Source organism: Amborella trichopoda, chromosome 9 (assembly GCF_054954075.1).
Source record: "Amborella trichopoda isolate Santa Cruz 75 chromosome 9, AtrichopodaSantaCruz75HAP2 v2.0, whole genome shotgun sequence".
NCBI lineage: Eukaryota > Viridiplantae > Streptophyta > Magnoliopsida > Amborellales > Amborellaceae > Amborella > Amborella trichopoda.
In genome coordinates, this window is record NC_142344.1 from 14402403 (window position 1) to 14474491 (window position 72089).

A 72089-nucleotide genomic window follows, 5' to 3' on the forward strand; every position below is an offset into this window, starting at 1 on the left:
TTTTAATTTGGGGTTCATTTGTGGCGTTCTTTGGTATCCATTATTGGGATATTGTTTGTGTATTTATTAATATGGGGAGGTGCTTTTGATGGATAACCTATAACTGTTCGCCTGGTTCTATCCAGTATGATCAACCATTTCTTGTTTTTTTTTTTCTTTTCTTTTTCTGCTGCCATTTTCTAGTACTGTAAATTTTTTAGGTGCATTTTAATTTGGGGTTCATTTGTGGCGTTCTTTGGTATCCATTATTGGGATATTTTTTGTTTATTTATTAATATGGGGAGGTGCTTTTGATGGATAAACTATAACTGTTCGCCAGGTTCTATCGAGTATGATCAACCATTTCTTGTTTTTTTTTTTCTTTTTCCTTTTTCTGCTTCCATTTTCTGTTACTGTAAATTTTTTAGGTGGGTTCTAATTTGTTGCATTCTTTGGTATGCATTACTGGGATATTGTTTGTTTATTTATTAACATGAGAAGGTGCTTTTGATGGATAAAATTTTGGGATTTTATTGACGAGAATGAAAAAGGAAGTTTGTGGTGTACAAAGATGGATTTTGAGTTCTTGAGGTGCTCTCTCCTCTCGATTCTTTTTTTTTTCATGCAATTTCTCTGCATTTCTGCTTGATTCTCCATGGCTTGAGCTTACATATATGAAAGGGGAAAATCCAAGCATGTTTTTCAATTACATCAATGGTATAAATAGATGGGTGATCATATTTTGATGTCGAAAGTCACTGTAATTTAAAGAAAATCAAAGAGAAAAAATATATATATATTTTTATCCTGCCTACTGACATTTCTTCTTCTTCCGTATATCTTCTCCTCTTCTTTTGCTTCTCATTCTTTCAACGTTTTCTTGCCCTCTTCCTCCCGGTCAGGAAGCATTTATGTCTCTTCTTTCGTTGTCGCTTCACTCCCTTCCCTTTCCTTCTTTGTATTCTCTCTCTCTCTCTCTATTTTCCCATGTTTCACTCTCTCTCTCTCATCTCTGCTTTCGGCATTCTCTCTCCCCCATTATTTTCTTCCTCTTTCTTTCTACCTTCCTACCCTGTGCTCTCTCTTTACCCTCTCCTCTTCTTCGTTTTTCCCAATTCCCAGGCAGGTGATCCAGCATGTACCTCTGTCAGAAGCGCAAGCAGGAAGCACGCTCGAATTTTTCCTTGCTGGCACATAGTCCTATGGCTTTGGACAACGGAGTTGTCTTCAGAGCCATTTTCCTCTCTCCTTTCCTCTCTCGCTCTCCTTCCTCTCGTGCCTCTCCCCTTTATCTTTTCTTTGTTACCCTTCTCTCTAGTTCTGCGCGAAGGTGCACTCTGGCGCCATTCCCCTCTGTCTTTTCCCTGTCATGGCCTGTTTTGTTTTATGGCTTTTTGTTTTTTGTATTTCTTTATTTTCTTGTCCCCTACCTCTTTTGTACTTTGTGCACCCACTTGTGGGCTGCCTAGACCACTTACTTTGGTTTTTTGTACATTTATACTATATTAAAATAAAGTTAACGTTACTAAAAAAAAAAAAAGTCACTGTAATTTATTGTTTAGAGTATGTGGAAGTAACTCAGAATTTATCATTATGTATGACTGAATTCAGTTGTTGTTTTGTGAAAACTACCTGGAATTTGTTGTTATTATCATGTCCATAAATTTCCCTGACTAAAATGGTTTTGTAATTTCTCTGGTTTTTGGTTGTTACTTTAGTATTTGAGCTTATATTGTGTAAGGAATAAACTACAACAGGGTGCGTTGTCAGTTCAATAAACACGTGAGTGATCTTCCTTTGCTATTAAGTCACTCGTATTTTCCTGGTTTCCAGCATGTGGAATGAGCCAAAATTCATGTCCATTTGGAGTGAATTTAGTTTTTTGAGTATGTGGAAAAGACTCAGAACTTGTTATTATGCTTTTATCAATACACCCTTTTATCTTACAAGAATTCCTTTTATAATTTGTTGTCTTGAGCTTAAATTGATGAAACTGAAATCCTTATTGTTTATAGTTTGTGGAAGAAACCGGATTGGTTAATATTTGTGCATGAATTCAGTATTGATAGTTGGTAAAATTTGTGGTCATTATTCGTAGGTGAATAAAACCCAAGTTATGGTTCTTACCTTATGATTACTGTTCATATTGGAAGGCAAGAACTGGATGTTGTTTAGATTGAACCTAGAAACAATGATGGCCTTGACATTAACAAGAACCCATGAGTCCCTTTTAGTAATTAGTGCAAAATGACAATTATATGCATCCCTTTCTAGTGTTGTAATCGTTATTACCCAAGAGAAGGACATTCTAGGTGGATAGATTGGACTTGGTTTGATTTGACCCTATGCCTCTATTTGAACTTGATAGTACATCACACCCAATATAACATTTTAAGTTAACTATGTTGTGTCTCCAAATGTACACATTTTGGGAAGAGAGTTAGAATTTTGTAGGTGGATATTACTACGAATCAAGGGTTTTCCCACTTTCAAAGCTGGCCAAGAAACACTATGAAAGTTTTAAGAAACAACACAGATCAGCTAGCAATGAAGCCAAAAAACATTTTGAATATTTTAATTAGAAACATGGATTAAAAGCAGCGTTGTTAAAGAAAAAGAATAGCTGCAGAATCTACAGTGTTACCCTTTGTAATAGCCAATCTGTATTGTCTTAGTTTATCATTTAAAAAAGTGCTTCGAATAGCCTAATGCTGAACTTTGCAACTTTGTAGTGCGTTTTGGGGGTGGATATAATCATGGTATGTTGAAAGCTTCGTATTTCTATTGAAAGGTAAAGTTATGATAGTTGCAATTAATTATGGTTGAATGTTTTGAACTGAATTTGAATAGCATGTAGCAATATGTATATAAATGCAGAGGCCCACAGGTGGGATGATGTTGAGAGGGTGAGAAAAATGATGGTTGAGATGGGGGTTCTAATCCTCCTGGGTGCAGTCAGATTGAGATGAATGGCTGATTGAAAATTGAGAGGTTAAGTAGAGGGAAGAACATCATACATACTGATGATATACAAGGGATTGCAAAAACTACATTCTTATTCAACGGGTAAGTCCAATTTAAAGCTCTCAATCCTCAACACTTGGGTAACTAAATCTATCTCTCACTACTCGGCTTCGAAATGGAGAAAGCAAGAATCGGTCGACACTAAAATTCCAAGTTTGGAGAGAGAGAGGCTCTTCTCTCTCTTGAATGGATGTCTCTGCACAGATCAAATTAGACAAGTCCATTCTCAGTTGATTATGAGCATTTCGGAGTCGAGATTGGATGCAATAATTTGGAACTCTTTGCTCGGAGCCTATGCAAGGAGCAACACTCCACAAGCAGCTCTTATTATATACAAACAAATGCAGAATTTAAGTTGCCCCCACAGGGATCGCTTCACGTATTCATTTCTTTTAAAGGCATGCACAGATCCCTCCCTAAGAGATAAAAAGGGGGAGATCCATTGCCACATTATTAAGACTGGTTTCCATTCCCAAATTTATGTACGTACTTCTCTCCTTGTTGTATATTCAACAAGTGGGTGCCTATCTGATGCTTGCAAAGTCTTCAATGAAATGCCTAAGAAGAATGTGGTCATATGCAATGCCATGATCACTGGTTATGGAAAGCATGGCAAGATCGATGATGCCCGCAAGCTGTTCGATGAGATGATGAAACGGAGTGTGGTTTCTTGGAGCGCGATGATTGATGGGTATATCACAAACAACAGAACAAGAGAGGCCTTCGCTCTTTTCCGCTTTATGCTGATGGAGGAGAATGAGAACAAACCCAATGAGATCACTATACTCAGTATTCTCCCAGCCTTGCAACATGGTCTCGGTGCTTCCCATATTGGGGACTCCATCCATGCCTTTGCCCGAAAGATGGGTTTTCATTCATTTGTGCCAGTGAGCAACGCGCTCATTGACATGTATGCAAAATGTGGGAGCATAGCAAACATGGGAAAAGTGTTCGATGAAATCCAAGAAAAAAGCGTGGTTTCATGGACCTGCATGATATCGGCATATGCAATGCATGGCCATGCCAAAGAGGCAATTCGGGTTTTCAAAGAGATGGAGGGGATGGGAGTGAGGGCAAATGGGATCGCATTTCTTGGGTTGTTGCATGCTTGTAGTCATGCAGGGCTCATAAAAGAAGGCCAGGAGTATTTTACCGCTATGGTAGAGGACTATGGGATTGTACCAGGTGTCAAGCATTATGGATGCATGATCGATATGTTAGGGAGAGCTGGTTTATTAGAGGAAGCCGAGAAGATGTTAGAAAGAGAGAACTCATTATTAGATGGTAATGTGGTGGTTTGGAGGACTTTACTTGGAGCTTGTTGTGTTCATGGTGCAGTCGGTTTGGCGGAGCGTGTTATGGAGAGGGTGGTGGAGCTAGAGAGAGAGTTTGGAGGGGACTATGTGCTTCTCTCTAACATCTATGCAGGGGCTGGGAGATGGAGTGATGCTGAGAAAGTGAGGAGGTCTATGGAAGAGAGGAATCTCATGAAAACTCTTGGTTCGAGTAATTTGCTTTGATGGGCAGGATCACTGATTGAGGTAATTTTTTGCAAGTAATTTATACTGTGGGAGAGATCATTGATTGAGGTAATTTTGCATTGAGATATTTTTTGGTTGTTTACTACGTCAATGGAATAATGGGAAATGCTGAAATATGGAATGTTCCATAACTAGGATTTGTGCATTTTTTATGGAATTATGGGAAATGCATGTCTGGAAAATGTTGAATCATGGAAATTTTTAGTATTTTGAGTTTTTCTTTGTATTGATAATTTGATACTGATATAAATAATCGATTGTTTTGGTTAATTATTCAAATAATCTATTTGAACTATGGAAATTGTTCTATTGATTCAATTTTTTTGTATTTCCTTTTTCTCCATTGTTTTCTTTACATATTTGTATTCTTCCTTTTTTATTTTAATTAAATTTCACGGCTCTGATTGGTGAACATCTCATCCAGTAGAGAAACAGTGCCTCCACTACGTCGATGGCAGTCCAGTCTTGATAATATTGGTTATTAGTATGCTTGTAATCTACACGCTTATATGGGAAGAATTAATGCATCTCAATACATTATATCTTCCCAGAAGCATCTTAAATACTTAATTGCAATTAATACCCTTTCTCTCCAACGTCTCATCATATTTCTAAAGCTTTTACCAAACTCTTCAAATGAAAGTGACCAGACCTTGGGAACCTTGGGAGAAGGGAAACACATTTTCTTGGTACCACTGAACCCATCTCTGAGTTAACTATTCCGTACATGTCCCTCAACCTTGGCTACCTAGAAATCTGGAACACCAAGAAAGACGGAGCAAAGGCTGGATAAGAGTGACATTCTTCCCTTAGGAATTAGATTCAAAATGGGAAATATCATGCTCTACCCTGGACAACCTATAATGCTGAAAGGTCGAGGTTAAGCAAATTCGGGGAATATATGGTATCCTTACCCTACTGTCCAATGGAGAGCACCAGAAGTGAAAGAGTGGAAGCCCTTCTATTGGAAAAATCACTGCTAAAGATTTGGTCCTTTTGCTTTGTAGACTAACAAAAGCCGCCAATCAAGGTGGAAGTGACTAATTGTAAATTCTCACTGTATCTCGTGAAAAAGTTCCTTAGAGAATGATCTGGACAGACATATGAGAGTTATGTTCTCAAGGAAAATATGAAAATGTACTCCAGGAAATTTTCGTAGTTTTGTGAATCAGCTGTAATCACTGCAAGAAGAGCCTGAGAAATATCTTCTACTTGGTACATGTGGTTGAACCAATATCAATATTTCAATGCAATATGCCCAAACTTTCACGGATTTGATACTTATCTTGTGGTGTTTGAGTTAATTGTTATATATGGGAATCTTATTGGAAGCCTTAATTCATGTATTGCACAGGACGTGTACAATCGTTTTTTTGGTTTGTCTAAGCCAACCCCACATCCCGCATTACTAATCTAGCTGTTTTGAATAAATGCATATTCTTGAGAGTTGAAATATTGTTGACCACCAAAGTTGTGCCTTCCTGTACTTTTGTACTGTACTTTTGTAATTCCAGTGACCTCTGTTGGCTCTAAAATATTTTTTGTTGCTGAACAAAGGCTATATTTTAATTTAGATACGAGTGTTCTTCAAAGCATGGGGCGGATTGCTAATCTTATTGCTAAAAAGAAGCGGTATAATATTATAATAAGAAGGGATTTGTGGCTTGAGCATAGTGGTAGTAAAGCTATCATAGTAGGGTTTAAGTTATTAAGAAGCCAACATAATTTATTTCTCATATGGTATGGGTTTGTTAACACTTACTAAATCATCATAGATATCTTTGAATATGCAAATGTATTTTGATAAGATAGAATTCCCTTTCTTGTAGAGTTGGAATTGATGGGAAGTTGGAACTCCTTGGATTGAAAAGTGCCTGCATAGATCTATGAAAGTCTTGAGGCCAACAACAAGACCGAGACACTCTCCTGACAAGGTCCATGCGATCCGATCCAAGCTTTAAGAAGCCTATCAGACTTTAACCATGACTTATAGTTTGGATTTTTGATTTCATCACGAGAAGAAATCTTTTAACTAGGCATAGGGCAAATATTATTGATAAATCCAAAAATTTCTCAATTCTCAATTAACGACAACACATTGGATTTCCCATAACATATAGTTGTTTTGTGTTAATTTGATCGACACAAAGTTTCCTACATTAAGGGCGGAGGGAGAGGGGTCCTTAGCCATTAAGGATGAAGTGTCCATTGGAGGAGAGGTATTTGACGTTTGGATGGGTCGTGTGAAAATGATGAAGTGATTAAATAAAAAAATAAAAAAATAAAAAAAAATGAGAAGGCTTTGAAGATTAGAGGATGGAGTTGGATAAGACCACAAAATTTTCTTAAAGAGACATGGTTGACCAACTAATAGTGATGGAGTTCGATAAAGATAGTATAATGGAGAAATGAAAGAGACGTGGTTGACCAATTAATAGTGAAAGATAGTATAATGGAGAAATGAAAGAGACGTGGTTGACCAATTAATAGTGATGGAGTTCGATAAAGATAATAAATAATGGTGAAAATGAATGAAAGAGTTTAATGGATGTGGAAGAGAGGCGGTTTGGTTGACGATCATTGATTGATTGAAACAAAAGTGAAATTAGTGCGGGTGCAGTTTGTATAGAGACTAGGTTCTAAACAATCAAATTAGAGCTTATCTTTAAATATTGTCGAGAAATGTGGTTTCAATATTGGAAATATTTGTGATAGCTTTAAAATATATTTTCATCTCTATTTGTAAAGTTAAAAGCTTCAAAAAAGTGTAGATAAACAGATATGTGAAAACTTGAAAATCTTGAAAATTGACGGTCTAAAAATGCATTATAAAATATACTATTTCCAAAATTTGAAATCCATTTTTTTTTCATGTCCATGCATCTTGATGTCGAGATGATCAATTTGGGAATATTTCAGCATCAAAACAACCTTTTCTAGTGAAAAATTTGAGGTAGGCTCTATTTTGATTGTTTAGAGCCTCGGCTTTATATAAACTTTTCCCAAGTACATGTATAGAGAGTGTGTATGGAGAAAGAGATAAATGCATAGAGAGGACTCACTTAGTGTAGAGGTACGGCTTAAAGGTGGAAAGCCGAGATACAACAATCGGTGATGCTCTCATAGCATATAAAATTTTAGAGGGAGAAAGGGATTGATGAGGAACTTCTTGAAAGAAAAAAAATTGTGCCCTATACACAAGGTTCATTAATTACTCTATATATATATATATATATACTAGTGGTAATACTATAGTAAAAAATTACAACTTATATACAATTTACATTGTCAAAACTTTTCGATAGATCATATGACCGATATATTATATGATGTAATATACACTTTCATATTTGTTATATTCTCACAAAATTTTTTTGTGTTGTACATGATTGCCTTTCAAGGTACATGTAAATATTTCTACCTCACAGGCTTTCTAAAAACTATGAATGCTGAATTCTATTTCTATCTCGGGTTCCCCCTTCAACCTGTTTTTAGTATTATATTATGGGCTATGTACCTTGTGTGATGCACAAGAGAGAGAAAGGGGTTGGGGTCGTGTTGGTAGTACCTCAAACCTTGTCATTATGTTATGGTTTCCATTCTCACCTAAAAAGCTAACTCCTAAGCTGCTAAAACAACGGGTACCTGTCATCATCACTGAATTACCCAAAAAAAAAAAAAACGAGAGGGTTTTTTTTTATGGGTGCAGTTGGCATACAGATGCTTCAGTAGCTATAGAGGTAAGGTGTACTTTCAAATTTTATCATGGTATATAATTTTGATGTAAAAAGTTCTTAGGATTATCTCAAAATCTATTTTTATATCTAATTATAAAATTTTAAATTTAAAAAATGGTTAAATATATGACAATCTTGAAATTGGACGGTGTAAAGGGGTTGGGGTCGTGTTGGTAGTACCTCAAACCTTGTCATTATGTTATGGTTTCCATTCTCACCTAAAAAGCTAACTCCTAAGCTGCTAAAACAACGGGTACCTGTCATCATCACTGAATTACCCAAAAAAAAAAAAAACGAGAGAGGGTTTTTTTTTATGGGTGCAGTTGGCATACAGATGCTTCAGTAGCTATAGAGGTAAGGTGTACTTTCAAATTTTATCATGGTATATAATTTTGATGTAAAAAGTTCTTAGGATTATCTCAAAATCTATTTTTATATCTAATTATAAAATTTTAAATTTAAAAAATGGTTAAATATATGACAATCTTGAAATTGGACGGTGTAAAGGGGTTGGGGTCGTGTTGGTAGTACCTCAAACCTTGTCATTATGTTATGGTTTCCATTCTCACCTAAAAAGCTAACTCCTAAGCTGCTAAAACAACGGGTACCTGTCATCATCACTGAATTACCCAAAAAAAAAAAAAACGAGAGAGGGTTTTTTTTTATGGGTGCAGTTGGCATACAGATGCTTCAGTAGCAATAGAGGTAAGGTGTACTTTCAAATTTTATCATGGTATATAATTTTGATGTAAAAAGTTCTTAGGATTATCTCAAAATCTATTTTTATATCTAATTATAAAATTTTAAATTTAAAAAATGGTTAAATATATGACAATCTTGAAATTGGACGGTGTAGATGATATGGTGCAAAATGCACTATTTTTGAGACTTAAAATCTCTATGTAACTACCCATGTAGTTCTCTTGCCAATTGATCTGAAATTTAAATTCGAGTAGAGATTTAACAATTTTTTTCGGTAGTTTTTTTTTGTTGAAGTAGCTTGTAACAGTCATTCAAACACATAAACCCTTGTTGTCTAGTAGAAAAAATGATTAAGTTTCATTCTTTGACTAGTCACTTGCCCCGCGTATTCACTGATCATCTCACCCTGTGGTTGGCATTCCATTTCCCCTAGTCGTAAGTGCTCGTTCTATTTTGATTTGAATGGGCTGGGTCTCCTATGAGGAAGTGATCTCCGGAATAGTGATTTCTTGACCTAGACGAAAGATTTTTCAATTTCTCTCCATTTAGCTTAAAATTGGCAGAGGCCGCCCAACAAATTGTAGCCTTCATTCCGTGCTTATTTGGCTGATTTCACCTTACGTCACTCAATCAAGCCTTCTATAAAACCAACAAATCTTTCCAAATCCTATATAACATGCTCAAAACCGTAATCTCGAGATGTTCAAAATTAACTTTAAGCCCTAGATTTCACCTGTTAAACCCTAGAATTCATCTCATCATCCTCCAATCTTGCTGCATCTGCTGAATTTACTGAAACCTATCCTAATCATCTCATCATCCTCCCATCTTGCTGCATCTGCTGAATTCCCTGAAACCTATCCTAACCCTCAACTATAGGGATACCAACTACAGGGATAAGGCACTCCAGTAGGCCAAAGAGGTTCACCTCTTTCTGCCTCTTCGCTTGGTTCATATTCACTAACTTCTTAGAAAACTATAAACTCTTTTGGTTGTGAAGCACAGTGTAACACTTCTACAAGAATGTTGGCGTTATGTGAGGTGGTAGTGCAAATGCGTATCTCTTTTTTTTTTAAATTGGTGTGAAGAATGTTGTGTTATGTGAGGTGGTAGTGGAAATAAGTATTTATTTTTCTTAGAATTGGTGTGATATTTCTAATACAAAAATGATACAATTTTACATTGGGAAAATTACATGATTATCCTTTTTATTTTCTGTTATTACCAAAATATTTAAAACTTTTCATTATTATTCATATGTCCGCTTTTTTTGGACTTCATAATTATTATTTTTTAAAAACAACCGAATTACCTAAGTTTCCACATTCTCTCGCGTTTCATCCTTGATTTTGGGGTTTTGGTTTTCAACATAGCAGCTCACATATGTGGTTTTAGCGATCCTTTGTACCCCAATTGTATTCTTTCTCTATCCGTTTCCTCCTTGATGATTCTTTCTCCCTCTCTCTCCCCTTCTTTCTCAGTGAGCCTTTTTAGTTTCTAGTGATCATGGGTCTCTCTCACAATGTTCAAAACTCGCCCAACTAAAAGCCTCTCTCTAAAGATTAATTGTTCAAAACCCAAACATGCCCAGCTAGATCTCTCTCTCAAGCTGATATGAAATGCTCAAAACACAAAGAAGCCCACATAAAAAGCCTAATATCCACTGCCTTCATGGTGGGTGTCCACTCCATAGAGACCAGAAAATACACAACAGTCGTTACACTGGTTTGGAGGTTCTCTTTTTATTCTCTACCTCTTCTCTCTTCCGAGGTTTACCGATATAACCATCTAGTTCGCCATCGACCCTAGCAACTCTGATAAACCTTACCCCTAAAATGGCCTGATCCAAGTATCACCACAGAGAAGACCTGCAAACTTGCATCATTTTGTTGCATTTGAACTTAATCATTGAGCATCACAACCATTTGTATAAACGGCAAGCTCCTACCACCTTAGTGGCCATCACAGTACCCCTCTACCTTGTCACTTTCCATTGTCACCTGGTGAATTCATCAACGTCTCTCTCTAAGAAGAATTGCCAATACTTGAAACATCATATTATCTGATCACTGAAATGAGCTTCAGGGCCTTTTCCATGCTTGAGAAAGATCTGACCTTTTGAATTCCCTTTTACCAAATCTGTTAATTGACACTCAAATTCATGAAATAAAAATGTGGAAAATTTGATTGAATACTAATTTGGTAAGGGTCGAGAAAAGCAGGCCTTTTGATAAGAATTGCTAAAGATTTCACGCTTCGAACCACGCACGATGAATTTAGAGAGAGATTGCATAATGCAAATCCAGTAAATTTGGAGGTCGATATCGAACTACCATCGAAAGATAAATTGGAAGTAGATAGAGAGAACGTCCTGTTGTGTGAACCGTGAAGAGAGAGAAACGCGTAGAGAATTCAGGGCCTCATATTGGGTTTTTCAAAAATGGAATTTGGGCCATTTTGACTTTTGAAAAACCGAATTGGGCAATTCGATCTTGTTTTAAAACATGATTATGAAGTCCAAAAAACGGACATATGAGTAATATAAAAAAGTTTTTAGTATTTTAGTACTAACGGAAAATAAAATGGATATTTACGTAAATAAGGAAAATTTTATATAACCTTGCAACCTTAAAATGTAAAAATAAAGATAGACCAAAAAATTACATTGGAAATGGTTGTTTTGATGTTGAAAAGTTCTCGAATTAATGTATGAATATGAACAAAAAAAAAAAAGATTTTGGGTCCCAGGAATAATGTGTCTTACAATACATTATCTAGACTATCCATTTTTAAGATTTTCGTATATTTATAGATCTACTTGATTTAAATTATTTTTGAAGTTTTAAATTTTATAATTAAACGGGAAATTTGAAAAATTAAATATTTGAATTGGGCTTTTCTCTAAGAGGTAGTGAGAATCATTCAAGGCCTCAATCATCAATTATTGGTATCAATAAACAAGCTTGCGGTATTGTGTAATTTCATGTTTTTGCAGGAATTTATCAATAAACAAGCTGGCTTTCATGGGCGGTATCGGTATAAACAAGCTCGCTTTCATGAGCGGTATTCCCTTCTATCTCCTGATATGTGAAATGTGACCAAATATTTTATTGCAGATTGGCTCATTAGACCATATGAAAAATGTTTATTTTTCTTGTCGATGAATTGGCTTATTAAACCTAATATCAAATTGACTTATTGGACCCAATATAAAAAATCTTTAAATGCGATTGATAAACGAAAAAAATTAAAATTTTCAACATAAAAAAGATTAATTTTTCACGTTGGCACCCCATCTTTTAATAAATGGAATTGTGAAAAGAAAAGATATTTAGATAATACGGAAAAAAAAAAAAAAAAAGTTCAAGCGCAAATGGATTCCACAACTAAATGCTAGAAAGCAAGTAAAATTGAATGAAATCAAACGTAATAGAAAAAGAGATAAAGAGATATTGGACGATTTTTATTTTTTCATATCTCTCTATTTTTTATTGGATTACTTTTTTTTCACTCTCACTCATAGGCACACTCTCTCCACCCCTCTATTTCTTAGATTGAGTTATTCTTTTTCAGTCTCTCTCTTTCTCTGGCACAAACTCTCTCCCCCCTTTATATCTTAGATTGAGTTATTCTTTTCAGTCTCTCTTTCTCTAGCACAAACTCTACCGCTTTTAGATTGGGTTTCTCTTTTTTACTCACTCACAATCTCTATCTCTCTCTATCTCTCTTGGATTGGGGTTCTTTTCTTCTTTCTTCTACTCTCTTTATCCTTTGAATATTGGATTATCTTTTGAAGATTGGATTGGGTCTCTCTCTTAGATTTGAGTTTTTTATTTTTCATTCTCTCTCCGCCAATCCTTGTCTCAATTCGGCACATGAATGTACCCCACTTTAGGCACACATTTAAATACAACTCCAGAGTGATGCACAAATTCATCTTCCTCCAAGCTGCAATTTTATCCTTTCCATATCAAACTCCGCCTAACTACAACTACTGCCACCAAATTGGGGCGTGATGCATCAATCGAGTCGCCATGAACTTCACCTTCGATAATCCTTTCGAAGGTCTCAACACTAAGTGTCCAATCCAAGAAGTTAATGGGTTGAAATCGTCCAGAAATTTCATGAACATCAACCCAAATACCATGATTCGATCCATTTAAGGAATGAAACAACTAATTTTCTAACATGGTATTTTGTCTTCCAAGGTTATGGAACAGGTTCACCTCTTCAGCATCAAACCCCTAACTGTCACAAACCCCTTCAGAGTGGACGTGAAACACTTCTTGCGGCAATTTTCTTGAATCTCCTTGCGTCATCCAAGTCTTCCTATCTTTGTTCCGAACAAGCACCAAAGGTGCAACCTCAAGCTCCTTTAGCTACAGTAACACAAGCTTACAGCGGATCTTAGGGTGCTTCGGGAGACGACCAACTATGATATCCGATGATGCAAATTCAAGTACACAAAAACTAACTAAAAGGGGAAGTAACAAACCTAGCTTCAATGGCTCTGCAAATTCACTAAAACTCCTAGAAATAATGTTTTGAAATACAATAGTCAACTCTTGATGGAAAACATTAAACCAACAACTATTTATAGACTTTATTGGACCCCCATTCTATTTCTAATATAAATAGCACTTATTATTAAAGTATAATCCGAATTTGACACTTTTACCCAGACAAGCAAATAAGAAAAACTCATCCTAAAAATAACCCTGAAATGATAGCTTGACTTCACGTAGACATAATATTTCGCTCTAATGTTGAAATCATTTTGCAGGGGCTAACAAGCCTAGCTTCAATGGCTCAACAAATTCATTAGGATTCCTAAGAACAAGCGTAGGCATAACTTTTCTCTTTGATGTTGAAATCGCTATTTTAACCCCTTTCCACAAAAGATGGCGTAAACCTTATGAGCTACAAACCTGCATCATCAATTTTCTTTGATCAATCGAGGCCCAAAAATGACACTAAAGCCCTAAATGTTGGACCTTAAAATTGTAGTGCCCAGTCGACCTGCACAACATCTACCTGGCCTAAGTGGGCTGAAGAAGAGGCCATTTGGCAACCAACAATAGTACCCTAGGTATCACTCGACCTATGGTAAGGCAAGTGCAAGGCCTTCCTCTTAGAGGGCCACAAGAGGTAACATTGATCGTAATAGCAGTAGTGAGCATCGCCACAAACCCAAATGGACACATGGTGGCAACATGACGACCAGACTGTGTAGCCAGAAACTTGGTGGCAACAATGTACTTGGGCAAGTACAAGAAAGAGGATTTGTCTAGGCAAGCATGAGCCTTGGACCAAAGGCATGGTTTATGTGGACCTATGTATTACAGTGTCCAACAAGGACAGGTGGCCAGAAACTTGGTGGCAACAATGTACTTGGGCAAGTACAAGAAAGAGGATTTGTCTAGGCAAGCATGAGCCTTGGGCCAAAGGCATGGTTTATGTGAACCTATGTATGACAGTGTCCAACAAGGACAGGTGGGGAACGCTTGTCACACCCCTACTCTTAGCATCACGCATGCAAATCCCCTTAGCAACAAAACAGATCACAAAAATCTTGAGTGGACTTGTGCTACTTTAGTGGAATTAGCAATCTTTTCTAGCAAGCAAGTTTTTCAGACCAAGCAACATGAGGGAGGAGAAACCCTTAGTCATGACCTGGTAAGAAGGGAGTCTTATGCAGTATTGATGCATGATGCACACACATGGGGGCTACCAAACAAAGACCTTAGTGCAAGACCTTGGGCAAGATGGTGGGGATGGACAGCTAAGGCTAACCTCACGCAGAGACTTGGTTGGTTGGAGCATAGACAGTTCAACCTGAGCAGACATATGCAAGAGGTGAGTTAACCATACACCTTGGTGTGCAAATGTATTGATTGTGATGGTCACACGTGGGCAGTTGAATTGTGTAGCTGCCCAGGTATGAGCTTATGTCAAGGTCTTAGGCAATGTAAGACAGGGTGTATGAACATGTAGTGGACTTTGTGTACATTGAATCTTAGAATTGATCATGCAGGTTTGAATTAGCATGAATTACCAAATAAAGGTTTCCAGTTTCTCAATTTCCCAGCCTCAAGGGTTCCCAATATCCCAAGGGACTTAGGATCCACACAATCAAACATGCCTTGGAGAAAATTTGAGGTTCAAAATATCGAAATATAAAGCAATAACCAAAAATATTTCCCTAATGTTTTACGTTGACATATACTAGAAATCTTAAATAAATAAATAAAAGGAGGTATAGTATAGTAGCCTTCCAAGCTTCTTTTGGTTCACCGACGCCCTGCAACCGTTCATATCAACAAAGGACATCAAGTTGTCATTCCTCTGCTCAAAGCCCAGCCATAAGCTTTACCTAGACTTGAATGATACATCCTATCCATCCTTTGTTAAAATTGCACATCTAGAGGAGATGCTACACCTAGGTTTTACCATTGCAAACAATGATAGAAACTTGGGGCCAACTTTTTCATTGACCATAAGCATACACTCTGTAAAATTCCCTCTGCTAGAAAGGCGGAGTACAATCTACCAGTTGGTGCAAACATTAAATTCATGGGAGAGCATGCATAAGCTACCCAACCGAAAACCCTGGAATAAAATGACGTGCATGGTTAGCTACAAGATGAACCATAGGACACCCCATCTCTTGGAAGCTATTGAGATTGACTGCAGTTCCCATTACAGTTGATATGCATTCTTTTATCATTAGCAATCCCCAGGGTCCACGATATCCTGCACACTAGCGAAAGGTATATTCTAACAGATAACAAGCAGCTTAAGACTCTCTCTCTCTCTCTCTCTCTCTCTCTCTCAACTGCCAAATGTATTTCTTTAGATTCCTTTGCAATTTTGTGTACAACAACTGACAATAAACTCAGTTCACCCAAACCAAATCTACCATCTATGATACATCACAAATACAAACCAACCCCCCAAGCAACAAATCCGCATCTCTGTAAATAACGGCTCAGAAAAACCAAACCTGAAACGCCAAATCCCAGCAGTCAAATGAGCTTTCGTCATCCAAGCCCAAACCCTAAGTCCAATTCAGTAGGCCCATATAACCCAGGGTTCTGATTGACATGCATATTTTTGCTCGAGTTCACCCGCATTTCCATCTCAATAAGCCTCTCAAGCGCCTCAGGGTGGTTAACCCCAGCTCCTGCAGTCCCAACAAGTACGAGGCCAACCAAAATCACAAATCGACAAAAGAACAAGCGAGTATACTATCGCAATGGACTATGGAGAAACCCTGGTCCATAGGACCATCACCATCCCATAAAATGAGAGATGTACTTCGAAATGATAGATTATGGAAAGAGAAAGTGGCCCAGAATTCTTCATGTCTTGTTCTGGTGGGTTCCACTCCACCAATATCCATCATTTCATTGTATAGTAAAGACCACAAGACTATGCTTTTCCCAATCTGCTTTTCTGGGTTTCCAACTAAGGTTTCTCCATGGTACATTAACTTCCCCCATAGGCAAAGCATGGAAATCAAATTGATCCAACATCAAATTAACTAGATAGACAAGTAAAAAAAAAAGCATTAGGAAAACAATGAAAAGGGATTCACCTGGAATCGACATGCCGTGCGTACCATGGTTTGGTGGGGACCTATGGTGGATGGGGAACCCTTGCATCAGTGGACCCTCAGGCAAGAAACCACCCATGTGATTAAAAGGGGTCCCACCCAAGTGAAGCGGTGGAATCCCCTGAACTGGGGTCTGGTGGAAATTGTTCTGCATGACTTGCTGCTGCATCAGATGATGATGATGACGTTGTTGATGATGATGCATAGGATGATCAAACCTCGGCCCGCCTCCAGCATGGAATGGGTCATGGAGCATGTTAGGTGGAGGAAGAAAAAGCTCAGGGCCATGACCACCTCTGTGATGATGTTGATGCTGATCCATTTGACGACGCTGCTGCTGCATCATATTGAGGTGAAAATCAGGTGGCAATGGCATAGACTGTTGTTGACGCTGGTAGTGTAGTAGTTGTGGAGAGGACTGCTGCATCCCAAGCAAATGCTGATGATGATATGGAGGTTCAGATTGGGCAGGAATGTGAGGGCCACCACCCCCTAATATCTCTCTAAATGGATGGTGATCTATGCCTTCTCCAAAATTGTTAACACCCACCCTCATGTGTTGGCCCTTCAGAAGGGCATCCAGGGAAGCCATCTCATCACCAACAGACAAAAAGAGGTCATGGTTGATGGAGTTCACTAGTGGTCCAGCTTTGGATATATTCTTGAAGGTCTCGATTCTCTCAGGTTCAGTAAGAGTTATCAAGCTCTCTTCTTCCGGTAACTGGATCTCCCCAATGCCTATATTGAGGCCCTTTGAGCCTTCAATCTCAGAGACATCAACCCAATTTCCATGGATTTTATCAGGTTTACGTTCTTGAGTGTGGAGAGCCACAGGAGAACTAGACCCAGGTTCACCAATCAAAGTATGGCCAAACCCATCATCTTTAATTGGGAATGGTGGTACCCCACCTCCTAGGCTCCTTTGCAAAGAGACTGGAGCCTCTACAGAGTGCAGCTCCTTCATAAATGCTGTACCAAACAGTGTTTCCAGAGTTAGGGTTTTCTCGGAGCTACGATCACTTTCAACGCCTATCCCGCTGGGGCTTTGCATCTCAGAAACGAGGGTTTTAGACGACCCCATTTCTGGGTCAGGAGGCAACCCCTGGCCCATGCCCTTGTGCAACAAAGAAAGGAGATGCTGAGAAGCTGTATTGTCAACATCAGCTGGTTTTTGCTCAGGTCTTAGATCAAAGGTAATGTCACTATTGGTTTCCTTCACCTCAGCCAAGATCGACTGTTCAAGGTCTTCACAGGTGAGAACTCGTGGGGGTATGTCTGGCTTTAACAGTTCAAGAGGGGAATCATTTATATGAAGATTTGCAAAGGGTGCCACAGCAGAGGCATTTTCGATCTTTTCAAGAGGCAAAACGGAAGGCACATTTTCAACAGCGCTCTCCTGAGACGTCAAAGGGATTAGTGAGGATACGCCCTTCTCATTATTCACAAAGAGTGATAGCAGGTCTGTGCTTTTGGAGGATGAGGTGTCATCTGGTATCTTCTCTGCAAGGTAAATCATGAAACCAAGTTCCTTTAAGTAGAATGAGTGGAAAGCGAAATGTTGCTTGTGCATACTTGGAAAGAAGAACAACTCCCTAATAGATTCATCAGCAAGGGAGAGAGTATGAGACATGTTTTATTTGTCTCCCCTTCCTTACTTGCTGGTATCTCCATTCTATACCCTACATTTGTATCCAAGGTTCGTTTCTACATGAAGTTTAAGGACCATTTTTATACATATTTTCTTTCACATAAAAATAAATTTCAGTTGCCAATTAGAAAAAAGGACAAAAGTACACTATATTCCAACTGACTATGGGAAACCATAGTCCACTCATCATGATCCAAGGAAATGATAAGAGTGATGGAGAGAGAATGGAACCCACATATGGTCACGCCTTGTTTGGATGGGTTACTCTAAATCCATCACCACCCATCATTTCCTTGGATGCTTATGATCCCAATGGAAAATGGATAAGAGTGTACTTTCCCATGTTACAAAACCTTATAACCTATTCTGATTTGAGAAGTTATCAAGATTACCATCTTGAAGAAACCACTGAGAGAATTTCGAAATTGGGGATTGTTGGGATCTCCATGTGTTCTCATCAGAACTAACATTTGGCTGCAGAGATATAGGTAGGCAAGTCTTAGCCATTTGCAATTCCAATGACAGGTTTACATTCTTAATTAAATTAGCATATGCTTCCAACAGATGGCAGAAAACCTGATTGTCATTTTATTTGACTTGCTATTTCACATAAATTCGAATGGAACTTGAAACATATGCAACCATATCCAGGCAGCAGATGTGGAGAGTAAACACAAAGAAGGAAACCTTGTTTGACTGCAATTATCATATACCCTACTTTTGACATATGTAAATGTGAAACAAACTTATCCCATCTATATGTATTTTTTACATAATTTACTTTTCCCATTCATATGTGTCAATGCAGCATGTATCACAGAACTGGTTTCAGTAATGTTGAAAGACAAATACATGGTATGCTGCTTGCAATCTCATAAATCAATGAATATGCAGCAAGGCTAGATGATCCCCATAGAAGGATGAACTCTTTTTCTGTCAACATTGCATAATTGTAAGCCTGAGCAGTAGACATAAAACAAAACACTCCACATATGTTACAAGGAATCAGCCTTCCCACTATAACATAGCCATACCAACTGATTTGTAGGTTTCTAGTGAATTGCATCTAACTACAGCAAATAGTAGACAATGCCACAGGACTTAGTTACCGGGATCTTCTAAGGAGGGGTCCACTTCCGCTCTGGAAGCTCGATCCCATGCTTCGAGACACAGGACCTCGATTCCAGGCAATTCCTTGATATTTGGTATCTGAATTTGGGAAATTAGGGAACTCGATTCCATGTAAATGGAATCCATATCCCTATGCTAAAATCATGATTCCATGATCAAGTGAAACCACAATTCCACCAACTTGGAACCAATTATCCTACACTTTGCGAATGAGTTTCACCGGCAAAGTTTTGTGGTTCGTATACAATGGAGTGTGGATCTCCAACTTTTTATGACCTAAAAACTTTTTGAATGCCATGATTTCCTATAAACTCTACGGTACACAACTATGCACAAATTTTGAAATGTGACTTGTGTCTACTTTGAAAGAAAGGCAACAAGAATGGGCAAGGAAAGAAAAGGAAGAAGTTGGGAGGAGATACAAAAGTTAGTCGCGTTGCGGTTATATTGAGAAGTGAGGTCGCGATCAATACATTTAACTTCCTTGGGGCTAGTTCATTGGGTCATGTCTACCTCCCGAAAGACTTCTATCACTCACGTGCTGGTAAACCAATTCAAGCCACTCATGGGGTTGCCCTATGGGTGATGGAATAACATGGAGAGCCATTAGGAACATTGATTCAAAAAGCGGTCCACCTAACGCCTAGGCGGGCTAGAGGGCCAGAGCATATTGCCCAAGCTTGGGCAAACCAACTAAGCGGGATGTCCTTGGGCGCCTGCCTAGTACCCCGCCCTGGCAGGCGCCCAGGGGACTGCACCCGCCTTGGTGCAAAAATACCTATCAATTGGGGTATTTTTGGTATTTTTTTGTTTGGATTATAAAAAATGAATGAATATGCATTTTCTATATAAAATCCTGACCTAAAACAGGATTGTTGGAATCTCCTTGCCCCTTTTTGAACCTAGGCCACCTAGGTTCTGGCCCTTGCCTAGGTGCTGGGCGGCCTGGACCCCCCCCCACCCCCCCCCCACGGGCATCTAGGCGTCGCCCGCTGTTTTCTAAAACACTGATTGGGAAATTATATACAACAATGTCTTTTCCTTTTTCTTGTTATGAAACGAAGGAGCTTAGCTATCACGACAATATCTTTTTCAGAAACAATGTATTGCATCATTCTTATACGTAATCATAAACTGATATTTGAGTGGAAGCTGTCTATTCCAACCGAGTGAAGCCAAAAATGAAGATGTGTGAATACGTAGGCATACTATTGTAGGTAGCTGTGCAATTTTTGTAATAGACCAAAATGGGTAATTTTGAAAATTTGGAAAAAGTCAAACATATTGTTCATTGGAAATCGCTCCCAAATTACGATACAAGTGAAAAGTAAACTTTAGGGACCACGATCCTAATAACAACATAATGTGAGCCCATTTAGTGAGAAAACTGCTCCTTTTCAGATATGGAACGTGCTCCCTCAAAGTTAAGGATCTCGGTTCCTTTCCCTAGCCATGTACGGACCTCATTCCCCCAACTACAGAACTTCGAGCCTACCTCGCTCCCAATCTTGGATCTCCTGCCCCTTCCATGCCAGTTACTATGTCACAGGATGTTATCATATGTGTGCATAAGAATGTTCTTAACATTGTTTTCCATTTTTATGGCAAAATCCTTGTATTTCATGGTTGATTCCTGATAATTCCATCAATATGATGCCATGGATTGTTTCCAGTGAAAATTTTAAACTTTTTTGGAAGAAACTTACCATATCTGTAAGTACTGTCTACAATTTTTACAAGCTCCTTACAATAACACCTATCGAAGTCTGATTATACACTGGAAGAGGCCAGAAAATGAGAAGGGTCACTCCCAGCACAAGTCGGGGTAACCACAGCCAGATTTTGGGCCATCATACCCTCTTTCGCTAGGGCATCTGCGTTAGTGCCTCTCCACACGTGCTTAAAAGCAACACAAAGTGGCCTGATAATATCAAAAGCGGATAAAAAATTGGCTTCAGGTCTCCATGGGCAAGGAGAAGTTTTTGAAGCTCAAGTAATCACATTCTATAAATCTTGGAAATGTATGGGGTGCCAACCTGGGGGAAGACCTACCACTCTCTTGTAATGTCTCTTAATTTTAATACAATCATTAACCTCCCAAAAGAAAAAAAAAAAAAGAAAATTTCTGTGAATCACCTCAAAAAAAGAGGTTGAGCCCATAATAGTATCGAAGAGTCTCAGGCCCTCCAAAAAGGCCTGGGCCTCCACCATTATGGGTTTGGCCTACCAATTGGAACTGAAAAAGATTGAAAAAGGCAAACCGAACTGTATCTAATAGACCTCCCAATGCCTGCTGGACGAGGATTACTTAGAGAGCAAAAATCAAAGTTTAATTTGATAGTTCCATTAGGAGGTGGGACACAAAAACTGGACCTCGTGACACACATGGGCCCGGAGTATACAATGGCTCTCCAATATTGTAAATAATCTCCCACCAACCATGTGCCGTACTCCTTGGAATTACAGGCCTAAAAAGTGGCTGAAGCTGGGATTCAATGCTCGATCCTTTTAAAACTCATAGCACAGCCCTCAAAGATTAATGCATTTTGCTCAAACCAAAGTGTCCAAAGGGTTTCCAGCAGAGTGGATCTCCATAGGAAGAGGCCCATGTAAGGGTAGGGGGCGAAAAATAAGAAGAAAACAGTATTTGGATAGAATGAGGGCTCACCCTGATCATGCCAAATTGCTGCAATACTGCTTTCCAGATCTTGTCACCCACCAGGCAGTGTAAAAAGAGATGGTCTATTGTCTCTTTAGCCTCCATACATATAACACATCTATTGAGCATTGGTACTCCCCTCCTTGGAAGCCCCTTGAGCACCCTCTTTAAAAGGACCAGCCCTATCAAAGGCCCAAATCTTCGACAGTACAGAGGTGAGCCAAGCCTTGTTGGCTAACAACAGGGGGGACAGGGTCTGACTTAGGAACCAATAGAAGGAACCAAAAGAAGGGTGCAACACCAGGTGGTATCTGCGACTGAAGGAGACCCATTAAGCTAGTGAACTCCAATATTTATGATCCAAGAGGTTCCTCCGGAACCTGGGGACCAGACCATACGACCTCCAATGAGATTGAAGGATTGGGACACCAAAGCATCATGGGCACAAGTAACAAAAAACAGCCTCGGGAAGAGGGATTCCAAGCTGGATTTGTCAGCCCATGGTCCTTCAAAAATCTACTCATATCCCATTGTTTTCATTGTACCAAATTTCTAATAAAGTCCTGATTTGCTGCCCCCAAATAGTTGGGGTCCTGATATCCCCTATTTCCGTGGAGCCGACCACAAATAGTTGAGAAAAGGCTTTTGATGATGATGATGATGATGCCGAAACAGTCACGTTCTAGGATAAAGATCTACCCCAAAAACGTTGGCTATGCCCCTTGGAATCTACCCCAAACTATCCAGCCCATATTGTTGTTGAACCACTTGTTGCCATAAGTGACCTTCTTCATTAGCAAAGTGCCACTACCTTTATCTTAGACCTAGTGAACTCTGATATTTGGGATCCAAAGAGGTTCCTCCTGAACCTGGTGGACCAGACCACCTAGCCTCAAATGGGATAGAAGGATTGGACACCAAAGCACCATGGGTACAAGCAAAACAAAGAACAGCCTCAGGAAGAGGGATCCCAAGGTGGAATATCTAGCCCAAAGGTGATTTCAATAAAGTAATGAGATGCCGAGGCAATAGCCTTAAAGGCCCCAAATGCATAAGCATCGGCCAGACTCATGGGAAGCCATCCTGAACCATCCAGCCCATGTTTTTCTTGAACCACTTGTTCCCACAGCTGGCCTTCTACAGCCACAAAATGCCATCAACATTTACTAAGAGCAAATTATTGCAGGCTCTTAGTTTCCTATTTCCTGAAGTTTCCTAATACCCAGGCCTCCACACGTTTTTGACCAGTACACTGTATCCAACTTTACCAATGGAATTTGCAAGCCCCCATCAAGCCCGGACCATAAAAGTCTTAATGAGTCTCTCTAGTCAGCTTACTCTAGACATAGGCATTCTAAAAAGGAACATTTGGAATACTGAGATATTAGAAAGGGTGGATTTGATTAGAGTAACCCTACTTCCAAGGAAGGGTAATGACACGTCCACGCAACAAGCTCATATTCAAAACACTCGACAACAGGGTTCCAAGGAGCTTTATGCAGCCTACTGTTTTCCATGATTTTCTTAAATGCTGTGGTGACCTAGGAGCGCCTACGGAATGGCCATAGGGTGTCTACTTGTTGGGATTTTGCATCGCAAAAGATGAGTGTGTAATCTGAATAATGGAGATGACAAACTGTTGAGCTCACTTGGAGGATTAGAAACCTTGAAGCAGGTTTTGCGCAAAGAGATTTGCTATGGATTAATGAAATTTTCGCTTTCATATGCAAAAAAGCTATAACTTGAAGTTGGACGTGAGTACATCTCAATCAGTGGGACAAATGATTCACTTAAAGATTCATTAAGAAATTTTCACTCTAAGAAAATTTAACAACATGCATGACAAGCAACCTGAACAAAGGATTTATATCGAATATAAAGACCATATGAAATTATATATTACCAAATTATTGATGGGTTCCAGATAGAACCAAAGGAAGAAGAAATGGTCAATGTCTATCTTTCCAAAAAGCAAGACAAAATGAAAAACTGGGATGCCAAGAGAGAACCTTTTTTTTTTTTAAAGCTGATGCCCAAGAGAAACATTTCAAGAACTTTCAAAATTATGAAGCACAAATCTCAACCATAGAATTTTGGTCCTCAAAGGGACACCAATGCCTGAAGGATGAGGACTACAACACTTCCAAAATGCTATGCTCGCACAAAGCTTTGAGATACACAAGGAACCCGTGCAAACAAGGATGCAGAGCATATCGTGAAAGATCAGGTAATAATGCCTCTCAAGTCATGAATATTGAAAATAAAGCCGAATGAGATTCTAGTACCAAAGTATTAATTCTTTCACCAATCAGCCCTTGCGAAAAGACACCATACAAGTACAAACTCGAAAGAAAGAACGTGGAGCAAAGTGTATTTTTTTGTGAGTTCTTATTTTGTTTTTTGTTTTTCTCCCACAAAGATGCAAGCAGCACATTTAACATTCTGTTACCAAATATCAACCTGCAAATTTGTAGTTACCCAGTAGGTACTAACATGTATCTAATCATTCCCAAAAGGGTTTGGCATTTTCAATGTCCCACAGTTTCACAGAGCATCAAGTATGTTTCAGGTGAGAGGGCTTTTGGTAAGTTGATTGATTTCTAATTTGAGAAAGTGACTTGATCTTTTCGTACAGCTTTATTTGCAATGCAAAAGCTATTTATTTACCATTCAGATAACAATTGAGATGTTCTACGTGGCTACAGTGCTTCCCCTTCAAGAGAAATAATTAGGATAAAAGCAATAAAAAGAGAACTTTTCTAAATCTTTTCATTTTATGTCAACTTTGGGATGGAAGAGAGGGAGTCTTTAGGCAGGTAGAATTGTCACTATTTTCAAGCTGAGAATAGAGTATCATTCCTTTACACAAGAGAGAAAATGCTCAAAGGGCTCAGAATGGTGCATGGTTTTTTCATCTGTTTGAAGTAGGGGGAAAATAAACATTAGGGTGTGAGAGATGATAGTTTGCATGTAAGGCAAGATGCAAACTTCAGGTCATTATCTAAGGGCCCGTTTCGTTCCTTGGATTCAGATTTCTAGGAGTCATTTTCCCTGGAAAAGCTGGGCCAATCGTGTTGTGTTCACTTAGAATCGATACTTCTGTTGGAATTGAGATTTCTTTGGGATACCTGAATCCTCATTTTAAGCCTAAATTTAGATCTCAATTCCACCAAAATAGGTGGAAATCACATTTCATGAAAAGGACCCATTTTTCACGGACCCATATTAAAATTTTAGCGAGGGAAACTACTTCAAATTTTTGGGAGAGAAAGTACATGAAATTTTTAGACAGAGAATACATAAAAATTTTTAGAGAGAAACAATCTCAAAATTTTAGAGAGAGAAACTATCTCAAATTTAAAGTTTTAGAAAGAGCATATTAAAATTTTAGATAGAGAAACTATTTCAAATCTCAAGTTTTAGAGAGAGTATCTTAAAATTTTAGCAAAAAACTACATTAGATTTTAGAAAGATGTATTTAAAATTTTTTAGAGAGAAATATCTCAAAACTTTTAAAGAGAGAAAAGTTTAATATTCTAAGTTCTAGAGAGAGAAAATATCTTAAAATTTTAGAGAGAGAAACTACATTAAAATTTAGAGAAAGAATCTACTTAAAAATATTTAGAGAGAAATATCTCAAAACTTTTAGAGCAAGAAACTATCTCAAATTTCACTTTTTAGAGAGAGAATTTATTAAAATTTTAGAGATAGAATCTATATCAAATTTTAGATAAACTACCAAAAAAATTTTCTAGAGAGAAACTATCTCAAATTTTAAGTTTTAGTGAGAGAAAATATCATAAATCTTTAGAGAAACTAGATCAAATTTTAAATAGAGAAAGTATCTGAAATTTTTAGAGAGAGAAACTATTTCAAAAATTTTAGATAGAGAAACTATCTCATATTTTAAGTTTTAGAGAGAGAAAGTAGATCAAAATTTTATAGAAAGAAACTACCTGAAAATTTTAGAGAAAGAAACTATCTCAAATTTTAAGTTTTAGAGAGAGAAAGAAACTTAAAATTTTAGACAGACTAACTCTATTAAAATTTAAAGTGAGAAAGTACCTAAATCTCTTAGAGAGAGAAACTATCTTAAAATTTTTAGAAAGAAACTGTCAAATTTTAAGTTCTAGATAGAGAAAGTAACTTAAAAATTAAGAAAGAAAAAACATATCATATTTTAGAGAGAGAAGCTACCTAGAATTTTTTAGAGAGAAACTATCTCAAATTTATAGTTTTTAGAGAGAGTATCTCAAAATTTAGAGAGAGAAACTACATCAAATTTTAGAGAGAGCAACTATCTCAAATTTGCATTTCCAAGAAAAAGATATATATGCAATCCAAACAGTGAATTTGCATTTTCCTGGTTTCTACAAAATGCAATCCAAACAGCATACACCATATTCAAGGAAATGCCAATTCCAGTAAATACCAATTCCAGGATACACTTTTCCACAGGATTGAAAAATCCAGGGAACCAAACAGCCCCTAAGAGTTTAATGGAGATAAGGAGTGAGCAACTTGCATGGAAAGACAGGACAGCATCAGATGCTATGATAAATTTGGAGAAACAAAGAAAAAGAAAAATCTAATGATTCAATGCAATATTTACCCCAAAAAAAATAAACTATGCAATGGCCTTGCATGGTTTAGAACACATTAATGAGTAAACCACCCTCTACTATTTTTTTTTTTTTTTGGGTGAGTCTGAGGAAAGGGCCCCAACCTTTGTAGGAATTGAGCCTAGGACGTAGCGAACCACCCTCTAATACTTCAAAATGTGGAAGTACTTTCAACACTTTCTAGCTTTCACCAATTCACCAATTGCCAACGCAGGTGAGAATTTTATGGGTAATCAGGTATTGTCAAGGCTCAATGGACTCTCATATAGTTTCAAAAGAAATTTAATGGAAAGTTACAAATTTCAAAAATTCAAAAACTTATATAAAAGAATCCCCAACTTCCTATATCTCAACCCTAATTGAAATAGCAAGTACCAATCCTAATAAAACTACTCCTAACAGAAAATTGTGAACAAATCACAAAATTCCATAAAAGCCCAAACAAAAGCTGAAATATGTTATCTACTCCTACAGCCCTAAAAATCCATAAGAATTCAATCATTTAGCTTTGGACAAAAATTTTATGCCAAAATGTCAAAATCAGAGAAACTAGACTAAGATATGACTTCTAGATCCTGATGACAGCTTCAAAACAAATGCTAGAACGCACCAATAGTTATTATAAAAAAAAAAAAAAACACACCACTAATCAAAGAATCACCAAATTCATTGTATGGTTTGAAAGTCATGACCAAAATAATTTTGTCCACCTGAAATTCCATTTTGGTCCCTCAGCGAAGCTTTATGTGTTGACAATGCAATGTGTGTAGTTGATGATGCAATATGCATCATTGTGCTAGAAATGCCCAAAAAATGGCAATAAATGCCAAATTTAATGCCATTAATTATGGGGCAGAAACCGTCAACGATGCACAGTGCATTGTAGATGATGCACAGTGCTATATTCTAATAATTACATATTTCTATCTATAGAACAGCAATTCTATTATACCAATTAAAATAGTAATAATTTAAATAACAACACTTACTTGTACTTATAATAATTAATAATAATTACTTATAATAATTATATAATAAATAATGTTACGCTATAAGTTATAAAATAATAAATAAAAAAAAAAAAATAATTAATTAAGGTACATGATCCCAACAAATTACTTATGAATAAATAAATAAATCATATGTAGGAACTTCGTTGTAAGATCGACAACCCAGATTTCGCAGTCACTTGATGGATCGCAATTACAGGCCAATCTATAAAACACCCCTTCAAACCTCTGTTTTAGGATCAAAAACCCCAGCTTTTAGACCCTTAAGCCTACCATGCCACTTTGACCCTTTGGCCCTCAAACCCTAGAAACACTAAGACCTATAACCCAAGATTGTAACACTAGGATCAATGAAACTCCAGGAAAGTATACCCCAACTTTTCCACGACCAAAGTGTGCCTAATATTAAATGTACGTCCTAGCCATGAACCATAGACCGCACTAGGTTTACCCTACAAATCCTCTCCAAACTTCGTTCAAGTTCAAGACATCTCTACCAAGTGATATCTCTGGTTCAAGTCGCTTTTCTTTTAGGTTTTCTTAACGAGTCACTTTTCTTTTGGTTTTTCTTATGTTTCATTTAAAAGTGTCTTCAAATTTGTTTTCTTTGGTTTTTGGTGAATCAATAGCCGGCACGGCTAGCAGACCATAAAAAGTAGGCCAAGAGGTCCACTTTCGTTTGTCCATAATTTGACAGAGCCCTAAATATTTACTGATTCGAATTTAATTGATTTTGTTCAGGCAAAAATCAGAGTGGTCTTTTACTCTCAATTTCGGTTATAATCAATTCAGGAAGGCATCAAGACCCCTTTATCTACAACTATACAGCCGCTCAAAACACCATGAGGGGCTGTGTAACACCATCAGGCACAGTGGCTATCGGCCTATATTTTTATGGGAATTTTTTCCTAGCCTGTTGCAACAGAGCATTAATGCCTATGGAGGCTGAAAAGTATTCTGTCAAAACATACTCACAGAATTGCAAAATTTAATGTATCTAATTGTCACTTACAAAAGGATATGATGCGGCAGATTTTCCGTTGCTAACTACATAGTTACCCATGAAACATGGAACATTGAGATTCTTCAACGGTGTTGTGCGAGCATTTTTAACATCTTGGTATTGTTATCTTATCCTACATTAGCATAACTTCACCTTTTTCTAGAAATTTGTTTAACATATAAAGAACAAGCAGACTATTGAAAAGATATACTACATAAGCACTCTCAATTGTTGCATTATATTTTATTTTTACAAAACTTGTACTCTCTACATTGAAATGTTAAAAAATCAAAGCACAAATAAACTTATTTGCTAGAAGTCATATCATAATGGTTTACTGATGCGGCAAACACAAGTTTGTAGATTTATGGATCAGAAAAGAGTGATCACAGGTTCACCATCATCATCATCAGAGCATTTTCTCAACTATTTGGGATCGACTACGCGAATCACAGTCCGCCATTGTACTCTATCTAGGGCCACACCCTCAATGAGGCCATAAGACACTATATTTTGTCTCACTACTTCCAACCATGTCCTTTTGGGCCTACCCCATCCTCTTTTAGCCTTCCATTTGAACCAGCTCGCACCTCCTAACAGGTGTAGTATTGGGTCTGTGCACATGGTCAGCCCACCTAGGTCAACTTTCTCTCATCTTATTGCCTATTGCAACCACACCTAAGTTCTTCTGAATCTATTCATTTCGAATTCTATCCCTTCTTGTATCGCCACTCATCCATCTCAACATCCTCATCTCAGCTACACTCATCCTATATTTATATGTTGTTTCTTGACTGCCAGAATGTTGGGTTTTTTTTTATGGCCTTTAAAGGCTTAGAGAGCTTGAAAAATGATATTTATAGTAGAATATGCACTTCGGTGGGAGTGTGTATGTTAACTGACCAAGGATTGGGTAGTTTATGGCCCTACTCAAGTCCAAAACCCTTAGCCTTGGGCATGTGGCACTACCAAGAAAGGTTTTCAGTGGGTCATCCTTTGTTGAGGTCGGAAAGATGCCCAACGATCATATTAGTAGGTTAGGAGAACTGTGTGATCATATTAGAGATCTTGAAAAATGATATTCCAGGATCATGGTCCCACTGTTTATGGTCCAACTTTGACAAGCCAATCATGAGCCCTGCTTTAAGATTGTGGGTTGTGTATCTTTGCTGGGTTGGATAAGAAAATAGTAATGGATCATGGTTTCTGGGGCGAATGGAGTGCCCTTATTGTCTCTTATTTTGACCCATTAGTACCAGTCCACTCCTAGTATATTTTATTTTGGTATTAGAAATGTTCTTATGATTTTCTAATATTTTTTCAGATTTTTTTATATTATTTCTGCTGTGTTTTTCATAAAAGGGTATTTGTGAAATTTCAAAATTTTATATAGCACATGTGGGGACCAAGGATCCAACCCCTACGTGTATGTGCCACCCAAGTGGGGGCCCACATGAGCTCCTAGGGTGGCATGCCATTTTCTGGGGAGAAAGGGGGCATACTCCACTTTCTTAAAAAAGAATTTGTTCAATTTTTAGTGGCACGCCACGTTTTTAGTATAAAACGCGGCATGCACTTTTTTTAAGGAATAAAGCCCCCACGCCACTTTTTCTGATAAATAAAAGGGCCATGCCCCCTTTTAGGAAGAAGGGGGGGGGGGCACGCCGCACTTCATTTGTTTTTTGGTTCAAATTTAAAATAAGTTAAAATGCAAACATTTAATTCAAATTCGATTTGGTTTCCTATCCTTATGGGAGATTTATGATAAAGGTTAATAATATTTCAATTTTAAATAGGAATTGGACTTGGGCCAAAGTCTAAGGGAATAAAGTTCTTATCTTTCTACCCAAAATCATGATGGCTGATTTTTGGGATGGATGGCTCTGATTAAATCTCTCTCACCCCACATGATGTCCTGATTATCCTAAAGGTCAAGCTGATAATTGGATAAGGCATACTTAGATTGAATCCTATTCAAATTAGGAGATAGATTTCATTATATTTAAACCTATTTAAACCCCCTCTCTCATAACAAGATTTCTCTCTCCCATAAAAAAAGATTCCCTTTCTCTCTCACGCACCTACTCTCTCTCTCTCTCTTTTCTCCACGCCAAGATTTCTCTTTGTGAAAATTTTTTAGTCACGTGCATCCCCTTTCTTTACCCCATAGGGAGGCATGCCACCCTCTCTCCTATATATTTTGTGTTAAAAAAAATATATAGGTGGTGCTATAGAGAAAAACCTAGAGCAAGGATTTGTTGTATTTTGAAGAAAGAAGAGAAAAGCCAAGTCTACAGAGATATCAACTCTCAAATTCGACCCAAATTTGTTCTCATAGGGTTTCAATAAACCCTAGTTTATTTTTTAGCACTCTAAACCCCTAGAGAAAGAAGTATGGCCTATAAAGCTTCCCTTTCTCAAAATTTCCAGCAACATCTTAAGGAGTAAAAGTGTGTCATTGGTCAGGGAATCGAGTGTATGTGTACCAAGTCTTGACAGGATAACTCCAGGCATCTTCCAATAAGCCTTCCCAGTAGTTTTAATTAATTTTCAATATTATTTCCTATTTTCTGTGAATTTCCAAGAACTTATTTTGTGCTAAATATTATAGTGAAAGATAATTCAAAGGTCATGTATAGTTTCGATTTCTCTTGGTAGTGAAAATAACAATCTTAGATTGTATTTAGAGCATTGTTTTAATTTTACAGCAGCATATTGTATCCCATGTAAGTGGAATTCATATATTGGAAATAAAAGTAAAAAAAAATTTTGAATTTAATACCTTGAGTTCTATATAGCCACGCCTTTTATAGACATTTTGCCCCATAAAGCAAAACTAGTCTCACATAGATATACCGTATAGAACTTCTAGTTTGCACATCTCCACTTTGCCCGCTCAGCTCTAGTTCTATACGTGACATCTTCTTCAATCTCTCCATTTTCCTGGATTATCGACCCAAGATATCAAAAGTGCGCTCTTTCTGATATTTCTTGGTCGTCAATCTTAATTATTTCCTTGCCTCTGCTCTGATTATTATTAAACTTGCATTCCATATGCTTTATCTTAGTCCAGCTAATTTTAAAACATGTAGATTTTAAAGCATCCCTCCAAAGTTTTAAGTTTTTGTTGATGCCGCTTCGGATCTCATCAATCAATACTATGTCATCGGCGAACAACATACACCACGGTACCTCATCTTGTAAGTGTCTACTTAAATCGTCCATAACTAAGACAAAGAGGTATGGGTTCAACACTGACCCCTAATGTGGACCTATTGTCACTGAAAATTCACTCACCTCTCTTCTAGTTGTTCGCACACTAGTTAGCACTCTGTCGTACATATCTCTCACCAAGTGGGTATGGTATTTGTAGACTCTTTTCTTTTCCAATTCCTACTAAATCAAATATCTAGGTACTCTATCATAAGTTTTCTCTAGATCAATAAAGACCACAAGGAGGTCTTTTCCCTTTGCCCAAAATTTCTCAATCAACCACCCAAGTTGGAAAATAGCCTCAGTTGTTGACCTCCCTGACATAAAACATAATTGATATTTTGATACACTCATTTCATGTCTTAATCGTTATTCAATCACTCTCTCACATAGCTTCATAGTGTAGCTCATAAGTTTGATCCCTTGATAATTCGCACAATTTTGTATGTATCCTTTGTTTTTGTAAAAAGGTATCACAATACTTTTTCTCCATTTGTTTGGCATTTTCTTTGTTCTCAACACCTTGTTGAATAACTTAGTCAGCCAGTCAATGCTGATCTCCCCCTTGCACTTCCAAACATCTATTGCGATACCATCCAACCCGAAAGCCTTTCTCATCTTCATCATCTTCAAAGCTTCTTTCACTTCTGATATCCTAATCTAACGAATGTATTTACGACCACCGCCCTCATTTATGTCAACGGTTCCTTCTACCCTTATGTTCCTATTGTGTTCATCATTTAATTATTTTTTAAAATAAGCTCTCCTCCTTTCATTAGCCTCTTCATCCTTCACCAAGATCCTTTGATCCTCGCTCTTAATACATTTAATATGGTCTAGATCCATGTATTTTTTCTCTCATTTTTGCTAATTTGAAGACATATTTTCACATTTTCTTGTTTCCAGTTACTGTATAGATTATCATATATGCCTTAACTTTAGCCTTACATACTATCTATTTAGCATTTTTCTTAGCATCTTTATACTCTCTTAAGTTTTGATTATTTTTATTACATTGTCAAGTTTTATAACATAATCGTTTCTTTTTGTTAATGGCTTCTAAACCTCATCACTACACCATGAAGCTTCCTTATCGGAATTTCTTTTCCCTTTAGTTTCTCCTAAAACTTCTTTTGTCATTTTCTTAATACAATCAGCCATCTCATTCCACATAACATTGACCTCATGTTCAGCATTCCATTTTCCATCTTCAACTAATTTATCCCTAGATTAGTCTATCTTCTCATTTTTTAAATTCCAACACCTAGTTCTTGGATAGCTATTAATTTCACCCTTCTCTTCCATCCTTTATGCAAACGTCCATAACCACGAGCCTATGCTGCATAGTCAAACTCACTCTTGGTATAACTTTACAATCTTTACGTGATGGTCGATCTACCTTCTTAACTAAGAAGAAATCTATTTGGCTTTTATATAATCTACTTTTATAGGTTATTAAATATTCATCTTCTTTTTATAATAAGTGTTTGTTATTGGTAGGTCATAGGCCATAACAAAATTTAGAATAGCCTCACCCATCTCATTTCGTTCACCAAACCCATATCTACCATGTATCTCTTCATATCCTCTACTATTCTTCCCTACTTGACCATTTAAGTCCCCTCCTAAAAAGGTCCTCTCTCCATTTGGTATGTCTTGAAATAGTCCATCCATGTCCTCCCATAATTATCTCTTAATTCTATCCTCTAGTCCTAGTTGTGGTACATAAACATTGATTACATTAATAATCTCTTCCCCTAATATGAGTTTAATTAATAGGATCCAATCACCTATTCTCTTGACATTAACAGTTTTATCTTTTAAATCTTTTTTAACTATTATGCTTATGTCATTTCTATTATTATCCTTTCCTATATATCAAAGTTTATTCCCATCTATTTTCTTAGATTTTTCCCCTTTTCACTTAATTTCCTGTAAACAAGCTATGTTTACTCTCCTTTGTCTCATTGTATCCACGACCTCCATACTAACACTTGTAAGTTTTCCTACAATCACTGTGGCTAGACGAATTCTATTTTCTTTTTTTGGGGTAAGTAAATCCTATTCTCTTGGACTGGCTTCTTTACCCACGATCGTTATCTTGGGTTTATGGGTACATATACATCATGTTCACTTTTGTTCATTACCAAGTCGCAAATACATCAGAAATTTGCACGACCACTAAACAAACAAAGGGAGTATGAGAAAATACCATAATGGAAATATTAGAAATTTGGGGGAATGTCTTTAAAGTTCAAACTAGAGAAACTTGGAAAGAGAAATTTCTGTATCAGCTCAAAATATTTTTGGAAAAGAAAAAGTTCATAGTTAGGTATGCTTTGAGAAATATGAAACAAAGACTTAAAAAATGTTATCATAAAACTTTCCATTGGAGGGATATTTTCTAAAACTTCAAAGGAACAATGGATTTTTTAGAAAAAAAAAATTTAGCAATGCTTTGAATTGAGACTTTTAACAAAGTTTAGGGCAACAAGGAATATGGTGTGAAGTCTTTCATAAAAAGAAAAAGAGTGTTGAATAAAACATGAGGCTCAATGAAAAAACCTTGGGATTGGAAAAACGCATAAGGAGAAATTAAAAGGTGGCAATGTAGATCAACCCTACTATATGTATTTACAAAAAACTTAGCAATAATGCTGGCAAGTCTACCTACATAAGCCACTTATAATCTAAAAACAATAAAATAAACCCTACCACGATCTAAGGATCATCTCCTACTGCCTTAAAAAAACGCTTTATTCATAAAAGAAAATGAATTAATAAAAAAGCAAATCAATCGAGAACAATGGAAACCTTTTACCGGAATAAGTTGCCTCGTACCTCCAAAGGACCTTGATACACCCCATTCGGATCGTCTAAGCTCAATGGACACTGATCTCAATCCCTGCTGAATCTCTTAAAATGGGAAGCACTTGTGGCAAACTTAAAACTAGTGAGGGTAGGATAACATAACCAAGAAAACGAAGTAGATCAGAGATTAAATGAGGAGCCCCCCCCTAGATTAATCATAGGTGGGGTATATCATCGTTTTGGTGCCCTAGTTGGTGCATCCCACCTGAGGAGAATTGAAAGAGAAAAGCTGAGTGAGAGAGAGAGAGAGGGGGGGGTGGCATGTGAGAGAGAAAGACAAGCTATTCTGAGCTGTATTCAATAGAGGGCCTCTTTATAGTAGTGTATGGATTAGGGTTTGCCATCTTATTTGGCATTCAATATGGACGGTTGATCCCTGGTGAACTATGGGGTGAAGAAAGGCTTTTAATCTAAGCCCTCCATTCCTTGAATCAGCCATCATGATAAAGGAAAGATCGAGAACCCTTATCCCTTAGTACCCATGAAATATTCTCTTCTAATCCAAAAAGATAAGATGCTTATGCAATAGATTTCGTATATCCTTTCAAAAATCATCTAGAAGTTTTCTAGATCTTCTAGAACACTTACCAATGATTGCAAAATTTTCCAAACTTCTTTTTAAAAACCTTTATCCAATCAACTAGGTTGACCAAGTCAACCAAAAAGAGAAAAGAGCAGAGAGAGGGGCATGCGGGCCTATGGAGCCCAAGTGGGCCCACACCACATATAATGAGCTCACCTGTGGGCCCTTGGCTACCAAGCTCCATGCCGGTCCTAGATAATTTTAGGTGCCTTAAAAATATTTTAAATCCCCTCTAGGTAATTTTAAAATGTCTCAAAAACTTTTAATGCTGAAATATGCATTTACTCTAAATTAAAAATTCATGATGCAAAATAAGATATATAAATGCACTTAAAAATTCATTTTATTATTCACAAACTTTCCTAAAAACATAAACAAAAATGATCAAAAAATAATTGGATCCATCGACTTAGAATTATGCAAATTTACTTACGCACTCCACCTATGTTTGGTCCATAATCTTCTCTAAGCAACCCAACAGAACCTATGACCCACAGTTAATCACAAGCTCATGCTTGGTCCATCAAAGTTGACCAATAAATAAGGGGAACATGGGTCAAGTGTATGGATTACAGGATCCCCCTAAGGTCAAGTTATGGCTCACATAGACATGTCACACTATTGCAATGGTGCAGGGGCATCTCTTCAACACAAATGCATGTACATGTATTGCCTTAATGGGTTGCTTCCCATAAATGTGGCTATCATTTGTACATGCGCCATGCGGTGGTAATGTTGAGGATTTGGCCCTTACCTCACAAGCCATCAACCACACACACGATACCAGCCATCTCCTGGCTAATCCACCTTAAACATCTCCGACCTCAACGAGAGATAGCCCAGCAAACCCTCTATGAAGGTTGTGCCTTACGGCTAGGGCTATAGGGTTTTAGACTCAACCACTAGGCCTAGACCACCCAACATGGGTGAGTCAAAGGGCACTACAAGGATATGCCTTTCTGGTCCCATATAGAACACACTCCCACTGGAGTACAATATCATTATAACCACGAGTTTTTACATGCTCTCAAGGCCATTGAGGGCAACAAACCCCAACGAAAGCATATATGCACATGCACGTGCATGTGCATATGCATACATGCTTAATTGAGAGAGAGGCAAAGGCTATTTTTAGAGTTCACTGGGGTCAAGGGAAACATTGGATTTGGTATGAGAGAAGAAAAGGAACAATGGCCGCTGCTATTTAGTCGCAAGTTGATAATTTTTATAAGAAGACAAGCTGCAGAAGAGATTACATGGAAGTACACTTCGGGCTTGGGATGTCTTGTTAGATCTTCAAGGTGACAATTGGTATTGGAGACCAGTAGAGATGCCCAACTTTTTTCTAAGTAGTGTATAAGCATTTCCATCAACCAGGAGATATTTCTGTATATATGTGACGGGCTTATGGATTGATTTGAAATAAGAAAGCCTACCCTTACGTAAACATCAGTATCATTTTTTAACTTAGTGTATTCCGATAGGAGCCCTTCAAATTTCTACCATTATATTCCAAGGACAGCACCATCTCTTCAATTTCTCATCCTTAATATCCAAAAGTTTTGATCTATAAGCAAACCAGCACAATTAGTCTCATGACAAATAATCTGCACCGCTAAGGAGCTATGCTCCCAATTCCCAAAAACTCCAATCTGGACTGCCAGACTTTCCGAAGGTTCTCAAATGACCTTCATCAACTTGGAGGCCTCAAACCACAATAGGTTCTGCCTCAGGAGCAACTCAGTATCAAGTACAACAAACACGGTCAATCTCCATTGGCTCCATCAATGCATAGCTTGAAAAGGGGCTTTCTCAAGTTATGAACATAACACTCCACTATAGAATTTTTCTAGTAACAATAAAAATAACAAAAACAAACCTTAAACCAGATCAATCGAGAAACACCCCAAAAGCTCTCAAAAGAAATGCCCTAAAAGGATTTATCCTCCTGTCACTAAGCAGGCTCCAATAATTGAGCTGTCCCATTGGTGCTCTCCAGAAGATCCCCAAGGTCATAGCTAGAACCCCCAACATACGTTGAGCAAAACTTGTCATTCAAATAAAAATGCAAATAATAAGAAAGAACTGAAAAATCCTAAGACAAAAGTACGATTTGCAAATTTCAGAATCAGACCATCCCAGACTCATCACCACTATCAATGGTTCCAGATTCCAGATTATTCTCTACCTTTAGACAACTCCAAACCAAACCAACCCTTCCCCCATTCCCCCAACACACGCACATGAACGCACACATGCACGTATATGCACACACACAAACTGCATGAGCTAAAACGAGTTAAAAGGAAGAAACATACGACAGCAGGAAAATAAGCAGAGACTATAAACTACCACATGAAGTTACTTTGTTTTTAATTGTACTCTGACATGATACAATTTAATCTAACATGTCAAATCACAAAGTTCCGCAAATAAAATCTTCTGAATAAACAGCTAATATCAATTAGCATGTAATCAATGTAGTACACATAAGGAAAACCTAAAGCAATACCTTTAAAGTACATAGAGGAATTCAAGAGAAACTTTGTCAAGGCGATGTGATAAACATAATAGAATGTCACAAAACATGACATGCAATGTTTTATTATAATTACAGAAGTCTCATATCAACACCAAGATTGCTGAAAGCATATTGAATATGTAATTACAGTTACAAAATCCGTGATGTTTACAAGAAATTATAGAGAAGAAAACAAAGAACTAATATAAGCAATTGAGAAAGCTCATATTACCTCAATAAAACCGGAGTCTTTATCATTTATTGTCAAAGAATTTCCGAACAACTTCTCCAAAATTGAGGCAGGATTTTGTGGTGGAACCACTTGTGTATTAGCCAAAAGGGAACCGTTCTCAACAGCTAAAAATGTTCCATCATTGTTAATCAGATCTTCACTCAGCTTTTCCTGGTTAGGCTTATCAGACAGAATGTCTGAAACAATGCGGGAATCAGAAACATTTGAAACCCTACTAGTCATCAGAGCTCCATCCATATGCATCTCTGAGTCATCTGGTTGCTTGTTCATCTCCAGAGATGTTGAAGATGGTTCTGGTGCTTTATAGTTTACCTCAGTACCATTTATCATCAGCTTATCAATTGCATTCAGACCATTAACCATCGATTCGGTATTAGCTTCCCGTGAAGGTATAGGGAGCTGGTGAAACATCAAAGAGATGAATCAATTTATATGCTAATTCTTCAAGACAACTTATCGGGAAAAAAAAAGTGCAAATAAGATGCATAGTTTGCATGCCTCTGCTCCTTTCCCTGTCAAAAAATTTCTGTGCTTTTTATAGAAAATTCATGAACTCGTAATCCCAAAAAACAAAAAAAAAAAATATAAATAAATAAAAAAATAAAGAAAAGAAAATAATAATAATAATAAAAGCAAATAAAAGCATGAAGTTGTAATATAAGAGAAGACAATCATCCTTGGACATATATGACTGTGAAGTTAATTCAAAACAAAAAATGTAGTTACCTGTGGAGTAGGTAAGGCTTTTGAAACTCGGGAACCCTGATTCTTGTCCATGATATTGCTTGCAAAACCTGGGGGCACCAGAGGTCTGGATGCAGCAGCATGCAAACTCTTAGAATGATCAAATGGAGCAACAGGCCCCACGTGATCCTCTGATCTCTGTGGTTCATTACTATGAAGGCAATTCACATCATTAGGTTTAGCAACGAGTGAATCTATATCGGTCAAATTATGTTCTTTGATCTTGTTTGACATGTCCTTTTGTTTCTCTTGCAGTGCTTTCTGTTGCTCCTTCCTCATTGATTCAAAGGATGCTACAACCAAAATATAATAAAAAACCATGATGTTCAAGTAAAAAGGAAAACTGCAAAATATCCATAAATTTTTCGAATTTAGAAGCCACTAGTCCACTGTGTGTGCAGTGCACAGGAGAAACTAACCAAATCTGTATTGCTTTCAAATTATCATCAAGACAAAGACTATTATTACATAATAAAAACTTATAAATACAAAAATAAAACTTCATATTCCGTGTTATCATAGAAAAATAGAAAACGAAGGGAACTCCAATAATTTGGGAATTCATTTTCATCATATATCTACAAAAACAACCTATTTATTTCTGTTGTACAAGGACAAATTATTTTTCCATCTCTTATTTAAAACTAGAAAAAAATAGTTTAAATAATGATAAGCCTAATTATAAATAATAAAGATAAGAAATCATTTCCTTACTTTACTTAATAATAAAGAACAAAAAAAACTGAAAAGTTAGAAATTTACTTTAATCCTATACATGTAAGGAAACCTTTGTAGGGTGAGATTCCCAACTTATAAGGAGAGAGAAATGCAAGGAAAAAGTGAAAGGAGTGCCCCTACTGCCTAACGAGAGAGAAAGATCTAACGAAAGTAATTAAATAAATAAAAAATAGTTGTCTCAAACACAATGATGACAGACAAACAAACATCACAAAAAGCAGTATAGATTACAAGAAAGAAGTCAAACATGGATGATTCCATCCACACAAAAAAGGTAATTTCAGAGATGTAACTAAAATAGAAGTGCATAGAAAATCTACCTCTTCTCATCTTTTCCTCTTCTGCCCTATCTTTACTTGTACATTCAATAGAACCAAAAGTTTCGTCGTTACAAAGATCGAAAGTATCACGTCGTAACTGAACAGATGCCTGACAAGAATCATAAAACCAGAATCTTAAGACAAATACAGAACGCAAAAAGCTATGGTACTTCAATTCTATGCATACAATGGAACAAACCTTGTAGGGGCGAGGAGGCTGATATGGTTCAGTGCTTCTACTAAGATTCTGACCACCATTTCCTCGAGCTTTGGAATTCAATGCCCCCATATGCCCTGATTGTCTGGGAAAAGCACCACTACCAAGAAGTCCATCATGCTCTGAGTGCTGCAAAGGATTACGAGTTTGACCACCAAAACGCCTTCCTGAATCTGAGATCAACATCATATTTCAACAAAGAAAAGGAAAAGAAATTTATTTGGCTGCAATCAAACAAAATAATCATGCAAAATATTCGCATAGAACACGACCATAACGGTCAAGACTGAAAAACAAGCTCAAGTCAGCTTTGAGAGGTACTAATGTCAAACCATAGTTACCCGAAACGATTTGGAAATCGGAAGCACGGAATCATGGCCGGCTGAACGATTTTTGTTTTCAGAATCGACGCCCGTACAAGAGGAATAGTGGGGGAAGAGATTCATATTTTTAGGAATCAATATTCGACCAAAATAAAATTGAGATCCCTATAACGATGGGATCGAGATTCCTAGCGTTTTGGAATCGAGTACCCAACCTAGTTGAAATTGACCAATATGGAATCAAGATTCCTTCATTAATGGAATCCATATTCCAACATCTTTGGAATTAAGAGGGAACTAAGAGGGAAACAATACATGTCCCAATGCCGTTCATTGACCAACATGCCATACATGCACATTTATACTATTTGTATAACATTGTTTCTAACATCTTCGAGTTGCAATCTCTCCATTAGATCAATACAATGCATACCTAAAGAACTAAGTAGAGAATGTGGACCACCACGTTGGTTTCTATTGGTCATTTCATACCAAAAAAGACTACTACACCTTGTGGCTTGAGATTGTGTGTCTACTTCGAGTAGTTTGATGCCTAGAAAACTTCTAAACATCACTTTTCAAAAAAAAACAACAAGACAAAAAAAAAGGGAGGGGAAAGGGGGAAGTGGTAGAATTCCAATAAATATGGAAACCAGTTTCAACGAGTGCAGAATCGAGAATCAATAAATATTGAAAACGAGATTCTATAAGTTTTGGTGTCGAGATTTTCTGAAAATAGGAAACACGAAAACGGGTTCTGTGAAGATTCCTAGTAGGAATCGCTATATCGGAGTTCTGAATTGGAATCACAACCTTCAATGAGAGATTCGGGATTCGGGTAACTATAGTTCAAACTCAGTTTGCTAAATACATACCACTAAGAACACCCTCAATGATTAAGGATATCTTCTGAATGAAGCCTCCATGGAAACTCAACGTTGATACCATGAGAAGTTGAGAACAACCGCAAGGTCATTGCCAAAACCAACTTAAGTAGCTAAACAACTTTGGGAAGTCATCTAGGTAGATGTAGAAGCTCGAAATGCATAATAACTAAATCTGGGGAAAGGGGAATGGAGCAATAATAGGTCAACTAGAAAGCTCGAAATATCCCTAAGAGGTTCAAACTCCAAACGTGCCTCCAAACCGTTTTGAGGTATTGAGGAAGAATAACCGTAAAGAAAGAGAAATGCTCCTTTGGACAAATGCATGTTCCAAGGGCATTTGATCAGAGGAGGGCTTTGTCGGATGGGTGAAAATTTTCTTAGCTGGCTCGAAAGCAAGAAGCAATGTCTAGCCTAGCACGAAAATCGTTGCACTAACGCACATCCATTTTCTTGCAAGAAGCAATGGCTAGCCTAGCACGAAAGCCATTTCACTAACGCGCATCTGTTTTCTTGCAAGAAGCAACTGCTAGCCTAGTGCGAAAGCCATTGCGCTAACGCGCATCCATTTTCTTGCTTGCACTTGTTGGCTTACTTTTTAACGTTGAAGCGTGCAATGCGAAGAAAACGGCACGAAGAAAAAGGGCGCTAGCTGCAAAGAAAACTATGTGCGCTAACACACACGTAAACTTTCGAGCGAGCAGAGAAAAGCAAGAAAATGGATGCACGTTAGCGCAATGGCTTTCGTGCTAAGCACCATGTCAATGCCAATACTAGAACAAAAATCCAATGTGTTAAAAAGCATCTGCTTCAAGCGTCCAACACCTCAAGGTGGCTTAGGGATAGGGGTCAAGGTGCCTCTTCTGGGGCCAAGAAGGCAACGCTAGGTGCGCGTCTGACACCTTAGTCAAGGTGTTCTCCACAAAAATTTCATTTGTAAAAAATTTTAAAAGATTGGTAAAGGAGAATCCTTTGAAAAATCCATTCAAATCCAAATTTTATGGACTTCTCTCTATGAAATATCAAGAGAGGTTAAGAGAAGATATTGGTTATTTAAACCTCAAACTACCCATAAGAATCAAGGATCAGAGATCCGGTAACAAATGTTGCAGACTTGAGGGTATTTTCTTACTTAGGCAATTGATTGAGAAGTTTAAGAAGAAGACAAAAGACTTCCACATGGTCCTTATTGATTTAGAGAAAGCATATAATAGGGTACCTTGAGAGTTAATTTAGAGGGTATTGGAAAATAAAGTAGTCTTTAGAGGATATATTGATATGCTGAGAGATATATACGAGGGAGCGCTAACTAGTGTGAAGACAACAGTTAACAACTTCAAAAAAAACTAGTGCAAGGACAACTAGTGGAGAGACAAGCGAGTTTTCAATGACAGTAGGCTTACCTCAAAGGTCAGAGTTGAGCTCACATCTATTTGTTTTGATTATGGACGAGTTAACTAGGCATCCACAGGATGAGGATTTGTGTTGTATGTTATTCTCGGATGACATAGTTTTGATTGATGAGACTAGAGACAACATCAATGCAAAGTCAGAACTTTGGAGGGATGATCTGGAATCTAAAGGTTTTAAAATTAGCCTGACAAAGTTAAAGTATATAAAATGCAAGTTTAGTAATATTAGGAATAGAAACGAGGTAGTAGTTAAGATTGATGGCCAAGTAACTAAGAGCGATTAGTTTCGATATCTGGATGAATGATCTATGAGAATGGAGATAATGAGGAAGATGTTGCACATAGAATTAGAGCTGAGTGGAAAAAGTAGATATGTGTATCCAGAATGTTATGTGATCGCCATATACCAATGAAACTAATGGGAAGTTTTATAGGACAGCTATAAGACCAACCATGCTTTATGAGACGGAATGCTAGTCAAGAAACATATTCATAGAATGAATGTAGTTGCGATGAGGATGTTGAGATAGATTAGTGGCAAGACATGAAATGATAGAATTTAGATTGAATACATCTGAGGGAACTTAAGGGTAGGGCCAATAGGCGATAAGGCGAGGGAAAGTAGACTTAGGTGGATTGGCCATGTGCAGTGTCGACTTAAACAACACTAGTTAGGGAGAGTGATTTGGTTCAAGTGGAAGGCTCCCAAAAGTTCATAGATGGAAGTACTGAGAAAAGCTTGTGGTCTAACTGACGGTATAACCCTTGATATAGTGGAATGATGGAACAGGATTAATGCAGCCAATGGCAAATAGTTAGGACAAAGCTCGGATGATGATGATGACAATCTTTGACATGGAGCCATCAGCTATTAGCACTAGGAAGGCTAAGTGCTTATGTTAAATGTGTGAAATGAGATTCAACATCTACCTAATTACTTCTAAACTTTGGATTTTTCTAATCATTCAAAAATTTTGTGCTCAATTGTCTCTGCGTATGCTTCATATAAAAATATATAATTTATTACATGTTATACGAACGATATATGCATCTGTGTAAGATATGTGCCAATTATACACATATATGAATATATGTAAAGCCAGGGTGCCTCATGACTAAGTCGCCAGCTAGGCGGCCATATCATGCCTAGACAACCAGCATCACCCTGGCCTCCTAGGCACCGCCTACCACTGTTTCACACACTGGATCTATGGCATAGGTGGCCATAAAACCTAAAAGTCAAAAGAGCACCATTAATAAAAGGTTGAACAACCAAAGTAAGAGCCGCAAATCCCCAAACAGTCCTATGCCTACAAGGCACCAAGTTCAAATCACGCAGAGGGTAGCAAGAGGGAACCAAGAAATTAGGCTTCCATCCACAGTCATCACTTCGCATTCACTTACAGGCAGGTTTTAAAGCACATAATCGTGATTGGAATCGGTTCCTCATTGGACAAATTCAAATTGGTACCTCAGAACCGGATCGGCAGATCCAAGCAATTGGACAAACAATTTAAAATAAAAAAAAAGATTTCAATTGATTTTTCTTTTTTTTATGAAAAGAAAAAAAAAACATAAAACCACGAATTTTCTACAAACTTTACTTGAATCCAGTAAGATTGTAACTATCTGAAACTCCAATACAACGTTGTTTTGACATATCTAATCTAAGTGTTACAAAAAGCCCCCATTTTTGGACATGTTAACAAGGCTAGGAAGGGAACCTTTTACTTCACCTTGTGGCTCTACCACCCTAACCACCAAGTCCAAGAGCCCATTCCTCAAAAGACACCCAATTTTTAAGCACCCAGTTCTATCAAAATAAGGTTTTTGATCTACGCCCAATTTTTAAGCACTCAGTTCTATCAAAATAAGGTTTTGATCTGAAAAATAATTGTGACGTCTCGTGAAGGTCTCATAGGCCAAGATTTTGGGACAAATTTCACATAAAATGGATGTGAAATAAGGAAGAAGAACCTAAAAGGCAGATTCATACAAAAATTTGTTGAAAAATAAAAACTGACAAGAAAAATTCAAATCCATAAAAATATCACCCAAAATGATGAAATACCTATTACTGATCGTTGCTAACTGTTTGAAGAGAAGTCTTTAACAAAATCATGGATGAAAATAAAATGTAGTGGCTATGTGGGATTCCAAGTAGTAGAATAAAAACTCTCTCCTTTCTTTTATGATGCATCTGAATTCCACTAGCAAGTGCCACTATGCAATGCTGTTAACAAGAAATAAAACCCTAAATACAACCTATGTCTTTTATTTTATTGTCAAATAAAGATGACACATATAATGTTCCTAGAAATTGAAATAAAGTAAGCAAAAATGACTCAAACCAAACTTTGAACAGCCGGGAAGGCTTCTTGTTTTTGCCTAGGGTCACCAGTACAGGATAAGGTTCATCCCACACCTGATTACCTGACTGATGGCACACTTTGATACTATTGGCCCTGCTGAATTCTAAGAGTTGGGAAACTTCCTTACGCAACACCATTCAAGTCTAGGGCTTTAAGTGCATAAACAAGAATTATGGTTTCTACATGCTCGTTTGGACCTTTGTAGCACATGCCACAAGTGGCACCTCCCTTGGCAAAAATTAGGGCTGGGCATGCCCCTCTTTTTTCACCTATGGGTGGTCTGCCACCCTAGCATTCTACAGTGGTGCATACCACCCTCTAAAGACTAAGGAGAAGAGAGAGAATGAGACAAAGAGAGAGAAGCATGGAGAGGGGAGAGAGATAAAGAAAGAGATAAGAGAGAGAGGGGCATGGAGAAAGAAAGAGAAAGTGAGTGAGGTAAGAAACTTGCGTTTAGAAGGAAGGCGGATTCCCCTCCTTATATAAGCCTCAATGGCCTTAGGTATACCCATCTAATTTAGTATTCATCTTGGCCAAAGGATTCCTAAGTACTATGTGAGCTAAAAGAGAAACAAATCTGAGTCATCCATCCCATAAATCAGCTATTATGATTTAGGGAGGAATCTAGGAACCTTATCCTCTAAATCTTTGACCACATCCACTTCTAGTCAAACTACGATAAGACCAATCAAAAGCATAATTTCGATTATGACTAGAGCTTCCTTCTCTTTCAAAGATTGTAGGAATTCAAAAGTCAAAAGATTCGGTCATAGATTTCAAGAATATTTTCAGAAAATAGAACATTCTTTTGCTCCCACAAAATAAGGATACAAAATCTTCTTCAAAGATTTCCATAAGCTTTCGAACTAAAACCAAACTCATTTAATTTAAAAATAATTTCAAGGAGAGAGAGGAGGGGGGCATCACACTTAATGTGTGATGTGTGGGCCCTAGGGGCTCCACATGCCACACATGTGGGTGTGGTCCACATGTGAGGCTGGATCCAAGGGCCCCACATGTGTTCCTACCATACAAACCCACCCCCCCCAAAACCCAGAAATTATCTAAAATGCCCTTAAAGGTTTTTGCAGCTAAATAACTTTAAAAATTATGAAAATTTTCTAAAATTCATAAGAGTAATTTCTTAAACTGAAAACAAAATATCTAAATGTGGACCAATGTCAAGAAAAGTGATTATCATGGCACTCCATCTGACCCAGTAACTTTGATCCTCAACTATCTTCACAAACCAACCCGAAGAGACCCATGACCCACAGTCTAATGCAGGGGCTCATGATTGGTTCTTCAAAGCTGGCCAATAAATAGTGGAACCACGGTCCTAGAATGTGAATTACAAGTTCCCTCCCTTAAGAGCAAATCACACTCACATACCACTATAGTGCAAGCGGCACATGGGTACGTACCCTTTGAAAGGTTGTTTCTCGATATACGATTGTCATGTGCACATTAGGAAGTTTGTGGAAGATTTAGCCCTTGCTCTCACAGGCCTACATCTGCACACAAGAGACCACGAAGCTCTTCTGGACTAGAAACCATCTTTGGGCATCTCTCCGACCTCAACAAGGGACGACCCTCTGAAAACCTTCTTCTCTAGTGCCATATGCCCAAGGACAAAGGTTTTGGACATATGACTAGGGTCATTGACCACCTAACCCTAGGTCAGTCAACCAATATACACACTCCCATTAAGTGTATAATCCATTATAATATTTATTTACATGCTCTCATGGACTTTAAAGGCCATAAACCCCAGAAAAGAACCATATTTGAGGCTATCTTTAACATATCTGGGCTCAATTTTTCAAAAAACCTTGAATTTTTAGCAAAATTGATCACAATCAAAAAAACTTTGACCCAAAAAATAATTATGGAGGTCTTGTAGAGATCTTAAGGGCAAAGAGTTTGGGACAAATTTTAGGACAGCTGGAGAAATGAGGGAAAATGGATTAAAATGGCCAGATTTTAAAAAAATGGGGATTTTTAAAAAGGTGAAACCATGAAACAAACCCCAATCCTTGGACGAGAATAGGTCGGTTCCGTCAAAAGAACAAGGTTGAATTTGTTAAAACCAAACCCGGGCCATAAGGAACTAGGATAGTCCCTTACCAAATCTAATCTGATTGGGCAACTAGGATCCAGATTGGCAAATTTTCCCTGGATACGAGGTATTAAGGCACCCATTAGCATACTAGTGTCTCATATGACAATCATCCCACAAAATAGCAAACATGAAGCATGTAATCATTAGTGTGTGCATGGCCCCTCCCATAATTATTGAGATCCAAAGCAAGAAAGGGGTCGGGCGCGAGAGGATCATGAAAGGCTAAAAGATCCCAATGGTTGGGAGCATTGGTCATACAATGCATATGTTAGGAATCGAGATCCCTAAATGTTAAGGATATCAATCCTGACCTTTTTGGGATCTCAATCCCGACCATTTGGTACCTTAATTGAAACCTTTTAAGGATCTTGCTCATAACCTTAAAGAGTATATACAATCAATGAGTCTGCATGCTCTTTAAAGTGGGGATCTCTTTGTTATAACCAGTAAGAAAAGCACATTGTTCAAATAAATGGACTGACCATTGCCTCGGCCGGAAGATCCTTGGGGCGCACACCCAAAGCCTAGGCGGCCGTTCCTGAAGGCCAGTACCTAGGCGCTACCCAAGTGGCTGCCAAGTCCAGGACGGGTGCCCAAGTACTAGGCCCCCTTTTCTATAATTAAAGTGGGCCCTAACGGCAGTTTGGGTCAGTTTGACCCACGAAATTTTCCTAAATGAATATTGGGGTATTTTAAACCCCCAAAGTGGGAAAAAAGAATCAAATTTAACCCCCTCCCCCCCCCCCCCCCCCCAAGTTGATCGATTTTGATAGTTCCGTGAATGACAAAAGGATCGGAGGTTTAAGGAAGCATCTTATGTATTGGCCATTTGAACTATTGGTTTTATACTTTTCTATTGTATTTCACCATCTCTAGTTGTGATTATGTTCATTTGTCAGTATGGAGTACGTCGTACTCAATATCAATTGGATAGTTGGAGGCTAATAAACCACGGACTTATTTATGTTTTTGTCTTTTTTCACTAAATTGTCAAATGATTTGAACCTTTGAACGTGTTTCAAGATTCATGCGTATATATTGGCATGGCAAAGTTAGATATAATACATATAAATGCAAAGAAAACAAATAAAAAATGAATACAAATATTTGTGCATAAATGCGCTTTTAAACAACACATATATATGCAATTTTTTACCGTGCGGCACTTGAGGTTCTGGGCACTAGGCACAAGCTGGCCGCCTAAGGGCTGCCTAGCGGTTTTTGAAACACTAGCAATGCAACTATATCAAAAGTACAATTGCATTGTTAGCTAGCTTGAAAATCATCATTTTGGTCATTATCTTGGTCTTCAAGGTGGAGAGTGAGATCCCTTATAGTGGGGAACGAGATCCCAAACAAAGGGGATCAAGATCCCAAAATTTTAAAAATCAAGATCCTTTGAATATCTCTTTCTCGAAACACAGGAGCGAGATTCTGAAGTGGGATCGCCAACTAGGTTGGGAGATCCTAATGACTATGGTCCCTCCTACTTTTTTCTCATATATATGAAATTGAGACCAAAAAGTCGGAATGGTGATCCAATTCTTGATTAGTGGTTTCTATTCTCTAATGTTTGCTTACACAAAAACTTCAACATTTGGCTGGTGATTAAGGAATGGGCCCGAGATCTGAGTGGTCATGGTGGTGGAGCCACTACATGATGTAACAGGGTCCATTCCCACTTGGATCCAATATCGTTGAAAAATAGTGATATATCAAGAGATAGGAACATGGAGAGCCAAGTGGAAGTCCAAGAGGGGGAGGAGTCATATAATTGAAGGTGACCGATCAACTGCGAGCTATTCAAGAAGTGAACGAGACAAGGAGCTAGCTATTCACGAAGTGAACGAGACAAGGAGCTAGGGGAAGATGTCATTGGCAAGAATACGAATTGGACTCTGGAAATGATATACTAATGGGTGAGGTTAGGGCATACCCATTCCAAATTCCATCTTGGAGATGGACTTTTTCTTCTTTCTTTTTTATGAGAGAGAGAATCCTCCCCTTCCCCCCTCTCTCTCTCTCTCTCTCTCTCTCTCTCTCTCTCTATATATATATATATATATATATATATATATATATATATATATATATATATATATATATATATATATATACACACACCACACACCACAGCCACCACTAATCACAGCCCATGTGATTTGTGGTGCCTCCCCAACACCACCCCAACCCAGCATGCGACCCCTCTTCCATCATATTATTCCCAAAATACCTGATCAAATAAAGAAAGAGATAGGATGGATAAAGATAGGGGAGGAAGCAAGCAGGCACATTAGATTGTTACAAAGAGAGAGAAAGAGAGAGGGGGGTGGGGGGGGGGCAAGGGAGTCAAGAAAGAATGATAGGTTTAGGAAAGAGTAAGAGGAAAATCAAAATTCATCACACTACAAGAGGAAATCAAAATTCATGAGCATGCGACGATCACATAAAACTTCGGTTGCACATCTCCACTTCGCCCACCCAGCTCTAATTCTATGTGCGACATCTTTCTCAATCTCGCCATTTTCCTAGATTATCCACCCAAGATATCGAAAGTGCGCTCTTTTTGGTATTCCATCAATCTTAACTACTTTCTCGTCTCTACTCCCATTATTACTAAACTTGCATTTCATATACTATGTCTGTCCAGCTAATTTTAAAACATTTATATTCTAGAGCATCCTTCCAAAGTTCTAACTTTATGTTGACGCCATTACTGGTCTCATTGATCAAAGATATGTCATCCGCGAACATAATCAACGATACCTCATCTTATAGGTGCCTAGTTAAGTCGTCCACAACTAAAACAAAGAGGTATGGGCTCAATGCTGACCCTTGATGTAGACCTATTATCACTTAAAACACACTCATCTCCCCACTAGTTGTTTGTACACTAGTTAGTGCTCCCTCATACATATCTCTCACTAAGTCTGTGTAGTGTCTGAAGACTCCTTTCTTTTCCAACACCCCCCAAATTAAATCTCTAAGTACTATGTCATAAGCTTTCTCTATACCAATAAAGACCATGTGGAGGTCTTTTCATTCACCCTAAACTTCTCAATCAGTTGCTTAAGTATGAAAATAGCCTCGATTGTTGACCTCCTTGAAATAAAATATAATTGGTTTTCCGATACGCACATTTCATGCATTAGTCGTTGCTCAACTACTCTCTCCCATAGCTTCATAGTGTGGCTCATAAGTTTGATCCTTCGATAGTTCGCACAATTCTGTATGTCTCTTTGTTCTTGTAAATGTGTTCGTCAGTTAATAATTTTTTAAAATAAACTCTCGATCTTTCATTAACCTCTTTATCATTCACCAAGACCCTTTGATTACAATGAAAAGATATATTCTCCTATTTTAAAGACAGTTGACGACAAATGGGACTACGAGTTAGAGAGGCCCCTTTACCTAGCACGATGTTATCTTAACCCTGCTTATTTCCATGAAAACATAAATATTGATATTATGGGATGCTTTATGTCAACAATCAACAAGTGTAGATGAACAAGACCAAGTGTCAAGAGATTTAGATAAGTATAGATTATCAATTGGGACACTTGGTATTGAATCAGTAGTAATTAAAGCAAGACACTCTTTCCCAGCAAGTTTCAATTTTGCTTTTTCATGGCGAACGTGTGATTTGAGTACTTTGTTCTGGCACTCTAGTTAGAACTTCTAATAACTATTTATATAGACTTCTACACTATTTTTTTTTAGGTTCATCGTGGACCATTCATGGTCAAAGCACTAAGCACTTAAAGAAGATGGCCATGCCCATTTTGAGCTAGTTATGAACCTCATTTGGTTGTGAGCGCAAACTTTGGTTCTTATGAGATGGTAATCTCTTTCTCTTCAAAATTAAATTTGTTGTCCACTAAATTAATATTCTCAAATATTTTCAAAATGATTCATTAATCATTGTATTTTGACTTAACAAAAACATACGAAGAAGATATAAACAAGCTTGAGCAGAAAAGACCAAACAACCTCGTTTTTGTTCTGTATAATCAAAAGCTCAAAGGAACATTACCTAGAAAGGGATGCCATTGACTCCATCATTATTAGTGAGATGGATGATACATCCGAGTGGTTGGTTGATGCCAGAGATGATCCCATATTCAAAGGAGCAGACTTCACTTTGGAGACAAGTACAGCAGGCAGATGGAAGTCAATTAAGCCCCATGAGGGCCACAAGATCTCAATCTCGTCGGAAGAGAATGAGAAGTGAGGGAGGAGGATGAGGCAGATTCACAGGAGACTAGGGAAGACGAAGAATATGTAGAGGGAGACGACTCTGATGATGATGGCTGGCATCATCATCATCAAATGGCGGCTTTGGTGGTGGACGTGGTGGACAGCAAGACATTGTTGGTAGTGATGTCGAAACTCAATTACCAATCTGAAACCATGAACACATGTGATGTAATGTTGGGAGGTGGGAGTATGAAGTTGGGACTTTTTTTTTGTTTTCTTTGTTTCACTTGCCTATGATGAACCAATATTGTGGAATGTTGATTTTCGAAAACAGGTATAATCATGCCCTATTGGGCATCTTTTTCTTTTTCTTTTTATTTTTTTGACTTTTCGACTTCTAGTAATATAGTGTATTGGAGACTTAGATAATGTGTTTTACTGGTATTTCTAAAAAATATTTCTAAGATAATTTAGAGGCAACCAAACCCCTCTAAACAATTTCCATGGGACCTAGACTCTGCCTAGTGAACTAGGCACCCGACTAGGCAGCCGAATCCATATTTTTCAATATTGAATGGAACATCCAAATGCCAAGATCCTTCTAACCCTAAGTATGAAGAGTGGATAGCATCAGATTCACTTGTTATGGCATGGAATTGCCATTCTATAGATGTAACCATGAGAAATGGATTGTTGCTCTTAGAGTCAGCCCAAGAAATCTAGGACACTTTAGAAGAGAAGTTTTTCCCCAAAAAGATAATATTGTCCGAAGTGTCGGATGTATACAATATAGCCTTATGCTCTCAAGGAAAGCCATTTCTATCAGAGCATTGTAGAGGGATCAAAAGTATGTCGGCCGAACTCAAACACTATGAGCCTTCACAATGTATGTGCTTGGCTAGCCTTTGGCATGGCAACGACAAGTTGAGAAGAGGCATATGTTCAAACACTGTGCTGGCCTTAAATGATTATGAGATGGTTCACAAACATATAATATCCACAGAGAAAATACCATCAATCAATGACATCTGTTTTTTTTTTCAATAATCATCAATCAATGATGTCAATGCTCTTCTTCAGAGAGAAGAGAGGTGCAGGAAAGTAATGAGGGCTGTTTTGAAGGTCCCTAATGCTATAAGCATGTTTGCCCCCACAAACGCAAATGCTAAGGCTAACAATGAACTCTTCTAGATCAGATCTTTTATCAATGTAATGGATATGAATTGCAATAATAAGAGAAAATTTGTAGTTCCTCCAATTTACAAGGAGATTACACATATAGAAGACACCCAAATTGTTAGAGACATACTATCAAAGACATGTCAAAGAAAGAACAACAATTTAGTCATACACGAGCCTACAAATTATATGGTAATAACGCATTTATCCAGGGGATTCTCCAGCAAGGATTATCTTGCTTTTTATATTTTGTGTATCAAGACACATGGGCTACCGCAATTATCCTCTCTGTATTTGACTAATAAAGGAACTATCTCTCACCTCCATAGTAACAATTAAAATAGGATATTCCTCATGATTTTGATACAAGATTTTCCTTAATAGTAGTCATATTAACAAACCCAAATATAGAATTTCTAGTGGTGAGTATGAGCACACAATACACACACAAGGTGCCTTCAGTGAGAAAAACAAAATTCCAGAAACTTATTTTCACATATACAGATCAACATATCAATCAAGAAAACTCCATCAACAATGCATTCAAGCATCAATAATCAACTAGGCTAAAGAACTTGTTCATGCATCAACAATCAACTGCCAATTGGAATTGCTAGAGAACTATGTGGTATGTTACTCAAATATCAACCCTCTCGTGCTAACCATCATAATGTTTTCCTTTTTCTAAATAAAATAAAGGTGACAATATATTAACTAAGGATGTGGTTTGTATAAGGTTGAGGCCCTAAACAATCAAAGTAAGGCACACCTTCAAATAATGTTGAAAGATGTTATTTCAGTACTCGAAATATTTGTGATGGTCTAAAAATTTATTTTCATCTCTAATTATAAAATTTAAAGCTCCAAAAATAGTGTAGATCGAGCAGATCTATAAACACTTAAAAATCTTAAAAATTGAAGGTCTAGAAAATGCATTACAAGATGCACTATTTCCAAGACTTGAAATCTATTTTTGTCATGTCCATTTATCTTGAGGTCGAGATGATTGATTTGAGTATTTTTGTGCATCGAAACAACCTCTTCTTGTGGATCTTTGAGGTGCACGTTAAGTTGATTATTTAGGGCCTCATGCATATATAAACTTCTTTCATTAACTAATAGTTTATGGTTTACAAAAACCCTTACCTAATGGTTTATAGTTTACAAAAACCCATGAGATGTGGGCGACAGTATCCCACATGTAAAGTGCTTGGAAATGTACATCAAAATGAAAAAGAAGAAAAAACCATAATATCTTGCCGTAACCACCATAATATGTTTCCCAAACTACCATTTTATATCAATTGAAAGTCCCGCTTAAAGCAATGAAAATATAAAGTTCTATGAAAGACGTAGATATTTATTTTCATAATCCATCAATATCAGCAAGTTTTGATGCAGAAAGCTTTAGAAGAACTTAACTTTTCTGCCAGATGCCTTTTTGGGGAGATCCAAATCTCACATCGAAGATCTTTTTGAAACTATAACCCATATTTATTACAGATGTTTCAAGCTTTCAAATCATGATCAAAAGTACAATGGAATCATTAGTAACAAATTCAAGTATTAATGAGGAGTTTAGGTTTAATTTGATCAGGAAGATATGAGTTTTGTTATTCTTTTTAATATGTTTCTTCGTTCCAAATTGGTCGTTAATGGTGAACAAAAACCTTTACTAAGTGTTTATGGTTTACAAAAACCCATGAGATGTGGGCGACAGTATCCCACATGTAAGGTGCTTGGAACTGTACATCAAAATCAAAAAGAAGAAAAAACCATAATATGTTGCCCCAACCACCATAATATGTTTCCCTAAATACTATTTTACATCAATTGAAAGTCCCACTTAAAGCAATGAAAATATAAAGTTCTATGACAGACGTAGATATTTCTTTTTATAATCCATCAATATCAGCAAGTTTTGATGCAAAAAGCTTTAGTGGGACTTAACTCTTCCACCAAATGCCTTTTTGGGGCGATCCAAATCTCACATCCAAGATCTTTTTGAAAACTATAACCCATATTTCTTACAGATTTTCCAAAATAAAGATGTTTCAAGCTTTCAAATCATGGTCAAAATTTCAACGGAATTATTAGTGACAAATTTTAGGATTAATGAGGAGTTTAGATTTAATTTGATTAGGAAGATATGCATTCTATTATTCTTTATTTCTTTTTAATAAGTTTCTTCGTTCCAAATCAGTAGTTGGAGTTGGCTTTCTACATTGTTATACAGGAGTTCTAAAAGATGTGACCTTCCTAATTTTTGTACCAAGGCTAGTTTCCTAAAATTATAAAGGACTAATTCCTTAATCTTGGAAAGGATAAATTTAGGAAAGATTTATGGTTTTCTTAACTTCCATTTTAAGAAGATAAAAAGCTTGAACTCTATAAATAGATATAGTAGGTAATGGACATCATCGGTTTGACATTTGAGAATATTGTTTGCTTTAGCTTGATGGTGCTGATTCAATCAAGAGGTGTTGATGCGTCCTTCATGATGTTCACTCCATGATTCCTGGTTTTGGGTTGGTGTTGGTGCGAACCGTAAAACCCACCCTAAATGTTGCTCGGAGCCCTCCAAACCATTTCGTATGACTCTAACTCCTTCCCTACCTTCCTCAGGCTTCAAATCATCATCTCGTGCTTATAGTAGAAGCCCTTCAAAACCGAAAGCCAAGACTTCTTCCCATCATAGCCAAATCCTAAAACCAAATCAAACAAAACCCTGACCTTGCTTTCCATAATAACCCAAACTTCCCTGGCCCTAGCTCATCTTTCTAAGCCCTCCAAACATGTTATACTTGTGTAGGAGTCAACCCCCGCCTTGATCCTACAAGTTACCTTCTGATTGTTCTAAAGCTTAAATTTAATGATATATACATGATTTTAAACTCCTTCAAGAAGTTTGGTGGTTGATGAAACTTCATAATATTTAAATGATTTGGACTCTAATCACAGCACAGCCGTAGAGCTCTACATTTTGCACATATGTCTTGTGCAGAATTACTAACGTTTATCTTTTGAAGTTACAAACCTAGACTATCAAAATTTCACAAAGTCTTGAATCCTCCAAAGCAAGTTAAGAATCTCATTTACAAATGCACTATAAACAAATTTTGAGTGTATATAATTCCTTGGTAGAGTCATCAACAATCACTTAGAATCCTCCATTTTTTTCAGATTAACTGTATCAGGCTGAACAAATGAAGCCCTCATTGTCTCAAAAGATATCCCACATCAACTATTCTAGAACTTAAAATTGTTCATTGGAATGCTAATTCATATCAATCCAACCCAGTTAAAAACAAAGTTTTATAGCCAAACAAACTTAGAAATAAATCTTCTACATCAAGGTCAAAAACAATAGACATATGAGATGTCATAACGTCATGCACTACGCAAAAATTCACTTGACCTCCTATTACAGTCATAGTCTACTAAGCTTTGATCGATGCAGTCAGTTGAAATGCATTAAAATGGCCTTCAGAAAAAACTAACAAGGACTCTTATCTATGGTTGCAACTCAAGATGGTACACAAAACCAAAAAGAGAATTAATTACAACATGATAATGACAAAGCTCGAACAATTACAAATGATCAAACCTTGAGTACTTGAATCCCGGTCCATCTGCTGACTGGCATCTCTATCACTCAATCCAGAACGAGATTCCCACCTTCCTTGGCTCAACCCAGATCCAGAGGCCTGCCTAGAACTCCTATCGAGGCTTCCACGTGAATAACCAGAAGAATTATCTGCCCAAGAGATTGGAGCTGGTGCTCGGCGCCACTCTGGTACATTTTGGGTGATCTCTTGGCATTCACTGCTAACGAAAGTGCAAAAATGAGTGAGACACCTCCTATAACCAGAGGCAAAATAAAAGAAAATCCAAAGAATCATTGTACCTCAGAATCAAAGGATCAATTCCAGTTGGTAGCCTTTTGCACGAGTCTAATTCCCAAAATGATAGAAGAAAATCTCTTGTATATCTGATTTTTGAATTACTGATACCATTGAGGAAAACAAGGGAAAATAAGCATTCACTTGTAAAAACACAAATGACCAAGACAACAAACAAAAGCATTATGAGTAGAACAAAATGGATACTTATACATTGTGGGTTCATCTGTGCTCTTGTTAGGCATTAATGTCAAGATTTGTTTGTCGCTTACAGGCATCATCCCTGAATTCCTGCTACAAAGGCTTGAACAAGGAATTCCTGCTAAAAAGCCTTGAACACGGAGATGAGAAACGTGAACAGAGTTTGTCCCAGTAGCTTGTCACAGTGAACCTGATTAGAGAAGCTGTACTAAAAAAGATACTTGGAGGACCCACTTTCAACTAAGATCAGTATTTGTGTACATGCTCCAGTTGCTTCACACAGGTCACATGCCTGGCTATACATCCTCTATTTACACAACCATGTCAGTATATTCCTGAATCCCAATGCATAGACCTGAGCATATCACAGCCAGCACTAAAACCCACAGAAGAAATTTTCTAGAACATTGATTTTTTTCGTGGATAGATTTAGACCGGTATTCTGATCAGACTCCCCGCAAAGGGAGCTTCTTATGGGCCAGAAAAGTACAACGGATCCTCAGAAAAGGAGCTTCTCATAGGAAGTAAGTGTTAATTGTATTACTCAAACATCGGTATACGGAACAAAAGACCAGCCCAACATAGAGGCTGCGCAGATCAGCTTAAGAGACAGGCCGAGTAGATCATAATTTTGACGAATTCAGCCGAAGAGAATGACCTCTAACAGTGATGAGTACAGCATTTGACTACACATGGCAGCAGTAATCACATTTACTGCAACTCCCAATATGAAAACAAAAAATAAACCCTGAACTTTAGCCTTAATGAAATAACTGCAAGTAAATCAGCATGACAATTTCACCAAAATAATATGCATATTAGGGCCAAATGAAGAAAAGGGTATCCAGAACTCAAGAACAAATAGCCACTAAGGAAAGGGAAAAAGAACTGAAAATACTCTTCCCACTTGACAATATGTCATATAATCGAAAACCCAATATTCATTTTTCTATATGAACCTCTCTAGATCACCATCAATGTATCAAGTCAAACTGATTCATAGTGCAGAAAACCTAACCAATCTACAGATGATTAAATCCAATGGACCATAACTAAAAATTTTGGGGCTTTTGTTATCCTGCACATACAGGGTTTCTCAGATGTTTTGGAGTTATGGTCCCAACAAAGGGGCAATGGAACAAAGGTAGGAAGCAGACTAAGGGCTGCTAAGTTCTAGTATTTCGCACAATAATGCAGGCAACAAAGGATGAATGGAGGACCAGTTTTGTTTGCCATGAGGAAATGAAGAAGATGGCCTACCTCATTTAAAACAGCCATGGTATACGAAGGTGAGGAGAGGACGATTACAGATTCAAGGCACGATCAGGGGAGAGAGAGAGAGAGGGATGGGAGGAGAGAGAGAAGAGAGGGGTGGCGTTCGTGAGATGACCTCGACTACAATTGCAGAGCTTTTGCGCAGGACCTCTCGCCCGAACACGAAAGAGAAAGAGAGAGGCGATTATCACGTCAGTGTGTTCCAAGAGAGACATTTGCTTTTTATTTTATTTTTGTTTTATACATAGTATTTTTTTATAGAAAGAAATGGGCCTTATATAAACTTTTTCCTTATATAAAGGACTATATGCACCAACCTTAGGTTTATAAATTCTAATATTTGTTAAAGATAGTTTACAAATATTGCCGTTTGGATAGGTGGATCAACCTGAGCTACAACAAATCCTATATTTGGCTCATCTAAATATAAACTGGTTTATTCAATCAAATATTTAAATGATTACTCAGAGTAACGATCACATAAGACCCTCCCACATTTATGTGCGTAGGATTTAAAAGGATCTTCATTAAATATGGCACATTTCTCTAAAAAAATCAAGTTCCACACCGATGTAATAATTTTTCTAAAGATCTGTATCATATTTAATAGTGATCATTTAAAGTCCTGTACATATGGGTACGGAAGGATCTCACAAGATCATCACTCTTACTCTTCTAATTATAAATATTTTAAATAAAAATAATACATATATAAATATCATAATCACATAATATATCATAGTTATAATAATGCAATATCATTTTATTAGCATTAATGTAATATGGTGTTATATGTTACTATTATGATATAGTGTTATTATATTATAATACAAACATTAATAATATTGATCATATGTCATAATATTTAAAAGAAAAAAGTTTATATAAGGTTACAACTTAAAAATGTAGAATTAAAAGTGCACATCAAAAATCCATCATAAAAAGTTGTTTTGATGTTAGAAAACCCTTTAATTGATCATCTTGACATCGAGATGTATGAATATGAAAAGAAACAATAATTTCAAGTCCGAGAAATAGTGCATCTTGCAACACATTATTTGAATTGTTCATTTTCAAGATTTTCCTGTGATTATAGATCTACTTGATTTGAACCATTTTTATAAATTTAAGTTTTATAATTAAAGATGAAAATAGATTCTTAAGACATGTTAAGAATTTTTTATACCAAAATTATATTTATGATAAAATTTAGAGGTGCGCTTTAATTGAATTGTTTAAGATTGCAACTTTATTGAAACCACACCCATATTTAAAATAATAAAAGAACACTATAAATATTGTAATTATATAATACCATGAATATTTTAATTATATAGTAGTATTATAATTATAATAATTATATAATAATATAATATTATTTTATTAGTGTTTATATAAGGTTGCAACCTTAAAATATAGAACTACATACGCACCTCAAAAATTCATCGAAAAATGTTGTTTTAATGTTGAAAAACCATGTAATTGATCATCTTGGCATCGAGATGTATGAATACGATCAAAAAAAAAGAAGAAGAAGAAGATTGAGTTAGAGAAATAGTGCAACTTGAAATATATTATCTAGATCGTCCATTTTTAAAATAGATCTACTTGATTTTAACCATTTTTGGAGTTTAAATTTTTATAATTAGATATGAAAATATAGTTTTAGATGATCCTAATAATTTTTTACATCAAAATTACATGTTGTGATAAAATTTGGAGGTGCACCGTAATTGGATGTTTAAGGTTGCAACCTTATATAAACCACACCCTTAATATAATATTATAATATTAATATATATTAAAATACATAATATTTGAATATTAATCTATGATATTTTATCGAGAATTACATACTTGGATTTCCAAGGAATTGCGCATATAGGGATTCAAAAGAGAATCGAACTCATCCAAGCCACAATCTATATTAGGTTTTCCAACTAATTTGTTAATCAAGGATCCGAGTCAAGGAAAGTAGAAGGTCTAATTGGATAATTCATTTATGTGGATTCCCCCTAGTTAACACTTGAGACGAGGCAAAAATGGAATCGGCGAGCTCATAAGATAAATGCCCCTTCAGCAGAGATATAATGAAATCAATAAGTCATTTGAACTCATTTGTTTGTTTTGTTTGTTGCGAGCAATGAAAAGACAAAAGTATTTTCAGTTCCTAATACTAGTCCTTGTTAGATCCGATAGTACCCATTTTGGAAAGATACAGTGCCAAAGCACACTACTTAATGAATAAATGGCAATCCCTAAAACCTATTATGTAATGTACTACATTTGTTAGGATATATGGTGGAACATTTTACTAGAAGTTTCTATTCTATCAATGTGCCCTTATGTGATTCAGATCCGTTCTTTTTCTTATTCAAAGATCATGCCTTTGTCTTGGGTTTGCATGCCAATAATTTTTTTGCAGGTGACTACATATCAAAGGGGCTTATTACTTTTCAAACACATTCTCCAGCATCGATATATGAACACTGGTTTAAAATGATAGATGAAACTAAAAGCACATAAACAATTTTAAAATAAAAGGTTTTTTGGTATATCATCCAATCAAATAAAGAATATGGACTTGATTGATTCCCCTGTAGTACACTTTTGATCGAAAGAGTTTTTCCAATTTCAACAACTTCACTTTTTGATTTTATTAAAATTTTACCATTTCCTTTCCCTTTAGTTGGACTAGGTACTAAATGCCAAAAAGATTTTGGATCAAATGTAAAAATGTAATGTAATATCAATATGTAAAGATAATAACATAATGTTATGATGACAATATAATTATAATAATATTACATATAGATAATTATATAAGAATGTCATAATTATTATATTTAGAAAATAATCTAATATCATCTTATTAGTATTAATTATCATAATATTTATCAATATTATAATAAAAGTACAATTTTTTTAATATTAATATAATACGATATTAATATATTAAGATAGCATAATATTGTAATAAAAAGATATTGATATTATACATCATTATTATAGTATTAATATTATTATATTATAATAACATATTATAATAAGGGTGTGGTTTGTATAGAGCCCAGGCTCCAAATAATCAAATTAGAGCCTGCCTTCAAATATTGTAGAGAAATGTGGTTTCATTATTGTAAACCTTTGTGATAGACTTAAAATATATTTTTATATTTATTTATAAAGTTTAAAGCTTCAAAACTAGTGTGTATCAATAGATCTATAAAAACTTGAAAATCTTGAAAATTTGACAATAAAAAAATGCGTTACAAAATAAACTATTTCCAAAACTTGAAATCCATTTTTTTTCTCATCTCCATGCATCTTGATGTCGAGATGATCAATTTGAGGATATTTGGGCATCAAAACAACATTTTCTAGTGCAATTTTTGAGGTAGGCTCTCATTTAATTGTTTAGAGCCTCAACTCTATATATAAACTTTTCCCTTATAATAAGATTGATGATCTTTAATAATAATATTTAAAATAATAATAATAGTACTAAATATTAAATATCATAATATAAAATAGAAAATTATCTTCATATCCTATATTTTTAGATTTTATTTATTAATAAACCTAATGTTTCAAAAAAGATCTTCCAACCCTTGGTCACTTTAAACTTATTTTTTAACTTAAACAATTATGATAATAACATGCTCTTTCTAAACCCAATCCTATATCTCTCTGTATTTATATACCTCAAACTTCACTCGTTCTCTCTTTTGTTACGTGTTTCACTATTTCTTCTCCCGTGTTTATTCAAAAATATATGTCTCATCTTGATAGCCTCTCACCACCAAACATCTCTCTCTTTGTATTTATCCAAACACTTATCTCTTTCTTGTCGGTACTCTCATCACCAAACACCTCTTTCCCTGTGTTTATCCAAATAGTTTTCTTTCTTTTCATATACTAAGTGTGTATTTGGTAGGAGAGAGAGTGAAGGGAGAAAGAGCGAGAGGAGGGAGAGTGAGGAAAGAGAGCCAAAAGAGCGAGGAGAATGAGCCGAAAGAGGGAGGGTGAGGGGTTAGAAATGGGAAAAACATGTATTTGGGAGGAGAGAGAGTGTAGGGAGAAAGAGCGCGAGGAGGGAGAGTGAAGAGAGAGCGGAATGAGGGAGGGTGGGGTTAAATATAGAAAAAATGGAGAGAGGAGTACGGGAGAGAGAAAGAGATATAAGATGGTTTTTATAAAAAGTATATTTTTTTATATTTGTTTGGCTTTAACTTACTTCAAGAAATTTTTTAAAATTTTAGGTGTATTGTGAAATGAATCTTAAAAATAAAAATTATGGGTTATTTTATCTATAAAATAATATCATTATTGTAATGAATGAGAGAAAAAAAATAAAAATAAATATATAGGACAGCGGCGCGTGCCCTATACAAACGCCAGCAAAGTTTGTATTTGCTCATTTCAAGCTCTGGACTGAGCAAATGTTGGATATAACCGTAAGTTCTGGTAAAAGTCGAAACCCTCCTTTGCCCCCTTTACTATTCCTCTTAAGGAAAATGGCTGCGGAGGTTTTGGCTGTGCGGTAGGTTGTTGGTGAAAGTCAGAACACAGAGGATCGTGAAAAACGCGAGCCATCTCGCTAAGCAAAAGACAGCAGGCACCAGCACCTCTGTAATCATCTTGCTTTCTCCCCAGCAAAACAGCAGCTCATATGCGAAAGCTTCCTCTTGCCAAGCACTATTCACAGCCTCGCGATCCTAATCAGTAAGTTCTTTGTTGATTTTGCATCTTTTTCTCTTTTTTTCTTACTAATTTCGGATTTCTTATAAACACCATTGTTCTCAGGGTGTTTTGGAGAAAACCCCGTAAAAAACATTTCTAGTGTTAAGCCTACTGATTTTACTATTTTTCCTGTAATTTCCTCTGTTAAATGCAGTATTCATTTGGTTTAATAGTTGTTTCTGTTGGCTATTGCAAATAGGGTTCTAAGGCACTGCAAATGCTTTATTTCGTGATTTTTCTGTGTTGTAAATCTAAATTCATAGTTAACTAAATGTTTTGAGTGCTTGACATAAAGTTCACTGATTATTTTTATTCAGTTTCTTGATTATTTCGTGATTTTTTTGTGCTTGAAAATCTGGATTCATGGTTAATTGTGTATGTGCGAGTGAAATTCTATATACTATTGGTGAAATTCTATATACTATATGTGCGAGTGAAATTCTATATACTATTTCATGTTTAATTGGATTACTTATTGGAATAGAATTTGATGCAACTGTAAGTATAAGTCAAAATTTGAAAACATTCAACCTGAACTTTTCTGAATGCATAGTTCTAAAACTCGTAGTTATTTGAAGTGTTGGCTCACTTATTGACGAGTCTGAACTTTGTTAGTCTTTTACCATGGCTTTATCGTCTTATATAAGTTAGAGCAAAATCTTTTTAAGTAAAATAGTCAGAGACATTGAGTTTAACAGCTATAATCTTTTGGTGCGTGTCTTCTACTTTGTGAGGAATATTTCGCTAGACCATTTCTCAGGTACATTGTTTTTTTTTTGTAATTATTTTGTAGATTTTATTTTATTAGTTATGTTTTTTTTTTATCATATGTATTTGCCACTACTTGGCCTATTACAAGGACTAGATTCAACCCCTTTGCATCTCATTCGAAAACCAAGATGCCGCCACTCCAAGTTGAACTTCTGTTGTGATCATTTTTTCATTCTACGTTATAAAAAGTTCAAGTATTATGAGTGAGGATCTGGCTCTTAGGAGCAAGGTGTATTTAAACAAGTTACTTCCTGCTGATGCTGACATTCCACTTGTATTAATGTATTTGTTGCTCATGATACTTTTTAACACTTAGGGAAAATGGTAAAGCAGTGCTAAATGTTTCGTATGTTCATAGAAAGCCATATAATTGAATTTCTTTCAGAATCTCATTCATTGGACTGTCATAAAGTTGCCATGTAAGTATTGGTGACATTTTGAACAAAGTTCATTTTCCGACAATCTGCTGCTTATGACACACTTCGCGAAATATTGGTGGCTTGTTTCTTCACTTCACTGCAATAAACCAAGCAGTATTTGTACTTCATTTGAAAGCCGAGCAACACAGAATCCTCAAGGTGTTGTACATGTTCAGATGCATCCTGCCTAGTCTATGTCCAACCGTGCTGCCAAAATAGAGGCATTAGCTTCTAAAATGAAAATATCTCATCCACAACAATCTGATAAATACATCTCAGTGTCTCGTGGTTTGCCCACTTATAATTTTTGTTCCTGATATTTCAGGTGAGTCTTGAGTCATGTAAAAACACATTGTTTTGTACTCCTTGTTTGGATTGGATACACTCCCAACAATGACTTATTCTACTAGTGAGAATTGTTGCTCTTCTACTCATGGTCAAGATATTGGGTTGTATGTTTGCTATAAGTTCATTAGGTAATTTTTCTTTTTATTAGATTATAAGAAACAGTTTCATGTGATTATATGGGTATAATCTTGAAGTTTTGTTCAACCATGCTTCCTTGCTTAGGATTTTGATATGAATGTTTCAGTATATTGATGTCATAATTTAGGACCCTCACTTACCTGTGGTATAAGTTAGAACAAAATGATTTGAAGTAAAATAATCCAAGGCATTGAGTTTAACAGGTATGGCTCGAGGATTAGGAAGACCTATAGAAGTAGAAGATGACAAAGCCATGGTGAAAAAAATTCCTATTTACTTGAAGTGTTGGTTCACTTGTTGATGAGTCAGAACTTTGTTAGTCTTTCAATTACGAGATGATTATATTGAAGGGTTGAACTATAGTGGATGAATTGCCATACATCTTTCTCTCTCACTCTCTCTCATTATCTCTCTGTTGAAGAAATTGCTTTCATGTTACTATTTGAAAGAAGACAAACTTATCTTCTGTAATGTATTGGTGTGGTGGCAAAATGGAATGGTTAGCTTTGAAACTTTTAAATATATATTTCTTAAATAAATGGCATATGTTTGCGCTTGAAAGCTTCCTATGTGTTGAGTGAAATGTTGATATTAAGAAAATCAATTATGTTCAATATTTATGTAAATATTGGTATTCCTTGAAACTATTTACATGTTTGGTATTATATTGGATGAATGGAAGAAATCTTATTTAATTACAAAATGTTTTTAAAAAACTGCATTTCGCATATCATATCAATGAAATACATAATGAACAAGTATTACAAGCAGTTTCCAGCTTTCCCATTGCAAACATCAAACAACGTTTCTAGTTGTTTTCACCCTACCAATTTTCACCCTATCAGTTTTCACCCTACCAATTTTCACTTGCATCTCAGAATCTAGGAAAACCGTCATCCCAGAATCTAGGAAAATCAACAGCAGAGGTGATTCCGTAGAATCTAGGAAAATCTGATGAATCACCGCAGAAGCTAGGAAAATCTGATTCTGGGGGACACTGCAGGTCCGCAGAATCTACTTCCCTATTGTGAAAGTTATCAACCAAAAGTTATCAACCAAGTTTCACTTGCATCCCATCCCAGGTACATTGCAGTCAATGCTGAAAGTTATCAACCATTTTTCACCTGCATCCAGAAAGTTATCAACCAATTTTCACCTATGTGAAAGTTATCAACCAATTTTCACTTGCATCCCAAAAAGTTATGAACCAACTTTTACCTGCATCGGAGTGAAAGTAATCAACCAATTTTCACCTGCATAGGTGAGTCGCAGGGAACTGCAGTGAAAGTTATCAATCAATTTTCATTTTAACCAATTTTCATTTTCACCTACATAGGTGATTCTCAGGGAATTGCAGTGAAAGTTATCAACCAATTTTCATTTTCATCTACATAGGTGTTTCCCAGGGAACTGTAGTGAAAGTTATCAATCAATTTTCACCAGTAAAGTTATCAACCAATTTTCACCAATGAAAATTATCAACCAATTTTCATTTGCATCTGCATAGGTGATTCCCAGGGAACACTTGCATCGAAGTGAAAGTTATCAACCAATTTTCACCTGCATAGGTGATTCCTAGGGAACTGCAGGGAAAGTTATCAACCAATTTTCATTTTCACTTGCATATGTGATTCCCAGGGAACTGCAGTGAAAGTTATCAACCAATTTTCATTTTCACCTGCATAGGTGATTCCCAAGGAACTGCAATGAAATTTATCAACCAATTTTCACTTTCACCTGCATAGGTGTTTCTCAAGGAACTGTAGTGAAAGTTGTCAACCAATTTTCACCAGTAAAGTTATCAGCCAATTTTCACTAGTGAAAATTATCAACCAATTATCATTTTCATCTGCATATGATTCCCAGGGAACTGCAGTGAAAGTTATCAACCAATTTTCACCAGTAAAGTTATCAACCAATTTTCCTCACTAGTGAAAATTATCAACCAAGTTTCACCTGCATCCCAGAATTGAAAATCAGATTCCAAAGTTATCAACCAATTTTCACTCGTAAAATTATCAACCAATTTTCACCTGCGTCCTAGAATCGAAAATCAGATTCCAAAGTTATCAACCAAATTTCACCACTGAAAATTATCAACCAATTTTCACTTGCATCCCAGAATCGAAAATCCGATTCCAAAGTTATCAACCAATTTTCACCAGTAAAATTATCAACCAATTTTCACCAGTGAAAATTAGAACCATAATAAAAAATCAGATTCCAAAGTTATCAATCAATTTTCACTTGCATCCCATAATCTAAGAAAATCAGATTTCAACGTTATCAACTAATTTTCACCTGCATCCCAGAATCTAGGGAAATCAGCATCCCAGAATCTAAGAAAATAAGATTCCAAAGTTATCAACTAATTTTCACCTGCATCCCAGAATCTAAGAAAATCATCAACATGCTTCCAAAGTTATGCATCCCAGAATCTAGGAAAATTAGCAGTAGAGGTGATTCCAAAGTTATGCATCCCAGAATCAAAGTTATCAATCAATGCATATCCCAGAATCAAAGTTATCAATTAATGCATCCCATAATCTAGGAAAATCAGCAGCAGAGGTGATTCCTAGGAACGAACTGCAGTGAAAGTTATCAATGCATCCCATAATCTAAGAAGATCAACAGCAGAGGTGATTCCCAAGAACAAACTGCAGTGAAAGTTGTCAACCAATTTTCACCGGTGAAAGTTATCAACCAATTTTCACTGGTGAAAGTGAGCAACCAATTTTCACCAGTGAAAATTATAAACCAATTTTCACAGTTATCAACCAATTTTCACCTGCAACCCAGAATCTAGGAAAATCAGCTGTAGGTGATTCCTAGAACCAATTTTTAGCTCCATCCCAGAATCTAGGAAAATCAGCAGTAGAGGTGATTCCCCGAACCAATTTTCACGTGCATCCCAAATTCTAGGAAAATCAGCAGTAGAGGTGATTCCCAGGGAATGAATTGCAATGAAAATTATAAACCAGGGAACGAACGATTTTCACCGGTGAAAGTTATCAACCAAAGGTGATTCCAGAGAGCGAACTACAATGAAAGTTATCAAACAAGAAACGAACTGCAGTGAAAGTTATCAACCAGGGAACGAATGGCAGTGAAAGTTATCAACCAATTTTCACTGGTGAAAGTTATCAACCAATTTTCACCGGTGAAAGTTATCGACCAATTTTCACCGGCGAAAGTTATTTACCAATTTTCACCGGTGAAAGTTATCGACCAATTTTCACCTGTGAAAGTTATCGACCAATTTTCACCGGTGAAAGTTATCGACCGATTTTCACTGGTGAAAGTTATCAACTAAATTTCACCGGTGAAAGTTATCAACTAAATTTCACCGGTGAAAGTTATCAACCAAATTTCACCGGTGAAAGGTATCCACCAAATTTCACCGGTGAAAGTTATCAACCAATTTTCACATGCATCTCAGAATCTTGAAAAATTATCATCCAATTTTCACATGCATCCCAGAACCTAGGAAAATCCATGATTCCCAAGAACTCTATGCATCCCAGAATCAAGGAAAATCCGTGAAACTCCTTTGCAAAATGGAATTGCTGAGAGAAAAAACAGGCATCGTGCCTTTCTTTTTCAAATGAATGGTCCAAAATCATACTGGTCTTTGAGGGTATACTTAGTGCTTGTCATCTGATAAATTGATCGTCGATTAAAATCTCGGATAATAAAAGCCCCTATGAAATGTTGCATGGTTGTCCTCCTATTGTTCATCATTTAAAGATATTTGGTTGTGAATGCTTTGGGTATTCATTACAAAATCATTACAAAATCATAGAGACAAACTTGCTAAGCGATCCATTAAATGTATATTCATGGGATATTCACCTACCAAAAAGGTAGAAACTAGGCAAATGAATGTTTCACGAAATTTCTTATTACTCAAGAAGGCTACAAAAATTTGGCTTGCAAGCTCAAGAAAGCAATCTATGGGCTTAAACAGTCTCCTAAGGCATGGTTTGCAAAGTTAAATCAAGTTCTCCTTGATGTAGGGTTTTCTCATAGTAATGTTGATTCATCCATGTTTGTAAAAAGAAGGTAATTTGGGAATGTTATTGTCATTATCTATGTTGATGACATTGTTATAGCAAGAAGTGATTCAAATGCCATAATAAAATTGAAAGATTACCTTCATACGCAGTATGATAATAAAGATTTGGGAAAATTCAAATATTTTCTTAAAGGTAACGAATGCATAACTCTTGAATTTTAGTAAATAAATCCAAACATAACGAGTTCTATCATCGATAAAGGAAACCACATATCTAAAATCAGAAAAGGAATCAACCAAAGCAGGTACCCGTAAGTTTGAATGAATAATATCAAAGTTATTTTTGTTGATTTTATCATAATTTGGAAATGTAAATGTGGTTTGTTTTGCATACCGACAGAGCTTACAAGATGCAAATGATGCATCAATACTAGAGACCACCTACTTCAGAATTTTATCAGAGGGGTATCCCAATCTGCAATGCCATGTAATGTCTTCAGATTGCAATGTCATAACAAAATTTAAATATTACCTTTATACGTAGTTTGATATTAAAGATTTGAGAAAATTCAAATATTTTTTTGGAATTGAGATTGCTTACTCTTACAGTGGAATTTTTATTTCTCAAAGGAAATATGTGTTAGACCTTTTGCACAAAACTAACAAGATAGGGTGTAAACCAATTGATATTCAAATTGAGACAAATTATAAAGTCAATACAGACTTAGGCAAAGCTTTGGAAGAGATTGGGATGTTCCAATGTTTGGTTGGTCGACTTATATATCTCACTGTATTGCTTATGCGGTTAATGTGGTAAGTCAATTCATGCATCCTCCAAAAACTGCCCATCTTGAAGTTGTCAATCAAATTTAAGGTACCTTAAGTCATCTCCTGGAAAAGGATTTTAATGAAAAAGAATGGTTATACTGATACGATTGCCTTTTTTGATGCTTATTGGGCAGATAGTCCTACAGATAGGAGATCCACTACAGGGTATTGCATATTTGCAAGGGGTAACCTTGTAACTTGGAAAAGTAAGAAGCAGTCAGTGGTTGCTCGATCTAGCGCAGAGGCCGAATGTAGAGCCATGGCAACTACAACCTGTAAATTAATTTAGTTAAAATTTATTCGCAAAGATATGGGTTTCAATATTTTGGGTCCAAAGGTTATAAACTGCAACAACCAAGCTACTATACATATTGTATCAAATCTAGTATTTCTTGAACAGATTAAGTATATAGAAACAAACTCTCATTTTGTGAGAGAAAAAATTCAAGCCAAGAAAATTACTACTCCATTGCTGATATCCTTACAAAGACCACAAGCAAAATACAGTTTCAAGAAATATTAAGCAAATTGGACTTGATAGATATACGTGCACCAACTTGAGGGGGAGTGTTAAAATGAAAACGTGTATGGTTAGTTGTAACCATGTACAACTAGCTACTCAAACATGATTTATACACAGATGGTAACCCCAATCCCATATTTTTGGGTAAGTAAATGTGAAGAATATCTTGGAGATGTATTTAAGAGATATTTGGAGAATTAGTTTCTATTTTGTTGTTATCTTATATTTTTTATTTAATATTAGGTGAATGAAATAATAGGCATAACTGAATAACCCATCAACTGTAGATGTAGGTCTAAAAAGTCCAACCACGTAAAACAGTATTTTCTTCTTCTTGCCTCTACTTCTCAATTTCTTCTATAGAAACCGACTTGAGTATATCTACCCCATTGGTTCATGGACAAATTGGGTGTGGTAAACCTCTCGCTAAAGGCACCCCCTTGAATTTTAGCCAAGGGAATTCCTAACAATCTACAATCTTGAACCATTAGGGACCATACTAGTGTCGTGAACCCTATTGTACCATAGTTTATAGCATATAATCCCTAAGAAGTGCATAGAAGACATCTTAAAACCATTAGACTTATCCCACTCCGTCCCAATCTAACTAAATTTTTTCAAAACTAATACACAATTGCCAAATTCTATTCTAATATATCCAACTCCTATCCAGAATAGTAGGATGGGCTCTAGAGAGACAAAAACTTGTACTGGAACCTGAAGACAAATCTGATTTTAACAACCACCACTAGTTGCCATAAGATCTCTAGTACTATTTGGTGTAGCGACAGTTGAAAATCTTGTATTTATTTTATATATATCAGGTATAAAAAGTTCTTGTAATTTATCTCGTTGTGCAAGTTAATTTGCAGTGCAAGTTATTTCGGGTTACATTATATATACATGTAGATGGTCAATAGAGAGATTTTTTCCATTGCCGTTTTGTGTGTGACATTTGGTAGTGGTCAGGGCTCAGTGACTCTGAGCGCGTCCCTGGCAGCATTGTGGACTATGTCAACAAATCCCCAGACCTTTCGGAATATTTCAAAAGACTACTCATATCCCTGGTAGGATTGGAAGTTATAAATACCCTCTTCCAATTCAGTTTGTGATAGCTCCCATGGACATAAAAACCCGTAAAAAACCATATTTCCAATTTCAAAAATGTTTTCATCAGTTACGCTCCGTGGTCCCAAGAGCCTAAGCTACACGACCACTAAGTTCATTTGCAAAGTTACATGGCCTCTCGAGGTATGTAAAAATAACATATTTTTACGTATGTAGGACCTCTCGGGGTGAGGACAGCAAATTATGCTGAAACCTATGGATTGTCACATGGCCTGCGATTTTTGGTGGTAAGGAATTTGGGTTCTTATTGTATTTTCAAAGGTGATTCCTTGAATGTTATTAATTAGTATAATTGGGTGCAGAAGGCGGAGTTGAGGTCTGTCTTAATACAGATTTTGAATATTTCAAGGTGTTTTATCTTTACTTTTATGCCTGTTTATCGGAAAGCCAATGTGTTGGCTGATTACCTTGTCAAAGAGGTTCTTTTTGTTGACTCTGACTCTGTAATCTCGTTTTGACTTAATAATATTTTAGAATTCCTTTCAAAAAAAAAAAAGAAAGTTAATTTACAAAAGTGACTTTTCATTTTAAAATCCACTCATCATCATTTGACTCTGAATTTTCAAATATTCTTCAAAATCTACTCCATTGTTGCAAGGGCCTAACCTGCTAGCATCCTTCAAACTTTTATGCATAAAAAATCTATGGTTTCATGACCATCATCATTTCAAGCCATTTCAAAGTCCATTCCATCTTCATTTCATCATTATTTCATAACCATTAAAAAAACATTTCAAAAGCAAAGCAATCCACTCCATGCATGGGCCTAAACTGTTATTCGTTCAAGTCTCATTTCATAGACCTACCCCCATATAAAATTAGAGGTAAGGTGTATCTCGTCTCAAAAAACTTGTAGGCCATATGGTGTTGCTATAGCTTTATTTCGAGGTAAAAAACGTCTAGCTTTGTATGATGTAAAAGGTCAACTTTGATTTTGTTGTTGTTGGTAAGACATTAAACTGCATGTTGTTGTCCCCAACAAGGTACAAATATGCTGTTGTCTGCGTGACACTAACTAAACTCATTAAAAGGCTCTATAGTCATATAAGCTTAACTACTGACTCATCCATTTTAAAAATCCTATCCCTTTTCAAAATTTTCTTCTTTCATTTGTTAATTTACAATTTCTTAATTTCATATTTATTTATTCTACATTTCTCAATTGCTCATTCTTAATTTAT

The 72089-nt window shown here is 36.6% G+C and overlaps 2 protein-coding genes across 14 annotated transcripts in view; one reads left to right on the top strand and one right to left on the bottom strand.

Annotated features, from left to right (window-relative positions):
* Positions 1-4839, top strand: part of LOC18424435 (pentatricopeptide repeat-containing protein At1g09220, mitochondrial) — a 5553-nt gene extending 714 nt beyond the window's left edge. Inside the window, exons 1-2 of one of the 4 annotated variants that reach the window (XM_088848013.1) lie at positions 1-2770; positions 2857-4839. The exon at positions 1-2770 is cut by the window's left edge and continues 714 nt beyond it. In XM_088848013.1, coding sequence (XP_088704139.1) covers positions 3003-4523 — 1521 coding nt within the window. In that variant the 5' untranslated portion in view covers positions 1-2770; positions 2857-3002 and the 3' untranslated portion in view covers positions 4524-4839. The other 3 variants (XM_088848014.1, XM_011630801.3, XM_020661504.2) reach the window with 3 other exon arrangements.
* Positions 4840-15819: 10980 nt separating this feature from the next.
* Positions 15820-58192, bottom strand: LOC18424436 (chorismate synthase). 10 transcript variants are annotated; one of them, XM_088848018.1, is made up of 11 exons: positions 57984-58192; positions 56736-57437; positions 56528-56626; positions 56228-56445; positions 40114-40304; positions 39915-40023; positions 38839-39149; positions 38092-38511; positions 18639-18720; positions 16581-18098; positions 15820-16166 (listed from the first exon to the last, which is right to left on the bottom strand). In XM_088848018.1, exons 2-11 carry the CDS (start codon positions 56801-56803, stop codon positions 16024-16026), a joined length of 3159 nt encoding a protein of 1052 aa, XP_088704144.1. In that variant the 5' UTR covers positions 56804-57437; positions 57984-58192; the 3' UTR covers positions 15820-16023. The 10 variants fall into 10 exon arrangements, 8 of the variants coding, with proteins under 8 accessions (XP_088704144.1, XP_088704142.1, XP_088704141.1 ...); XM_088848016.1 differs by having other exon boundaries at positions 56228-56448; XM_088848015.1 differs by having other exon boundaries at positions 56730-57437.
* Positions 58193-72089: the final 13897 nt, after the last annotated feature.

Coding starts and splice junctions, on each gene's coding strand:
- LOC18424436 (XM_020661489.2), bottom strand. CDS start 56,803: ATGATGCCTGTAAGCGACAAACAAATCTTGACATTAATGCCTAACAAG. Junction 40,305..56,227: donor CCGGGATTCAAGTACTCAAG/GTTTGATCATTT, acceptor TGTTGATCTCAG/ATTCAGGAAGGCGTTTTGGT. Junction 39,150..39,914: donor AGAGGAAAAGATGAGAAGAG/GTAGATTTTCTA, acceptor TTTTGGTTGTAG/CATCCTTTGAATCAATGAGG.